Genomic DNA, 59851 nt, shown 5'->3' with positions numbered 1-59851 from the left:
TTAATTAGTATTTTTAAGTTAATTTGGTGTTTTATAATTAATTAGGATTTTAGTTTTAATTGTTGAAAAGAAAAAGGAAAAGAAAATTGAAAAGGAAAAGAGAATAAGAAGAGGAAAATCTGGTTAGGCTAATTTATACAGGACCAAAACCAAAACTCAGCCAAACCCATTGAGAATAAGAAGAGGAAAATCTGGTTGGGCCAATTTACTAATTGAGAAGCTCCTAATAGTGGTAGGGTAGTATTTGCATTATCAAATTAACTAAAAGCACTAATTGAGTGGACAATCAAGTGGATGATTAAAGAAATAACAGAAAATTTAGGAAGAAGGGGGTTGAAAAAAGAGGAAAAAATAGAGGAGAAGAAAAAAAGAAGGGGGCGGAGAGAGCGGTATACACTCGATATACACTCTGGATACACTGGATATACAGAGGCAGAATTCATTTTGGAGAGAGTAAAAAAGATAGAACCAAATTTTCTGAAATATTGAGAGCGGAAGAACACCAGAGAGAGTTCAAAGCTAGAAAGAGAAAACAAAGAGAGATTTCCGGACTATTTTTCTTCTCCATTTTTACTGGTTTTCTCCGTGTTGCTGGGATTTCTGGATTGAGGTGTTGAAGCTACTGTGTTGGGCTTTCTGCTGCTGTATTTTGTTGTTTGCTATTGCTGATTGCTTACCCCATTTTTCTGTTCTACATACCAGGTACATGTCCTGAAATTCGATGTATGTAAATATCCAGTTGAAAATGAATGAAGTGGAGGCCTATTGTTGATTTACTGCTTTCATTATACTGTAATAACCGTACTGATGGACTGTTAATTATACGTTTGTGCATTTAAACCGTTAAGTGTGTGTTAGATATTTAGAAATACATATGAGTTTAGTTGAGTATTCGTTGTAATAATTCCATGCTGAACTAACAGAATAGTTTCTATTAGTTTAGTTAATTTCCGGTTTTCCTAGATCTGTATAAATGGTATTTTCAAGCTGTGATTAATTAGGCTGTAGACTGTTAAAGTAGTGTGATACTTCTTCTGATCATGAGAGCTTTATATTTAGTAGTGATGATGTGAGTTAATCTATAATTTTGAGTTTGAGTGGTTGTGTGTGGGTTCGAAATCAGAAAGTTAAAAGTAGATATGAGATATGTAATTCGTAAGGTTAATTTAGGCAATCCATTTTCGTCCAGCATCCTTAATTCTCGAGTTTCAATTCTCATATGTGGTCACGTTAGTGTTTAATCAAAGTTCATGAGTCAGCATTTTAATAAAAATGAGTCATAGTAGGGAATTTGAAATTTGAACTAGTATGCACCATGTTTGAAATTGTGATCATAGGCAGTTTACGTGGGTCATGAAATCTGAAATCAGTTGCTTTCCAACTCATGTTTAATGTTGCATTGAATTTATTTTACTGGCTAGTTAATTTTAGTAGTAGATTCTTCAGATTTGTGTTCTTAATTAAATTGAAATTCCATTTAGTGTAAAAGACAGGGCTTAACAGGCTAGTCCCTAAACGTTTGGGCCTCAGGATAATTGATGCACGACCCAGGCTAGTATTGGCCCCTTTCTCATTTAGGCCTGGGCCAAGGTCTGTTTTGACCGATTTTATGGTGTATATCTGGTTTTAAATTCCCTCTGCTGGGCTCACATCAGAGCCCAATGGTCGGATGTTGGTGCAAAAATATTTCTTAGTTTGCATCAGTCCAGTAACAAATTAATTAGGGCATTTCTTTTATTTTAGAGACAAATTAAGTAGAAAACTATAGATTGCTCTAGGTTTGCACTTTAAAATAATAAAACGGGATGAGCCTTGCTAAACAAAACACATAAATTGCGCCCTCGATAATTGTATATATTAAAATACTTAGATTTCGGGACGGGCCGTTTAGCGAATTTCACGGCCTTCCCCAAAATAATAACGCGTTAGTCTCTTTAGGCGCGTATTTTAATAACATTACCTCCCTAAATTCGGGTGCGCATTTATGTGACCCAAATCCAAATCCCAACGATGTTAAAGTATGTCCAAAAACCACGGTTGCATTTATGTGACGTGGTTCAAGACTTGTTTTAATGACGTTGCAATTTTCTTTAAAAATGAATAAAAGCAGTTAAGGTTAAAATTTGCACATAGGTTCATAATTATTAAAATCCGATAATTTAAGCCAAATATAACAGTTGGGCGACCGTGCTAGAACCACGTATCTCGGGAATGCCTAACACCTTCTCCCGGGTTAACAGAATTCTTTACTCAGATTTCTGGTTCGCAGATTGTAATACAGAGTCAATCTTTTCCTCGATTCGGGATTCAACTGGTGACTTGGGACACCATAAATCTCCTAAGTGGCGACTCTAAATCTTTAATAATAAATCCTGTTTCGATTGTCCTTTAATTGAAAAAACTCTCTTATGCCCTTGCGGGTGTAGGTAAAAAGGAGATGTGACAGCTCTGGCGATTCCGCTGGGGAGCAAGAACCCAGAACTTTTGGTTCAGGGTTCAGAATTCGAGCTTATAATAATTGTTATATCTGGCTTTGTTTATTATCTGATTTTATTACATGTTTGGGCCTAATGTGCTAAATGTTGCTTTTACCGCTTTGATATTATCTGAACTGTATATATAAACTGCTACGAAATCCCTCTCTTCTCTCTCTTGAGGAGTGCACGCTGGTCGTGACTTCTTTCTGTTAGTGACCTATTCCAAATAGAATGAGGTTCGGACAAGTTGCAAAATCGGATGATCTTTTGGTTACCGGTACGCAGCCCCCCCTCGGCTCGAGTTGTCCGCTCGGGTAAGCCAGGTCTAGAACAAATAAACCTAGGTAAAAGCAAAATTTCTGTTACATTTTTCTGATGAAAAATAAAATAAAAAAAAGAGAGGGTGAAGTGTGAAGATAAAGCGAGTGAGGCCTAATTATATTTTCTGTTACATTTTGTTAAGAGAAAAAAAAGAGCTTGGAAAATTCAAAAGATTTTTATACTTTTTCATCATTTTTCAAAAATCAAAAATCAAAAAAAGGGAAAAAGAAAAAAAAAGAGTTTACATGTTTCATCATTTTTTTAAAAAAAAAAAGAAAAAGAAAAAAAACATATTTTCTCTAAATTAGTTATTATTTTTGCTTCTCGCTCGTATCCTATCAACCCGAACTACGCAAACCTTATTCTCGTCTTTCGGGGCGTGATACGTAGGCAACCCACATAGGGTCCAGTATTTCTAGTAAATATTATGTTCTTGGCTTTGCGGGGTCTTAGCCAAATTTTGCACTTCTAGCCACCTTTTGGCCAAATAAGTCATTTTGCAAAAATAGCCTCAATCATGTCTTGCATGTGTCCAGTAGGGAGTGTTATTGTCTCACATAGTGTTGGTTTAAAATTTTCTCATAAAGGTGTGGATTTATTTACCGGAGTTTGAGCATGACAGACACCCCGTGACCATCCAGTTAGGATCGCTCAATCAGGAGTTGCTTAAGGAGATTTGTTTTATTTTTATGTTTTGAGTCCGTTCTTCATTTTATGTCGTCTTTTACTTTCTAGTTTTGTACAGTAATGTCAAGTCTTTTGTTATTGTATTTGCTTCTTTATATTTGAAAAAATGTGTTGTAACTCAAAAATCCAAAAAAAGAGATATTGCATTTTATATTTCCGTTATAAGTTTTCTTTAGATTACTAATTCTAGAAATGAAAAAAAAAAGAAAAATTTCTGAGGTTGTTTTTCCTTAGGTAATAAATATCTAGGACTTAAAATGAATTGTTTTTATATTTCCTTTAAGTATAGTAGGATCAAAATTCATAAAAAGAAGAGAATTTTCTTTTAGTATTTCTTTAAAAGCTTTATTTAAGGTGTTAATTCAAAATCCAAAAAGATTTTCTTTTGAGAAGTTTCTTTGGGAAATTAGTGAAAAATGAAAAAAAATTCTTTTCATTAGAACTTTAGGATATTGTACATAGATGTTGCCCTTACCCAAACTCCGGACACAATGCCAGATGATCCTCCATACTCTCCAGATCTACCCGCTTATCACAACTTTCCCAACCACCCTAGTAGCTCTATCACTCGTCCTCCAACTATCATTTCCCAAAAGTGCCCTCCTGTCATATCCACTATTCCCAAAAATGAATATCCACTCAAAGCTCATGACCAAAACTACCCCGTAGAGGTTGCCTACAAGGTTCCTGACTCATACAAGAAGAGCCCTCGGGATAAGCTTCATGTTGAAAATGAAAGGTTCACAGGAAGAGAAGGGAAAGAAGGGATACCCAGGAGGCTGAAAGACATTGAAAAATCCTTGAAGAACAAAAAAGGAAGGGAAGACCAGGGTAGCATGGCTTACAAAGAACTGTCTGTGTCCCCTGACGACGCCTGCCCGCGGGGTTCAAAGTGCCAAAATTTAACTTGTATGATGGGTGTTGAGATCCGGTAGCCCTCCTGAGGGTCTATTGCAGTGAAATGAGAAGCGTTGGAGAGAAAGATGTCCTGTTGAGGGCATATTTCAGTAAGAGCCTAACTAGGGCAGCTTTGGACTGGCATATTCGTCAAGATATTGGTAAGTGGCCTATATTGGGAGACATGGCTCAAGATTTTGTTCGATACTTTCAGTACAGATCAGGCGTTACCCCAGACCACTCCTCCCTATCTAGAATGGAAAAGAAGCTGGAGGAAAGCTTTAGAGAGTTTGGGCTCATATGGATGGAACAGGCTTCTCGAGTCAATACCCCGATTGGTGAAGAAGAAATGGTTGAGCTTTTCCTACGAGCCCAAGGGCCCACCTACTTCAGTCATTTGATCCCAGCCTTGGGAAAACCTTTCAAAGATGTGTTAACAATGGGGGAGCTAGTAGAAGAGGAATCAAGTCAGGCAAAATCATGAGTTGTTCGAAAGATATTCAGAACATCCCAGTAAGCTTGGGTGGAAGAAAGAGAAACAGAAAAGATGATCCGATGGGCTTTCCCGATCAACACTTCCAGCCTCGACATCATCCCCGTGGATATCCTGATGCACCTGGTGATCCTCCCCAATGCCACTTCTCTCCACGGAACTCCCAAAATCGTACATCACTCTCTCAGTACCCAGCTGCACAAAATGCCCATCCACCCCCCCGAGCCTATCAAAAACCCCCTGGATCAGGTTTCCGGCCCAATCAAGCATTTAAGAATGAGAGATTGCTGAAAAAAGAAAAGGCTTTCACCCCATTGGGAGTGTCATACGCCAGTTTATTCCAAAAGTTGAAGCAATTGGACATGTTGAAGCCGATCTAGATAAAAATGCCAAACCCTCTTCCAAAGAAGTTTGATTTTTCTCAAAGGTGCGCATATTGCTCAGATGCCCCGGGGCATGACATAGAGAAGTGTTGGAATTTGAAGAAAGCAATTCAGAAGCTTATTGATGCAGGCGACATTGTTGTGCAAAATCCAGATGCAGCAGACACTAGCCAAAGTCCATCGCCTATGCATAATGAGACGCATATGATGGGTATGATTTATTTTGAAAAGGAATATGAGAATTCTTCTGAGAACCTCGGAGGTCCACATGCTACAAAGCTTTCAGCGCTATTAGAGGTTGATCCTAAGAAAGAGAAGGCAAAGGGAACCCAAAAGAAATTTGCTAAGAACAATGTGATGAAGACTTGTGAAGGTCCTAGTATTGTTGATGCATAAGTCAGTGGCTAAAATGTTGAGTTTGGTGATTGGAAAGACACTCTTTTCTTGGTTAGCCAGGAAGGAGTTTGGTGATTTATTTTGTTGTCATTTCTGTTGTCTGAATTATTCCAAGGGTTGTAATCCGGATATGGTCTTGTGACTCAAACCCTTCTATCCTTTTATTTTTGCTTGGTTTGTTTAGTCGTAGTAACTCCTTTAGTGCTGTCTAGGTTGTTCCAGGTTTGTAACCCCAGTTTAGTGCTTGTTTTGTTGTTCAAAAGCCTTCACCATCTATCTAATGCAAGTTTCCGTTTTCTGTTATTTATGGTCATTTTATTTAGTTCTCTTTTCTTTTTATAGTTCTTTCCCTGTTGACTCTAGTGACATGACATGCATGCGTAATTCTCAGCCTGGCCTTAAAAACAAAAAGAGGAGTCAGTTTAGTCATGAAGCAATGAAACAATTTTATAGATGATAGGGACACTTGAGGGAAATAAGTAAAGGCATTTTGAGATCATTTCAAGCCCGAATTGTGTGAAACTGGGGCAGATAGAACATAGAGAAACCCTATTGAAATGCATCCTACCGCATCAGGTTGAAGCCAACGACAAGTTTACCCCAAATTGACAGGGGTCGTTCATGGTAATGAGAGTGAGGGTGTTGTCCAATTGTGCTTTGTAGTTAACAGATGTAGAAAGCGAATTCATGGATATGGGTATCAAGTCTGGTACAATCAAAAGATGATACAAATGTTTTCCTTGGTTTGTTTAATTGTGTAGTTTACACTTGACATGTTTTGGAGATTGGAATGATGAAGGCATTTTGTTCTGCTATCTAAACACTTTATCCTTCGTTACCCCTTTGAGCCTTATTTATTTTCTTTCATACCCCTCTTTCGAAATCAGTAGCAAAGATCAGAAACGCAAGCATGAAAGATACGTGAAGGAAAAAGAGAAAAGATAAAGAATGAAAAAAAAAGAAAAAGAAGAAGAAAAGGAAAAAAAAGAAGAAAAAGAAAAAAGAAAAAAAAAACAATAAAACAACAAAAAGAGAAAAGGAAGAAAGAAAAGAAAAGAAGAGGAAGAGGAAGAAAAAGAAAAGAAAAATCACAACAACAAAGTAATTTCTATGTCATGAACTACGTTCGACCTGATTCCTTTTAAGGATACGTAGGCAGCCTCACGGTTCGATCCCATCAAAATAAAAATCCAAAAATCCCCAAACAAAGAAACTGGGGCAGAAGTTGTGTTTGCTGTAAGAAATCTGATTCCAAAAGTTGTAATTTTAAACTCATGTCGAACTGTTTTGAGCCTTTGATACCCTTTCTTTCTAACCCCATCCAAAATCCCACATTACAGTCCAAATAAAGACCTTCCGATCAGTCTTCGAGAGATGCCAAATCGAGCAAATAGAGGTGATTCATATCAGGGTAACACTCTGGTCCAAGCAGGAAAAGTAATGAAAATGAGAGAGTCTTATCGGTGAAAACCCTCACAGGCACCGTAAGGCTATGAGAGTTGAGAGAAATAAAAATGAGAGAGTCTTATTGGTGAAAACCTTCACGGGCACCTTCAGGCGACGAAAGTTGATAGAAAGTATCAAATGAGAGAGGCTTGATGGTGAAAACCCTTTGGGCACTACAAGCGAATAAGGATTGTAAATCAGATTAGCTTAGAGGGTACAACAATAGTTGAACATCAGACTTGCTTGACAGAATAGGCCACAGGTGCATGCCATGGTCGTTAGAGTTGGTATCCAATCTGATAGGTTTCTCATTTGTAGTTTTCTTGTTAGGAATCATCTCTTTCCCTTGTCCTTTACTCTGTTTCTTTTGTCATGTTTACTTCCTTTTTCTGAGTCTGTTTGGTCCAAACAAGTGAGAAATGACTTCAAAATTTGCCACCAGCTTTCCAAGTGCACAAAATGAGATCTGGCTAGCACATCAAAGCATCATAAGTCAGTAAAAAACAACAAGCGCACTGAACTAGTAACAATCAACTTGCTTTGGGATCCTTGTGAAATACAAAGCTTTGGTACATATCAATCCCTGGACAATGCAACAAATGGAGGGTGTTAGGTGAACAAATCAAAGGTATCTTCTGTGGTAAGATTCACAAAAGTGGTTAACTAGTGGCAAGCGAGGTCTTCCAAGCAGAAATCAAAGTTACCATGGCAAGCGAGAGAGTAGTAGACCTCAAGGCCAGGGCCAGTGGTTTAAGTCAAGGAAGAACAACATACACACTGAGTTGGTAACAATCAACATGCGTTGGGATCCATGTGAAATACAAGGGACAAAAAGGTGGTAAACCAGTGACAAACAAGATCTTCCACGCAGAAATCAAAGCTATCATGGCAAGTGATGGAGCAATAGACCTCAAGACCAAGGCTAGTGATTTATATCAGGAAAGAACAACGTGCGCATTGAAGTTGGTAATAATCAATATACCATGGGGATCATGTGAAACAGAAAGGTTTGGTAGATGTCGGTTCATGAGCAATGCAATAGATAGAAGGTATTGGGTCTGAATGGATCAGAGGTATTTTCTGTGATAAGGGTGACAGAGAAAGTGGTTAGTCAATAAACAGGCAAGGTCTTTCAAGTTGAAACCAAAGTTATCATAGGAAGTGAAGGAGCAATCGCCCTCAAAGTCAAGGCCACAAACCAACCACCATATTTATAAACTCACACGTTTTCTTTGTTTGAAACAGGGACGAAAATTGTGTCCAAATCAAAGCTTGGAAGTTTGAATTTTTTTTCAAGTGTCATGCCCAAATTTTGTCAGCACAAAGGCGGTTGGAGAAGGGGAAAGGAAAATTTGTTCGATCTGTAGGAACCCTCAATGAGGAAAAACATGGTTCAGAGACAAGGAATTTTGTCCGTTCTGCAGAGATCCTCCAGAAAGAAAGCATGGCTCAGGTAAGTTCATTCTCGGCTCTTTAGGACCCTCCTGGTTAATGGGATTTAGTTTTAAGTGTTTAGGACCCTCCTGAAAAATGGGACTTAGTTTAAAATTCAAAATAATCATAAGTAGTAAGATATAGCATAAATGTACTACAAAAGAATATAAGTTGGTTTCAAAATTTTCATTCTGGAGATAGAATTCAGTTAGGAGTTGTCAGGACCCTCCTGAAAAATGGGACCTAGTTTAAAATTTAAAACAGTCATGAGTATTAAAATCTAGCATAAATGTACCCCAAGGAATATAAGATGATTTTAAAGTTTGCATGTGAGAGATAGGATTCAATTAGGAGTTTTCAGGACTCTACTGAATAATGGACCTAGCTTTAAGATTGATGTTAGATAACAAGATGTAGCAGAAGTAATACCTTTAGAAGATATAATTTAGATAAAAAAATTATCGTTTAATTAAGAGTTGTCAGGACCCTCCTGAATAATGGGACCTAGTTTTAATATTGACATTAGATAACGAGATTTAGCGTAAGTTCTATTATAGGGTAATATAATTCAGCCGTAAAGAAATGTCACTCTTAGGAGAAAACTTGACTTTTGATTTTCAGGACCCTCCTGGATAAAGGGGAATAGTTTAACACCCTCTTAGATAACAAGATTTAGCAGAAGTCATACCTTTAAAACATATAGCTTAGATTTAAAACTGTCGTTTTGTTAAGAGTTACCAGGACCCCCCTGGATAATAGGATCTAGCTTTCAAATTCTTAGAATATTTGGTAACATTATTCCGTTTAACACTCACAGATTTGCCCAACTACCAAACTGGGTAGAAATTTTCTTCGTTTTGTCTATTTTTGTTGATATAATGTACCCACTTGGAGAACATGGAAAAGCAATTCAAGTTCAGCAATCAGACGCCCACCTTGAGAGCAAGGGAATACAATTCAAGTTTCAGCAATCAGGCGCCCACCTGGAGAGCAAGGGAATACAATTCAAGTTTCAGCAATCAGGCGCCCACCTGGAGAGAAAGGGAGTACAATTCAAGTTTTAGCTTTCAAGTTCTTATTGATATTTGGTAACATGATTCAGTTTACATTCACATATGTGCCCATCTACCAGACTAGGGCAGAAAGTTTTCTTTGTTTTTGTCTATTTTGTTGAAATTATGTGCCCACCTGGAGAGCAAGGGAATACATTCAAGTTCAGTAGTCAGGAGCCCACCTGGAGAGTAAGGGAATACATTCAAATTCAGTAATCAGGCGCCCACCCGGAGAGCAAGGGAATACAATTCAAGTTCATGCAATCAGGCGCCCACCTGGAGAGCAAGGGAATACAATTCAAGTTCCTAGAGAACAAGGGAGTACAATTTACGTTTTAGCTTTCAAACTCTTTGTTTTGTCTATGTTGAAGTCAGGAGCCCGCCTGGAGAGCAAAGAATACATTTCAAGTTGAAGTCAGGAGCCGGCCTGGAGAACAAGGGAATACAATTCAAATTTCAAGTAGTCAGGAGCTCGCCTGGAGAACGAAGGGAAGAAGCAATTCAAATTTCAAATAATCAGGAGCCCGCCTGGAAAAGAAGGGAAAGCATTTCAAAGAATACCATTCAAGTCAGCCACAAAGGAACTTATGAGGAAGATACAAGTCAACGAGGCAACGTCAGTCACAAGATCAAGTTTGGAAATAAATCTTTGTAAAGTATAGATTATAGCTTAGTCTAGCTTCTTCATTTTTGTCATGGTGCAATAAGGAGGTCAGTAGGCAGTATCAGCAATAGCAACAGCAGTAACAGTAAAACCACAACTTCATGGTAGTCCCAGCTACCGAAACTTCCCGAACTACATTGACCTGATTCCTCTATAGCCAAGGATATGTATGAAGCCTTTGAAGCAGAGTTTCGGTCAAATCTTTCAAAAAATGCTTCCCACGGAGTGTTCAAACAGGCAAAAATCGCTCGTGTCCGCTCACTTTATCTTTGCACGAAAACTCTTCGTGTTTCCGAACAAAGAGGGGCAGCTGTGAGTACGTGATTTTTGCCTCACACAAATTACTCCAAAAGAATTCCCAAAATTAGGTCTTTTCTTTAATTATTTGTTATTTTTAGGAATTATTGCGTGATTTTTCTGATTGTTTGCATATATTTATGGGCATGTTTAATTTTATTAATGCATTAAAAAGACAAAAAATATAGCATTGTCATTTAAGATTTGATATTATATTTTTTGGAATTAATTAATAATTAAGTGTTTTACAAAAATGAAAATTCAAAAAAATAATAATAACATATTTTTGTAATTTTAGTCAAATTGTGTGATTTTCTTTTAATTTGGCATTTAATTATTTGTGATAATTATTAGTTAGAATTAATTAGTATTTTTAAGTGAATTCGGTGTTTTATAATTAATTAGGATTTTAGTTTTAATTGTTGAAAAGAAAAAGGAAAAGAAAATTGAAAAGGAAAAGAGAATAAGAAGAGGAAAATCTGGTTGGGCCAATTTAGCCAGGTCGAAAACCAAAACTCAGCCAAACCCATTGAGAATAAGAAGAGAAAAATCTGGTTGGGCCAATTTACTAATTGAGAAGCTCCTAATAGTGGTAGGGTAGTATTTGCATTATCAAATTAACTAAAAGCACTAATTGAGTGGACAATTAAGTGGATGATTAAAGAAATATAAAGTTGAATTGGTAGTGGAAAATGCACTAATTGAATTCCCATTTAAATAGAGAGGAGAAGAAAAAGAAGGGGGCGGAGAGAGCAGTATACACTCAATATACACTCTGGATACACTGGATATACAGGGGCAGAATTCATTTTGGAGAGAGTAAAAAAGATAGAACCAAATTTTCTGAAATATTGAGAGCGGAAGAACACCAGAGAGAGTTCAAAGCTAGAAAGAGAAAACAAAGAGAGATTTCCGGACTATTTTTCTTCTCCATTTTTACTGGTTTTCTCCGTGTTGCTGGGATTTCTGGATTGAGGTGTTGAAGCTACTGTGTTGGGCTTTCTGCTGCTGTATTTTGCTGTTTGTTGTTGCTGATTGCTTACCCCATTTTTCTGTTCTACATACCAGGTACATGTCCTGAAACTCGATGTATGTAAATATCCAGTTGAAAATGAATGAAGTGGAGGCCTATTATTGATTTACTGCTTTCATTATATTGTAATAACCGTACTGATGGACTATTAATTATAAGTTTGTGCATTTGAACCGTTAAGTGTGTGTTAGATATTTAGAAATGCATATGAGTTTAGGTGAGTATTCGTTGTAATAATTCCATGCTGGACTAACAGAATAGTTTCTATTAGTTTAGTTAATTTCCGGTTTTCCTAGATCTGTATAAATGGTATTTTCAAGCTGTGATTAATTAGGCTGTAGACTGTTAAAGTAGTGTGATACTTCTTCTGATCATGGGAGCTTTATATTTAGTAGTGATGATGTGAGTTAATCTATAATTTTGAGTTTGAGTGGTTGTGTGTGGGTTCGAAATCAGAAAGTTAAAAGTAGATATGAGATATGTAATTCGTAAGGTTAATTTAGGCAATCAATTTTCGTCCAGCATCCTTAATTCTCGAGTTTCAATTCTCATATGTGGTCACGTTAGTGTTTAATCAAAGTTCATGAGTCAGCATTTTAATAAAAATGAGTCATAGTAGGGAATTTGAAATTTGAACTAGTATGCACCATGTTTGAAATTGTGATCATAGGCAGTTTACGTGGGTCATGAAATCTGAAATCAGTTGCTTTCCAACTCATGTTTAATGTTGCATTGAATTTATTTTACTGGCTAGTTAATTTTAGTAGTAGATTCATCAGATTTGTGTTCTTAATTAAATTGAAATTCCATTTAGTGTAAAAGACAGGGCTTAACAGGCTAGTCCCTAAACGTTTGGGCCTCAGGATAATTGATGCACGACCATGCCAGTTTTGGGCCCTTTCTCATTTAGGCCTGGGCCAAGGTCTGTTTTGGCCGATTTTATGGTGTATATCTGGTTTTAAATTCCCTCTGTTGGGCTCACATCGGAGCCTAATGGTCGGATGTTGGTGCAAAAATATTACTTAGTTTGCATCAGTCCAGTAACAAATTAATTAGGCCATTTCTTTTATTTTAGAGACAAATTAAGTAGAAAACTATAGATTGCTCTAGGTTTGCACTTTAAAATAATAAAACGGGACGAGCCTCGCTAAACAAAACACATAAATTGCGGGGCCCTCGAAAATTGTATATATTAAAATACTTAGATTTCGGGACGGGTCGTTTAGCGAATTTCACGGCCTTCCCCAAAATAATAACGCGTTAGTCTCTTTAGGTGCGTATTTTAATAACATTACCTCCCTAAACTCGGGTACGCATTTATATGACCCAAATCTTAATCCCAACGATGTTAAAGTATGTCCAAAAACCACGGTTGCATTTATGTGACGTGGTTCAAGACTTGTTTTAATGATGTTACAATTTTCTTTAAAAATGAATAAAAGCAGTTAAGGTTAGAATTTTCACATAGGTTCATAATTGTTAAAATCAGATAATTTAAGCCAAATATAACAGTTGAGCGACCGTGCTAGAACCACAGAACTCGGGAATGCCTAACACCTTCTCCCGGGTTAACAGAATTCCTTACTCAGATTTCTGGTTCGCGGACTGTAATACAGAGTCAATCTTTTCCTCGATTCGGGATTCAACCGGTGACTTGGGACACCATAAATCTCCCAAGTGGCGACTCTAAATCTTTAATAATAAATCCCGTTTCGATTGTCCTTTAATTGGAAAAACTCCCTTATGCCCTTGCGGGTGTAGGTAAAAAGGAGGTGTGACAGCTCTGGCGACTCTGCTGGGGACCGAACCCAGAATACAGGAGTCCGTGTACCACCGTTAAACCTTGGGGAAGTGGCAAATGTGGAACCTATTGATGTTAGTTTGCACATTGCTTTGAATGCAGATCTAGGCGCGAATCCCAAAGGAAATATACATGAAAGCTCGATCTGGTGTCCAAGGAACACAAGGAATGAGAGATGGGAGAGTCAACCTCCAAGTGATATTCGAGATGCTGCAAGCTCAGTAAATCGCCATCGCTCAACTTCAGAGTCAGAATAAAACTCCAAATACAGTCGAACTAGAAAATACTCAGCGTACTGAACCAGTATTAGAAAAGCCCGAAGAGGATCGAGTCCGAAGAAAAGAAAATTGAAGACAATGATAAAAAGATGGAGACCTATAACTCCCGTGTAGACTAGATACCAGGGGCACCTCCAGTTTTGAAAGGTTTAGACGCTAAAAAATTCATACAAAAACCATTCCCTCAGAGTGCGGCTCCATGCCCATTCCCAAAAAATTTTGCATGCCCGATATACCCAAGTATAATGGACAACCGACCCTAACGAGCATATTACAACATACACATGCGGGATCAAAGGGAATGATTTGAATGACGATGAGATCGAATCGATCTTATTGAAAAAGTGTGGAGAAATGCTGTCGAAAGGCGCTATGATTTGGTACCACAACTTAGCCCCTAACTTTTTTGATTCGTTCGCTATGTTAGTAGATGCCTTTATGAAAGCACACGCCGGGGCCATAAAGGTGGCCATGAAAAAATCGAATGTCTTCAAGATAAAAAAGAGGAACGACGAGATGTTGGGGGAATTCGTATCTAGGTTCGAAATGGAGCGAATGGAGTTACCACCGGTCTCAGATGACTTGGCAATACAGACTTTCATGGAGGGTTTCAATGAAAAGAGCTCGATTGCATCTCGACAGTTAAAGCAGAACTAGATCAAATATCCAACTGTAACATGGTCGAATGTGCACAATCGTTGCCAGTCAAAAATCAGGGTCGAGGACGACCAGTTGGGAGCCCCCTCGGGTTCAGTTCATCCTAACAAATTCTTAGCCAAGCCCCTGAGGGAACAGATCGGGAATCAAAAGTCAACAAAGAATGGTATCAGCCATGTGCCGATCGAAGGAACATCAACCCAAGCCGTAACACTCCTCGGAGCGCTCGGAGAAACGATCGAGGTTAAAGTTCTCGGGGACTCATGAGTAAGAGCGGGTTCGATAAACATATCGACCCCGCAGAGGCTCCCTGATTATCAAAGTACAACTTCAACATAGATGTGTTGGGGATTGTCTCAGCTATTGGGAAAGTCAAAGATACCAAGTGGCCTAGGCCTATATAGACCGATCCTTCTCAAAGAAACCCGAACTTGATGTGTAAGTATCATGGAACACATGGTCATCGAACAGAAGATTGCAGACAACTAAAGGAAGAAGTGGCTCATTTATTCAACGAGGGCCACCTTCGAGAATTCCTAAGTGATCGGGCTAAGAATCACTTCAGGGAGAGAGATGCAAGGAAAATTAACAAGAAAAACCACAACATGTAATCCACATGATCATTGGCGGCATCGATGTCCCTCAACGACTTGTGTTCAAGCGCACCAAAGTATCAATCACCAGAGAAATATGGACTCAGAGTTATGTGCCCGAGGTCGTCTTATCATTCTATGACAAAGAAGCAGAAGGCATATCTCAGCCTCATAATGACGCCCTGGTAATCTCTATCCTTTTGAATAAAATTCAAGTTAAACGTGTTTTAGTGGATCTAGGTAGCTCAGCAAACATAATCAGAGCAAGGATCGTGGAACAACTCGGCCTACAAGATCAGATTCTACCTGCATCCCGGTCCAGAATGGCTTCAACATGGCAAGAGAAACAACAAAAGGAGAAATTATCTTGCCAGTAAACATAGCCGGTACCATACAAGATACGAAGTTCCATGTCATCAAAGGTGACATGAGGTATAACGCACTCCTCAGGAGACCGTGGATACACAACATGAGGGCAGTGCCTTCAACTCTTCACCAGATGATAAAATTTCCAACAGAGGAAGGGGTGAAAAGGAGAGCAACATACTGCAAAAGAAATGTTTGTGATCGAGGAAGTGGTGCCGATACCAAATCCCTTGACCTCAGATAAATTGAGCACTAAAGGAAAGCAAGCGGCTAAATAGCAATCACAGCACCCAGCCTCGATGGAGCCGGAACAACAGGTAACCGAAGACGAAGAAGAGGACTTCCTTACTCCTCGAACCTTCGTCGTTCCCGAAGAGTCCGATGCAACCAAGTCAACCGTCGAGGAACTGGAGCAGGTCATACTTATCGAATATATGCCCAAGAAAAAGGTATACCTGGGAACGGGATTGACCCCCGAGCTTAGGAACAAACTCATTCAATTTCTTATTGATAATATGAATTGCTTTGCCTGGCCCCATTTAGATATGACAGGGATTTCACCGGAAATCACCATGCTTCGGCTGAGCACCGATCCCAGGTTCAAACCGGTGAAGCAAAAAAGGAGGCCTCAGTCTGAGGTAAAAAAATGCCTTCATAAAAGACGAGGTAACCAAACTTCTTAAAATAAGATCCATTCGGGAGGTAAAGTACCCCGAGTGGTTAGCCAACGTAGTTGTAGTCCCTAAAAAGGGAAACAAGCTTAGAATGTGTGTAGATTATAAGGACTTGAATAAAGCATGTCCGAAAGATTCTTTACCATTGCCAAACATCGATCGAATGATCGATTCCACGGCTGACCACGAGACCCTAACTTTTCTCGATGCCTACTCCGGGTACAATCAGATTCAGATAAACCCGAAGGAGTAAGAAAAGACTTCATTTATTACTAAGTTTGGAACTTATTGTTACAACGTAATGCCCTTCGGGCTAAAGATACAAATGCCTAGTTAACAAAATGTTCGAAGAACAAATAGGCAAAACAATGGAAGTTTATATTGATGATATGTTGGTTCAGTACCTGCGCGCAGAGGACCATTTAGTTCATTTGCAGGAAACATTCAAAATTTTGAGGCAATAAAACATGAAGCTTAACTTAGAGAAATGTACCTTCAAAGTTGGCTCGGGTAAGTTCCTCGGCTTCATGGTGTCAAATCCGGGTATCAAAATAAACCTCGATAAGATCAAGGTTATCAAGGATATCACGATTGTGGATAGTGTGAAGGTCGTGCAAAGGCTAACAAGGTGAATAACTGCCTTGGGTCGATTCATTTCGAGGTCACGGATCAGAGTCACTGGTTCTTTTCCTTGCTAAAAAATAAAAAAAGGATTTCGCATGGACCCCGAAATGTCATCAAGCCTTAGAAGAATTAAAGTGATATCTGTCAAGCCCGCCTTTGCTTTACACCCCGAAGGTAGATAAAAAACATTACTTATATTTGTAAGTGTCCGAGATAGCGATAAGTAGGGTACTAGTTCGAGAAGAGAAAGGTATGCTATTTCCTGTTTATTACATAAGTCGAACTCTAGGAGATGCTGAAACTAGGTACTCTCACTTAGAAAAATTAGCACTTGCATTGATAAGCGCATCTCAAAAGTTAAAACCATATTTTCAATGTCATCCTATATGCGTATTAACCACCTACCCTCTTCAAAATGTTTTGCAAAGCGCGAGCTATCGGGCTGATTGGCCAAATGGCCGTCGAACTTAGCGGGTACGATATCGAATATGAACCTCGAACGACCATCAAGTCTCAAATCCTAGCTGACTTCATGGCCAATTTTACGCCGACCCTCGTACCCAAAGTGGAGAAAGAACTCCTGCTAAACTCGGGTACAACATCAGGGGTATGGACCTTTTTCACGGACGGTGCCTCGAATGTGAAGGGGTTGGGGCTCGGCATTGTCTTGAAGCCACCTACGGGTGATACCATTAGGCAATCTATCAAAACTCCAAGATTAACTAACAATGAGGCCGAGTATGAGGCCATGATTTCATGTCTCAAGCTAGCTAAAAGCTTGGGAGTAGAAGTAATCGAAGCCAAGTACGATTCCCTATTGGTGGTGAACCAAGTAAACAAAAGTTTCGATGTTCGAGAGGATAGAATGCAATGGTACATGGATAAGCTGCAGGTAACTTTGCACCGTTTCAAGGAGTGGACTCTAGATCATGTGACTCGGGAGCAAAATAGCGAGGCCGATGCACTTACTAATCTGGGATCCTAGGTCGAAGAAGATGACATCGTCCCAGGGACTGTCATCCAATTGTCGAGGTCTATGGTTGAAGAGGGTTATACCGAGATAAATTCAACGAGTTTAATGTGGGACTGGAGAAATAAGTATGTCGACTATATGAAGAATGGAAAGCTCCCATCGGACCACAAAGAATTGAGGGCCCTACCAGCCAAGGCTGCTAGGTTTGCATTGGATGAAGATGGAACATTGTATAGGAGAACGTTCGATGAGCCATTGGCGGTATGTTTGGGGCTAGGGGACATCGATTATGTCCTTCGAGAAATCCACGAAGGCACTTGTGGGAATCACTCTGGCGCCGAGTCTTTGGTTCGCAAAGTTATCAGAGCAGGTTACTACTAGGATACCATGGAAAAAGATACTAAGGAATTTGTGAGAAAATGTGATAAGTGTCAATGATTCGCACTGATAATCAATCAGCTTGGAAAACAACTCCATTCGGTCCTATCCTCATGGCCTTTCATAAAATGGGGAATGGATATAGTCGGCCCTATACCAACGGCCCCAGGTAAAGCTAAATTTATTCTGTTTATGACTGACTATTTTTCTAAGTGGGTGGAAGCACAGGCCTTCGAGAAGGTCAGAGATAAATAAGTCATTGACTTCATTTGGGACCACATCATATGCCGATTTGGGATACCTGTCGAGATTGTATGTGACAATGGAAAATAATTCATCGGTAGCAAGGTAACGGAGTTCCTCGAGGCACACAAAGTAAAGAGGATTTTATCGACACCGTACCATCCAATTGGAAATGGACAGGCCAAGTGAACAAATAAAACTATCATTCAAAACTTGAAGAAAAGATTGGACGATGCGAAAGGGAAATGGAGAGAAGTTTTACCCGAGGTCCTTTGGGTGTATCAGACGACATCAAAGTCTAGCACAGGGACCACCCCATTTTCTCTAGTATATGGCTCTGAGGCCCTCATCCCTGTTGAGGTTGGAGAACCCAGCGCCAGGTTTTGACATGCATCGGAGGAGTCAAATCATGAGGCCATGAATGCTATCCTCGAGTTATTAGATGAAAATAGAGAAGCAACACTTGTTTGGATGGCCGCGCAGAAGCAAAGGATCGAAAGATACTACAATAGAAGGACCAACCTTCGACACTTTGGAATCGGGGACTTAATTCTACGAAAGATCACCCTCAATACTCGAGACCCCAATGAAGGGAAACTAGGCCCGAATTGGGAAGGACCGTATCGAGTCCTCGGAATTGTCGGTAAAGGATTTTACAAACTTAGCACAATAGGAGGTGAACAACTGCCAAACAATTGGAACATATCATTACTCAAACGATACTACTGCTAAGGTATGACTTTATACTTTTTGTCCATTTGAGTTTAAAACTAACTTATTACAGATTTTCGATTGAAGCTATTGATGGCACGCGATCTCGAAGACACACTTTTTACACGAAGGCCTTATGCTTTAAAGCATGCGTTGCACTCTTTTTCCCTTAGATCGGATTTTGTCCCAAATGGATTTTACCGGCAAAGTTTTTTACGAGGCAACAATTATGTGCAACCTAAGGAGAACTCAATAGTATCCAAGGCTTCTTTTCAATCAACCTCGAATATTGGGGGGCATTACCCTCGGAGATTATATTTTCAAGGAAAATACTTCACACCTAAGAGGGCCTCGATAGGAAAACCTTGTAATGGGCCAAACGGTCAGATGAACCGTGTTCATATAGAATAGTCGAGCCCCGACGACAAAACATGTATGCATGTATCAATTATTTGAAGAAGCATTCTGGTTATTTCAAAAACACTTTATGTCTCAAAGAAGTTTACTAGTATACGAACTCAACATTTACAATCCTACGGGAAGCGACTCAAGAGCCAAAACACAAATACACCCCGAAATACTCAACATGTATGCATGTATCAATTATTTGAAGAAGCTCTCTGGTAATTTCAAAATCACTGTGTCTCAAATAAGTTTACTAGTATACGAACTCTACATTTACAATCCTACGGGAATCGACTCAAGAGCCAAAACACAAATACACCCCGAAATACTCGGGGACTGTCATCGACAGTCAGCACATCCGAAGTCATCGCAAACTCGAAATCATAAGACCTCAAAGAGGCACCCCCTAGAAACAAAGGCCAAGGCTAAGGCCAATATACTCGGGGACTAACTTTTCGGACAAGTTTGAAAGGTTATTGAGAAACAAGTCCAAGTGACATACCCGAAGGCTACAGCCATATTAAAGACTACGGTCATATAAAAAGGCTACGACCAAAATAATGTGGCTCGGAGACATCCGACTTCCGCTATAAATTAAAGGCCTTCAAACTTTGAAAACCCGATTAAATCAGGCTACCCTCGGTAAAAGCAAAATATAAAGGGCTTCAATAAATTCAGCCCTCGAAAAATCTAAGGGCTTCGATAAATTCAGCCCTCGAATAATCCAAAGGCTTCGATAACATCAGCCTTCGGAAAAACCTCAAATGGTATTCGATGATGCTTACACAAACAAATTACTAATAAGGTTCCGGTACGTCGAACCTTCGAAAAACCCAAACGGGTAGAAAAAACACATGCTAAGGCATACAAATTTTTTTTACTAAGCCTTTTAGCCGGAAAGAGGGAAAAAGTATAGCCACATTAAAGGCCGAATCGTCCCAACTTAAAGAGCCTAAGGGCCGTTATATAAGAGCCTAAAGGCCAACTTAAAAGAGCTTAATGGCCAAAATATATAGAGTTTGAGACCTTGCTCTCACTCAACTAGGACTCAAGAGTCCAATTATTCCAAGCTCATATCGAACTGATTTAAGCTTAGATCGAGGATTAACAAAACCTTAAGGGGTATTATATTGATCAATAAAAATCTAAGGGCTTATTATGTTCTGAGTACGAATAAATACTCGGATTGAGTGTTTGAATTATCGAAATTTTTCGCAAATGAAAACAAAATAAAATTCAACACAAGTTGAGGATAGAGCGAAAAGATACCTTATATTCATGAGGGGTGTTTTACAAAACATATTTACAACGCTCACAAGAGGCCCTTGCACAGAAAGGAAAAAGAGAACCTAACCTATTTTCGAGGTCATATCCCCGGGAGCACCATCCTCAGTAACTGCACCTTCGGTAGCTCTATCTTCGGGAGCCTCCTCTCCCTCGGGAACATCTTCTTCACCTTCCCCTTCCCCATAGACACTCGCCACATCCTCATCATTGGAAGAGAAAAGAAACCTGGCATCGGTTTCCCGCGCCTTTGCCTCGGCTATCTCCTCGGCAAGGTCGAACCCTCGGGCATGGATTTCTTCGAGAATCTCCCTCCGGGCCTGGCACTTGGCCAAATCATTGGTCCATTATTCCCAGTCGGAGGCCTCCCTCAACTCAACTTGAATGGCCACAGAGTCCCTTAAGTATATGACAATGGATTTATCAGTCGCAGCCTTCGTCTTCTCAGCTTCAGCCTTAGCTTGAATAGCTTCGGCCCGGGCTCTAGCAAGTTCTGCCCCTAACTCCTCAATTTTCTTGGCCTAGGCCAGACCCTTCGCTTTAATACCTCAGAGTTGAGTTTCATCTGAGGACAGTTGGGCTGTAACAACTTCCTTATCGGCAACGAGTTGATCCCTGCTATCCTTCCATCGATGACAATCAACTTTAACTTGATCAACCTCGCCTCGGAGCTGCCCAATCATCTCTAACTTTTGCTGCAGCTCGAAGTGTTAGACTCCGAAGTAGGGACAAGAAGGCCATACTCTGTTAAAATCATAGTTACCTGCTCATCTAGCTTGGACTCATTTTCCGAGCTTTGGCCAATTCAGTCGGGAGGTCCTTAAGCTCATCTTCCTTTTGGTTATAGAGGAGCCTCATGGCCTTTTCTTCGCCCGAAACTTTCCTAAGCTCAGCCTCACATTGGCTCAGCTCAGCTCTAAGCTTAACTATGGCCTATACATGAAATGAAGATTTATCAGTTAAAGGAAAAAGGAGGAAAGGGAAAAATTACAATAATGGAAGTTAGTATTTACCCGAGAGAGGAGATGTTGAGCCTCTTCGAAAATGGTGGATGCGTCATTGAGGTCAGTAGTATCTTCGACCCCAGCGAAGCAACTCTGAAAGGGATCTTCTTCGAGGACCTTGCTCGGATCGGGCATACGCAGAGCGTTAGCTTCTTCGATTGGCTCCTTGGAATAAGTTGGCAAAGAAAGGGAGTGACCTGTTGTCATGGCCCTGTGCTCTTCACTTGGGGCATTCTCATTGGCTTCGGGGGTCTCCGCATTTTCCCCCTCCGCTATATTTCTTGAAGGCAGAGGAACGATCTCAACCTCCGGGGACAAGTGGGCCTTGCCCGCATCTTTCTTTGGGGTTCCCTCACCACAGGATGAGGTCTCTAGTTCGGAGGGCTTGGCGGCCTCGATTGGTTTCCTGGTTCGAGGCACCAATGCCGACTCTTCACCATCATTTTCTTCGTCATCCGGGAAATCGTGGGCCGAATCTACGCCTGCTTGAGCAAATCTCTTCCGCATCCTTCGAGCAGGGGTTTTCTTGTCTTGAGGGTCTTCAGGCTTCGAAACCCTGTTTCTTTTGTTGTCCTTCTCATACTTCGGTATTGAAGACTTGGTCCCTTCCCCGGGCGGGGCTGGCCTTATTTTGGAGACATCTCCAACGCTTGCACAAGTAAATATGAATAAGTTGACGCCACCAATGAATGGAAAATATCTAAAAACTGAGAAGAAAATTTACCATGATGTTTGGCCTCCCATTTGTCCCTCGATAAATCACGCCATTTGTGCTCATCATACGAGGAGGTCACGGCCAACTTTCGGACCCAGTCCTTGAGATTGGGGATAGCAAGAGGTGTCCAAGCAACAACTGCAGAAAAGATAAAAGTATTATTATGGGATGTGAAAGTTGAATATATATAGATATTGGGAAGAAGGACTCCGCTTACGATTATAATTCCATTTCTCCGGGAACGACATTTTGTCCCGGGGAATGACATCCGAAGTCCTTACTCTGACGAACCGGCTCATCCAGCTTCGATCCCTGGCTTCGTCGCTGCTAACAAAGAAGGTTTTCTTCGTGCGATGTTGCTATTTGACAAGCCCTCGAAACAGCTGGGGTCGGTACAATCGAATCAGGTGATTGAGAGTGAATTCCAAGCCCCTGCCTTTTCGGAAAAGTAGCGCATCATGATCACGATGTGCAAAAAGAGGGGTGAATCTGGCCGAGGGTGATTTCGTATGTTTTGCAGAAGTCGATCACCATAGGATCAAGGGGACCCAGTGTGAAGGGGTAAGTGTAAACACTTAAAAACCCCTCCACGTGGGTAGTAATGCTTTCCTCGGGGCTCGGGATCTGAACCACGACCTCATCTCCCCAGCCACAGTCCTTCTTCATATCCTTAAGGTGCTTCCCCGATATCAAACTAAGATATCGAGATGCATGCTCGCATCAGCCTGGGACGTCGGGGGGATTTTCAATACTAAAGTCCTTCTTAATCACATAAGGGTCGAGGATGATTTCCTCAAGAGTTGGCAGCGCCACCGGTTTGTCCGGCCGGGAGGTATAAGAAGACGACGCTTTTTCTTTTTGGGGACCGTTTTGGAAGTTTTAGCCATGATTTTAAGCTAAAGAATACAAGTAGTATCAGAATGTGGTATTTTTTACAAGAACTTGGCGTTTTCCGGCGCTTAAAGAGGCGGTGGATAAAGGTGATTAGAGAAAGAGATGAAGAAGGGAAAGATGTAAGAAAGAGTAAAATTCTTTACTTAAAGGAATAGCCTCATATTTATAGAAGGGCAACGACGGTTCAGTGGCGCTAGTGCCGACCAATACTGGTGTGCATTCAATGTTTTGGGGAAGTGGACCAACGGGACATTTCAGTCACTTCGAACGCCTGCATCACGGAAATGACGTCATCACCAAAGACATCGGGAAAACGAGGATCAAATCGTTTCTTATCATCTTACTCTAAGAAATGCGGGGACTATCTGTGTACGGTCAAAATCGTATGCCTCCGATTTATAGGCTCGAGGGTCCGTCCTAGGTCGAGTTCGAGATCGGCTGGCCAGACTTGAGCTCGAAGATAGAGTGCGATGCCCGGAGACAGGAGTGCGAGGAATACAGGGCCAAGTGTGCTCGACCTCGAGATAGTACCATTATGAATTTGTACCAGAACGAGCTAGATTCCTGCCACATCCCCAAAGTTATGGTGCAAATCCCGGAATAGAATTGTACGATTCCGTACTAGGCGGTTAGACAACTGTACCAAGAATATTTCTTACTGTAAATAGAAATATACCTTATTTGGGGGTTCCCCTATTATATAAAGGTCACCCCAATCATTTGTAAGATCATCTGATCATTTGAGAAAAGAATATACTCTCTACCTTTTCGTGTACTATTCATCAGCATTGTCCTTTAGCTCTATTGTTCTTACTTTACTTTTATTACTTAATTGTTCTTATAATCCTAAGTCTACCTCAAAGTCACTGGTGCTGAGTAACATTTGTTTGGTTTACTTGTCTCTTTCATTTCTACTTCATACTTCTTGATAGGGGTGTACAAAGGAAACCTACAAACCGCACCAACCCGATAATCCGAGTAAAACCGGAAAAAAAATCCGACTGTGGTTTGGTTTGATTTAGTTTGGTGTTAGAAAAAAAAACCTGACCATAATTGGTTTGGTTTGGTTTTAACTAAAGAAAGTCAAACCGAAACCAAACCAACCCGATATTACATATATAGAAATTTTAGATATATTTAATATATAAATATACTTATTGTGATATAATTTATAAATGTTTCTTAAAAAATTTCATAATTTTATCTTTTAAGGTATTATTTTAAGGTTGTACTTAGAACTTTTGAATGTTCCAATAAATTTTATAGCCATTACCATGAATAAATTAAATAACGCTAACAAAAGCCCAAACCAAAATCAAATCAATAGTAATGCTAACGAAAGACATTCAATTTAATACTATGAATGAGAATGTATTGAATATCTATTTTTTGTTTTGCAATAATTTAGATAAAAATGCATAACCTATTTTTATTTTTCTTTAGCGTTTAGTCATGTAATTAATACTCCCTTATTAGTCTACTTATTTTAGTATGACTTAATACTTTTAGATTATTTTTATTTTTATTATGGCTTTTTATTTAGCAATATTTATAATACGTAATTTTATTATCTTTATTGTTGAATATTTTAGGATAATGTCATGACACATCTCATATTTTGTATTATTTTCTTGGAAAATACTTTATATAGTTGTATCTTACTAGGATTAAAGAAATATTTTGAGCACAATTTATACGTTTTGTTCTACGAAGTTTTTATCGAAAAAACCCTGAAAATCCGAGAAAAACCGAGAGCGAAAAACCCAAGTTTTATTGGTTTGGTTTGGTCTTTAGATTTAATAACCCGGCACAATTGGTTTGGTTTGGTAATTATAAAACCCGAACCAACCCGACCTATGTACACCCCTACTTCTTGATTATTAATTGGTATTGAACTAAATCACATATCTTTAAAATCAAATTTAATTATTACTCGTATTTCAAGGTAAACAATAAGATCAATCAAAAATTTATAAATAAAATATTTTCCTTCATAATAAAATGACAAACTGTGAGCAAATGATCAGTTTCCATTTGAGAACAACCTCAAATTTATTTTCATGACAAAGAAAATAACTCGGTCTTTTTTTGCCTTAAATTAAACAAATACTAATTAACGTAATATTACAGCAAGAAGTATAGCTTAAGCCTTAACGAAAAAAATATTCAAGGTGGATAATTGGTTGAATGAGAAACTGATGCATCTTCATTTTCCGGCGACATTTCCTCACACGGTAATCCTAATCCCTTTTATTTGAACGAAACTACTCCCTCCAGTCCACTTTAATCAATTTTTTTAGTTGTTTTCACAAATATTAAGAAATTCATCTTTTAATATTAAATAATAATAAAATTAACTATATTAACCTTAATTTGTTAATTGAAAAATATAACAACTACTCCTAGTTTTTTTTTACTCAAAGGGCAACTTTGAAAAAAAAAATTAACCCTTTCTTGATACTTGAAAAAATTAAATATCGTGGACTGCAAGAACAATACCGAAAAATCATTTAAAGTGGATCGAAGAAAGTACCATTTAATATAAAGTCATTTTGACATGATCTAGGTACTCACATATTATATTCTCAACAATCATATTTTTTCACGAAATATTATCAAAAGCTCTATGCTGACTCAAAGGCATAAACAAATAATATTTGGAAATTATTTCAATCTGGCGTCCATCATATATTCGTGCACTGTAAATCTCACCTAGATGGCGATACACCGGCGTACTTGATGGGAAATATTTGGACTACTACTCCTATTGGACTTGGCAGTACAATTGAGATGTAAATGCTTCATACACAGCAATAAAATCATAGACAATAGAAAAATGGTAAAGAGCAATACAAGTACGAACAACATAATTTGGCCATGAAGAGCAAAACTATGATTTCCAGAAAATAGCAGCCTATCATCCTTCCCTGAAAATCCATCTGGAGCTATGGATAGTGATTCTTGAGAGAAGGACATTTCAGCTTCAGCACTTCTATTCAAATACGTAACTATTTATTTATAAATCAGCTCCAGCAAGTATTTATTCGGCTAATATGAACGGGCTAGCTCAATAATTATGATGAAATTTTTTTGGTGTACCAATTTTTTCTTGGTAGTCGTTAGAGATAAAACAAGAGAAAAATGTAAGTGGAGTTTTAGAGATGGTGAGGTTATAATACTAGTTTCTTGGCTTGTCATGCAATGAGATGAGTTATCTTGAATTGTCCATTTTCTTGGGAAAACGACTCATCTGATTTTGACACAACTTGGGATTCTTTTTCAGAGAATATAATAAAATAAAAGAGAAATTGTGTGAAAGCCGTTTCATTAATTAAAATTTAGGAAAAGGACTAAAAGGAGGTCAATATCACCATAGAATTGGGCCATGATGAGGTACGTCAAAGCAATAAGATTTATACAGCTATATACGGTACTAAGGTATCAGACAAATGCGGGAAGTGATGGAATATCAATTATCAAATCTGACAAGCTTGAATGTCGAAAAAGAGAATAATAGCCTGTTTCGCGAAGTTTCCAAAAATATTTTTTTTTCTTCTCAAACGTGCTTTTTTTCTTTCTAAAATTAAAATGTTTGGCCAATCTTTTGAAAGGAAAAAAAAGTGTTTTTTGAGGAGAAGCAGAGAAAAGTAGCTTCTCTCCAAAAACACTTTTTTTAAAAACACTTTTGAGAAAAATATACTTAGAAACAGTTTTTTAAAGCTTGGCCAAACAGTAATTGTTGCTCAAAAGTGCTTTTTAAATTAATTAGCCAATAACAAATTGCTTCTCACCAAAAGCACTTTTATACTTCTCAAAATAAGCTGATTTTTGCAGTTTGGCCAAAGGGACTGTCAAAGTGGAAACTAATGTGTATAGAAGCTTCAAATGGCTTGTAATTTTTTTTTGTATAAATGGTAGTACAATTAAATTTCTCTATAATAATTTCGTTTGTTTCGAATTTTTTTGACTGCTACAGTGAAGTATGATTATATAAAATATATATGTTAACATAACTTGAAAAATTAGTTCCAAAGAAAACAAGATTGTCGTAGTAAAGTATTGTTATAGAGGATGACTATTATAAAGAGATTTAATTGTATGTAAAAATATCGACCTCATTATAAATCTGTATAAAACATAGAAGAAAATAATCCTACGAAAATCTCATATATTTTCCTTTTATTGATAAAAAAGTTATGTTATTCTTTAGTGATCTTCTATGTAAATGGTCATATAACTAAAGTATCATTTGTAGTGAACCATAAAACAAATTCGTCCCCGATACTATATCTGAGTTAATAAGATACAATATCATTTTTTCTTGCTACAATTATAGACACAGGATGTTAACCTCTATATAAATATTAACTTGGAGTTTTGGACTAATTCTTCAGGATTTTTACACGAATAGCCGGTCAGATTTATTTTTTATTATTTTAGCCGATATACATAGATCATGTATTGATTATATACAATTATACATATATTATACATGAATTACATATATTTTATATATCGACCATCTATTTTTAGTTTAAGCGGTCAAGTGTTTTTCTTTTTTGCATCTATACCCTATTTTGGGGTCACAATTGAACCTATACCGACTTTGTAAAAAGTTTGCAAGCCTACCCACTTTACGATCAACTTCAGATTTATTGGGTCTGAAGTTAAAAAAAAATAGTCTGAAGTGCAACCAATTGTTTCATGCACTTAAGGCCAATAAGACTGAAGTGAAAAATTGCATTTCAGATGCACTTAAGGCCAAAAGGTCTGAAGTGCAACAAACATTTTCCTACACTTAAGGCCAATAAGTCTGAAGTGAAAAATTGCACTTCAGATGCACTTAAGGCCAAATAGGTCTGAAGTGCAACCAATTGTTTCATGCACTTAAGGCCAATAAGACTGAAGTGAAAAATTGCATTTGCAACAAACGATTTCCTACACTTAAGGCCAATAAGTCTGAAGTGAAAAATTGCACTTCAGATGCACTTAAGTCCAATTAGGTCTGAATTGCAACCAATGGTTTCATGCACTTAAGGCCAATAAGTTTGAAGTGAAAAATTACACTTCGGATGCACTTAAGGGCAAAATGTTTGAAGTGCAACAAAGTTTTCCTACGCTTAAGGCCAATAAGTCTGAAATAAAAATTCACACTTTAGATGCACTTAAGGCTAAAAGGTCTGAAGTACAACCAATATTTTCATGCACTTAATGCCAGGTAAGCCTGAAGTACAAATTGTTCAGAAACAGAATTTTGTTCTACGGATTTTAACAATCCAATATACTATTTAATACCTACATCTACTCCAAATAAGCTCAAATTTGAAACATAACCTCCAAATATCATCAAGAACAAACCTCATTCACCAATTTGTCAAAATAACAATAAATTTAGCGACCCATTTTGCAATTAAGAAAAAGAAAAAGAACAAACCCTAAGCAATAGTAAAAAAATAAAATGTCACAATAGCTCACCACTATAAAATATCATAAACTATCTTAAAATATTTTCACAAATACCATATAAAATCACTCTTACATGAAGGAGAAGAAGAAGAAGAAGAAGAAGAAGGAGAAGGAGAAAAAGAAGAAGAAGGAGAAGGAGAACGAGAACGAGAAGGAGAAGAAGGTCTAAACTCGTTTAAATAGTGGGTACAAGTTAAAAAAAGAGAAGATCTCACTTTATACCCATTAATCCTAAATTATTTACCCTTTAATGCCCAGGAAGAAGAAGAAGAAGAAGAAGAAGAAGAAGAAGAAGAAGAAGGAGAAGGAGAAGGAGAAGGAGAAGGAGAAGGAGAAGGAGAAGGAGAAGGTCTAAACTCGTTTAAATAGTGGGTACAAGTTAAAAAAAGAAAATATCACTTTATACCCATTAATCCTAAACTATTTACCCTTTAATGCCCAGACCCAAAATATTTACTACTCCTACCCATGAGGCCCACACTATTTACCTGGTTTTTTCCTAAAACATATTATTCATTGACCTAGATATTTGAACCTCCTCCTTTCTTTGCCAAATTGAGCAAGTGAATTTGTATGAACGATGAGGACGGATGTTCGTTTCTGTTCAGAATATCTTAAAGAAGTTATCAACATATTGAAGTCTATTTCCAAGTATATTCCAATTTAGATTGCTTGATTGTTAGCTGCTTATCCTTAGAGTTTAGATTTCATTTTTCTATTCTTAGAGTTTAGTACTTTTGGTGAAACTTGACTGCATTATCAAAATTCCCTTAGGAATTTGATCATCCATTCAGCTGTGAAATCCTTTCCCCCACTCATCTTTTTCTTTATCACTTTCTTGTTTTTTCCCCTTCTTTTTTTTTATTATTAAGTTTGTCCTTTTGTGTTTGATGAGTGCTAAAAATCGTAGTATGGAGCTTATATCCTTAAATTTATTTTTGTTCTTTTATGCTAAGAAAGTTATACAAATTACAATTATTGTTTATTACCTTAACCATATTCAAAGTGGGTGTTATTAAATATTGCTTATAGTACATTCTGGAAGTTTATACTGAAATTTGATAGTAGTTGGAGCTGATTTGAGGTGATTGAGATCGAAATTTTCAGTTGAAAATCGAAGAAGAACACAACTACAGTATACCGCTACGGTATACAATATGCTGTATAAGTATATAGCTATACTGCAACATTATACTATTATATTTTACAATATACTGCAACGGTATGTTGTAAAAATCGAAGAAGAATATATTTACCTAACAGTATACAGCAACAATATACAATATACTATAGGAGTATATAGTTATACTGCAATAGTATACTATTATAGTATATAATATATTATTATAGTATACTGTAATAATATGCAATATACTGTAACAATATGTTGTAATAGTATACTTATTACACGTAAATTCACTTGTCTTTTTCTTTTTAATTTGCTTTAAGCTTTTACCCAGCGTGAGGGGCAAATTGAAAATGCAAAAAAATAATAATATTATAGTATGATATATAATCTAACGATATACTCTTACAATTAGATTCTTTTAGAATTTTTTGAAATTTTTATTGGCAACTGATATTATTTCAGTTTAATAATTGAATTAATTTTTTTTTAACTCTTTACGTACAATTGTATACCCTATTGGTATAGCTATATACTATATTGGTATCATATGTTAGTTAATATTTTTTGGTTGTATTAACTACATTTAATTGGTACACAATTTAATTTTTCTTTAGTAATAATAAAAAAAAGAATAATAAAAAATAGTGAAAACAGTAAATGAAATTACATTATGAAGAGAAAAAGAATATAAAAAAAAAGAAGTTAAATGAAATTAGAAAAGGAAAAAATAAAATAAGAAGAAAATGAGAAAAAAGAAAAGGAGAAAAGAAAAAAAAAGAAAAAAGAAAAGAAAAGAAGCATAGAAATAAAAAAGAATTGGAGAATAAAGAAAAAATTTCCCACAAAACCTACTATGGGTAGGAAATGTAATTAGTTTATGGGTAGAAAAATAAATAGGTAGACAAGGGTAAATAATTTTGTTTTTGTGGGTAACTTAAATAGAGGTGACCAAATAGGGTGTCCGTACAATTTTGGAAAACTACCAATTATGTCTATTTATAAGTAGCTCATTACAAAAATTGGCCAATTCATAAAATATTACTAATATTAGCCAACTATTATCAATATTATCCAATTTGTTATTTGTAGCCAAAAACTGTCAAAATTTTTGCTTTCTTTGAGTGAGTGTTATTAGAATAGATTGGGTACATCATAAGGAGCTTGAATCCTAATTTTGAGATGATTTGGTGGAGTTTTGAAGTGGTTTGAATTGAAAATTCGAAGTAGAAGATGGACATGAAAAAATATATGTAACACACTGTGTATCATATATATATATATATATATATATATATATATATCAAATGTGTATCACATGTATATTCATGTATACATGTGTGTAAGATACATGCGATACATGTTTAATACTTGTGTCGCAGAAGAATTTTTGGAACTTGATTTTAACTACGAATTTTGATGTCAAATCAATCCAATCTTTCTCAAGTTTTGTATATTGACTCATCTGTACGTGTTCAATGAATTTTAACTATAACATTAAAAACGATCTTTTTTCGCTTAGATTTTTGGAATCTTGTTTTTGTGTGTGATGTCTGTGTGTGTGCGCGCGCACACACACGAAAATATATAAATACACATTGTATTTCATTACCTTATTTGTTATCTCGATCAAACATGAACTTTTCTTTCCGTCTTGCATCTAATGTTGCTAGTCACACTTAAAATATAGAAGAAGATCTTTTCGTGTGATTCTTGGAGAGAAAAAGCCTTATTTATTTGGGTTTTTAATTTTTATATGTGTTTAACTAGTTTTGATAAGTTTATGATTAATAGCTAGAGGTTGTAAGTTGGAACTTATTTGGGATATTTATGTAAGATTTCCTACAATTTTTACGGTCAGGTGGGCAGCTATTTTGGTTAATTCTTCTAATTCTAATGGGCTGCTTCACTGGGTACTTCAGCTGTGGGCCCAATATAACTCCAACTATTTCCCCACATCATATGGGCTGACCACTTTTCTTTGTAGGAATTTTTACCTCCTATAGCAAATGTTAACACCTTATTTATTTTAAATAAATACCATTTAAAAAAATTATATTCTATAGATACCTTTAAGGTTTATAGAAAATATTTAATTTTGGTTACCTCCTAGCTCTAAGCCACTAAATACGCTAATCAGTTACACTATTTTTTCTCTCTCTCTACTTTGATACATCCCATTCTCTCCCCATCCCATTAAAATTTCCGATCTCCTTCTCCTTCCACCGATTTTCTTTGTATCCCTTTCCACTTTCCCCTCCCTTTACACCAACGTGATGATCCTTCCGCCGCCGTTTTTGGTTGTTTTTTCGATCGCTGAAAAACCTCTTTAAAACCCTCTTTAAAGGATACTGCTTCGTCCGGGTTGATGCTTTTACAACGCTCCTTCCCATTGAAGAAATCTTGAAGTAATTACTGAACTTTGGGAATCCTAGTTGATCCACCAACGAGAACCACATCATCAACACTGCTCTTATCCATCTTGGCATCCCTCAAACATTTCTCCACTGGCTCCATACACTTCCTGAACAAATCCATGTTCAGCTCCTCAAATCTCGCTCTAGTAATAGTCGAGTAAAAATCAATACCTTCATACAAAGAATCAATCTCAATTGTGGTCTGTGCAGTCGATGACAGAGTCCTCTTCACCCTCTCACAAGCAGTCTTTAACCTCCTCAATGATCCTTCCGCCGCCTTTTTTTAATTGTAATTCAATGTATCTCGATGTATTCCATGTATTTTATTGTATTCTCTGTCTTTTTTTCCATTGAATTTCAATGTATCCCGTTGTATTCTATGTATTTCATCGTATTCACTGTCTCTCTATATGCCATGAATGTATTCATAAGTTTTTTTTAATTAGTATAATTTATGTATTAAGATGTATTATATAATTTCTCTGAAGATTGCTATGTTTTTGGGGTATTTTTTTGTTGAGAATCTTTTTTATAACTGAAAATACAAATTTTTTGTGTTATAATTGAGTTTGTTGAGTTATATTAGGAGTCTATTATGTTAATTGATTCACTTTCCCTTTTAAAAACAGTGTAATCCCCTATTTCACGCCGTGAATACAGTCGAATACAATAATCTGTCCAGCTGTAATCCCATGTTTCACTCCATGAATACAGTCGAATACACTCGAATACAACAACTGATTAGCTGGACTTCCCTGATTCACGCCTATTTTTGCTACTGTATTCATGAATACAATAGCTTAAACACATCAAATACATTTTATAACCACATAAAAAGTATCTATAATCCGCAGTATAGCAAATGATATCTATAGACGGCTAATTACTACTAAAAGATAGTGCTTTATGAAAATTTCTCTTCTTTGTACTATCCGGACCGGAGTTCGAAAATTCTATAATCAACCAATCAAATAACACCACCAAAAAATCCATCAACACGATAAACACAAACTATTCACAAATGAATCTTGTTTTGCGGTTTAAGTATATGTGTTAAATGTTTTTTTTTCTTTTGTAGTGATTTTAGGCCTTTTTAGGATCCTAACAATTTGTTTACGGTTTTAGATTATCAATAAAGGTTGTTCTAGGGTTTTAGGCTCATATTACAATTTGTTTTGAGTGTTATTAGCTTTTCAGTTCACGTCGAAAATTCAGCAAAATATTATGTACGGAGATCATTCCAATAATTTTATTAACAACCAATCAAACCATACGTACCACCAAAACATACAGCACCTCGAATCACAAACCATTCAATGATCATCTAACTCCAATCAAACCATTCAATAATCAATATTTGTCGTTTTGATTATTCAATAATTACCAACACCTAGAAGAGAAGAAGAGAAGAACAGCTACTTTTAGGTGTTTTGTTTAGTCTTATATTTGTGAAAATGAGTCGAGCACAATTATATACATGTCGTGCTTAGATACGCCTCTTATCTGATTATGTCGGCTCAAAATTTATAATTTACACTTAGATATAAAATAAAAGAGGACTAGGTACCTAATTCGGAGAAAATTAAATGCATATAGAAAGCAAAGTAAAACTGCAGAAGAAAACTTTTCAAACATATTGAGTACTATATATTCCACCAAAGTCACATACCACTTTTATTTTTCTTACGATAATAACTTTTTCTCTTTTCTATTATCTCGAAATAAAATATAATCGTATGACCTCATATTTTCCTTATCTCATGCTCTATTTTAATGATTATGTAATTAGAAAACAAGAGTTATAATATTTCAAAATGAGAAAAGTCTACGCAAGTCAGTATCAATTACTCAATTGTTGGCACAGGATAACTAGTTGGAATGTTCCCTATAAGACTAGTCAAAGCTATGTACAAAATTTGACTTCTCAAATTGAAGCTTCCTCATCACTTTCATTCACATTTTGCTTTCATTAAGTAGTCCAACTCCACACCTGTCTGCGTGGCAGTGAGGGTCCACGACTACTTCATCACTCTTTCTCACCAATTTCTAAACTTATTCTAGTTACTTATCTACCAATTTCCTCTATATATAATTTTACATACACTATTTATATTTGCAACCTAACTTGCTAAAACAAGTTGTTATTTTGTTGCAAGTTACCATATTGTATTGATGTGAAAAGGTATATGATGTCATAGGTTAACTTAATGAAAACAACAACAACAGATTCATTATAATCACACAAGTGAGATCTGAAAAAGGTAGTGTATATATAGATAGTGGTGTACGCAGACTTTTTTATAAGCGGTGTCACAATTTGAAGAAATGAACAAATAAATAACTTTTTGCAGTTGTAAGCGGTGTCATTTTCTATATTTATTCCTAATATTTTTATTTTTCTTATACATAACTAATAAAAATTTTCGACGAAGCGGTATTTCATGATACCGCATAATATAAGGTGTATGCGCCTCTGTATGCAGATATTACCTTTACCTTGTAAAAATAGACATGATGCTTACAAATACACTCAAGGAAAATGAAAAGGTTAACTTAATCTGATGACAATATAAAAAATTTAAACACTAATTGATCCCAGCAATACAAAGTTTGTTTTGGCTTGCTATATGCATACTTACTTGGAATGGAAAAATTAAATAGGTAGTAAAATTATATACATTAACAAGGTGCCCTAAGATATACATATTTCTTTATTATTATTATTATTATTATTATTATTATTATTATTTATTATTATTATTATTATTATTATTATTATTATTATTATTATTATTATTATTATTATTATGCTATAAAAAAAGAATTTTGTTTAACTAATTACCTTATTGTAAAATAATTTGATTAACCTAATGATATAAAAAAACTTATGAACAACAAGTGTAAACTTGGTCAACTCTAGTTTCTCCACCTAACAACACGTTGAATACCATACTATATAAAACAGAAGAAAAGACATAAACAGCATCAATTTCATCAAGAATTATTTAGGCCTCTCTGAAACTAAAGCCATGTCCATACCAGGAGCTTATCAAACAGATTTACCTGCAGTACCTCCATGGCTAAACAAAGGCGACAACGCGTGGCAAATGACCGCCGCGACCCTCGTCGGCCTTCAAAGTATGCCCGGACTCGTCATCCTTTACGCTAGCATAGTCAAGAAAAAATGGGCAGTTAACTCAGCTTTCATGGCTCTTTACGCATTTGCAGCAGTTCTCATCTGTTGGGTTTTAGTTGGCTATCGTATCGCTTTTGGCGATAAGCTTTTACCCTTCTGGGCAAAAGGCGCTCCTGCTTTAGGCCAAAAGTACTTAATCGGACGTGCAAGAGTACCTGAGACAACACACTATTATAGCAATGGGAATATTGAATCTCCTATGCTTGAACCTTTTTATCCTATGGCTGCACATGTTTATTTTCATTTCACTTTTGCTGCAATTACCATGATTTTATTAGCTGGTTCTGTTCTTGGTCGTATGAATATTAAAGCTTGGATGGCTTTTGTTCCTCTTTGGCTTATTTTTTGTTATACGGTTGGAGCTTTTAGCCTTTGGGGTGGTGGTTTTCTTTATCATTGGGGCGTTATTGATTATTCTGGTGGCTATGTTATTCATCTCTCTGCTGGAATTTCTGGATTCACTGCTGCTTATTGGGTATTTTTCTGTCTTTTCTTTCCTTGATTCCTTCTATAAAACTCTGTTTTACCATGTTATTACACTTTCTTGAGAGAAACAGATCCAAAAGTTAAAGTCAATGTCGGAGTGATCGGTTTATTAGGAGCGGGAATGAATTTGAGGCGGCTTCAGAATTTAAATTTGATGAGTTTAACTTTAGTTCTACGACTAAACATATTACATTTTGATAATAATATGTTCAATTTTTCTTTTTTTGAAATTTTAGTGACTTTTTACATATATATCTCCGAAAATGCTTCAGATCAGCCTGTTGATCTCATGCTCCATCACCACTGGCATGATCTCTTATATGAGTACGCTTTTAAAAAAAATCGTATGTAAGTATACATGGTTCGAACTAAAAGTAATTGATTCTGTTCATCTCGAAATTGACTCCTCCCAGACCCCACAGTATGAGATAACACTGGATATGTTGTTGTCGAAATTGACTCCTCATCTTAATCTTGTTTCCCATATATGTTCCTCCAACAATTATATATGTGAAAGAATAGAGTCATACACTTTTGAAGTTCCAAAATTTACCAATTAGTGTTATTGCTCTTTCTTGCCATTACTCTTTTTCATCCTTTTTCCAACCGAGGGTCTGTCGGAAATATCATCTCTGCTCTTTTAAGGTAAATGTAAGATTGCGTATATCTTATCCTTTCAAGACTCCACTTGTGAGAAATCACTGGATTTGTTGTTGTTGTTGTTTGTTTGTTATTGTTCTTTCTTAATCTTGTTTTAGTTATCTTACTCAAACGGTTGGATATATTGATCTCAGGTTGGGCCAAGATTGAAGAGTGATAGGGAAAGGTTTCCACCAAACAATGTGTTGCTTATGCTTGCAGGAGCAGGGCTACTTTGGATGGGTTGGTCAGGTTTCAATGGAGGAGCACCTAATGCTGCAAATGTAGCTGCTCCTTTGGCTGTGTTAAACACAAATATTTCAGCAGCTACTAGTCTTCTTGTTTGGACAACCCTTGATGTGTTTTACTTTGGCAAGCCATCAGTTATTGGAGCTGTTCAGGGAATGATGACCGGCCTCGCCTGTGTAACTCCTGGAGCAGGTAATTTCAATTCTTTATGATGCTAAAAAAAAAAAGACGAGTTCAAGTTCTATATACTAACCGGAGTATTTAGCTCGTAAATACTAGTTAGGATACCCACGGACTTCTCCTTAAGCGGATCGTCTGTAGCAACCACGACATTAATTACTGGTCGATGGGAATCCTCAAAACGGATGAAATCCCTTGTTTCCAAAACCTAAAAATCTCTTCGATGAATGCAGAAAGTATCTAACCCTAGCCATCTCTAGTCTAGTGAAATGCGTCCCTTTCAACACCCTTAGTAGTGCTTATATAGGTTTTAGGAGGAGAACTAGCTAATGGGTTAACAAGCTAATTAGCACCCCTTATGGATGGACCAGACCTAATAGCAATTTTCCAACACTAACAATATAAATGATATTTACACGCGATAAGATTAGGTAATTAAAGCTATATCTCTATGATTAGATTAATTGATATCATGATAAAAACGATAACTAAGCTATTATAATATGTTCTTATTATTGCTTGTTGATGTAGGAGTGGTGCAAGCTTGGGCAGCCATAGTAATGGGAATACTTTCAGGTAGCATTCCATGGTTTTCCATGATGATCCTCCACAAAAAGTCCACTTTTCTACAGAAGGTACTATATATTGTGCTTTAATATTCCATTCTAAAGACTTATCCTAGAAAAAAATAAATTAAAGACTTTAATATTCCATTCTAAAGACTTGTCCTTGAAAAAAATAAAATAAAGACTTGTCTTAGAGTTGGTAGTTGTATTCATATATGGTTGTTGAAATTGAAAAGTCTTTATGTCAAATTAAGTTGCTATCTAACCTTCCTCTGTTCCTACGACTCTTAACAAGTCATACTCGAATGAAGGAGAAAAGTAGGTCAGCACTAATTAAGTACTTCACGTGTGAACAGGGCGGAGCCAACCTTATAGCTACGAGTTCGACAAAATCTAATAACTTTTGCTTAAATTTTGTATTTGTGTTAAAAAAACTCATTGAATATGTATAAACACACTTTAGAACATAGTACGTAGAAAGGATTATGGTAAAAAAATACATAAAATAAATATCTTATCATATTTCCAATCAAATATGATAAGATGAAGAAAATCTGCGTGTAGGTTCATCAAGTGGTCGTGCCGGAGTGGTTATCGGGCATGACTAGAAATCATGTGGGCTCTGCCCGCGCAGGTTCGAATCCTGCCGACCACGTTAATTATATTTTGTATCAGAAAAAAAGGGCGTGACTCTCAATTAGAGTTTCTGCTATATATTAGTCGATCCTATATAGATTAACCTTTTTACAGGTGTCATTTTTTACTTAAGGTGTGAACTGCTTAATGTCTAATTGCTCATAACCTTGTAGTCTTTCGGCGTGCAGACAAGAATCGGACCTTTTATCTGCAAATTGGTGGGAATCTGTCAAAGTAAATTTGCCTTTGTTAAAGGATACCATAATGTTGCAATTTTAATGTCTAGTTTCCGGATTAAAAAAAAGCATGATCACTCATATTAGCATTAGTTTCCTCCTTTTCGGCTGTGATCGTGTTAGATTTCATAGACATCAAATGTTGTATAACTAAGCGAGCATAGCTGACACCAAATCGTACAATTTCCAATTAATTAATGTCGCAAATATTTGATTGGAAATATGATAAACTCAATGTTGATAACTTTGTTGTTGTATAATAACAGGTGGATGATACATTGGCTGTGTTTCACACACACGCTGTAGCAGGACTTTTAGGCGGTTTATTAACTGGTCTTCTAGCAGAACCAAGTCTTTGTAGTATTATTCTTCCAGTAAGTAACACAAGGGGTGCATTTTATGGTGGAAGTGGTGGAATGCTTTTCCTTAAGCAAATAGTTGCAGCTCTCTTTATCATTGGTTGGAACATAGTTGCAACGACAATAATACTACTCGCGATAAGGTTGTTTATCCCGTTAAGAATGTCAGATGAGCAGCTAATGATTGGGGATGACGCGGTACATGGAGAAGAAGCCTATGCTCTTTGGGGCGATGGCGAGAAATATGATCCCACAAGACATGGTTGGCATGGCTCAGATACTCCACAAGAAACAATACCAACTGGTTTTGTCAATGGAGCGCGAGGAGTAACAATTAATTTATAACATGTTACATCAATTCTCAAACCACTCTTCCCAAAACTGACCATAGTCGTTAAGTTCATAGATTTCCGCATTGGCATTTCATTTGGCGACCCGAGACACATATATCTATTGGTTTACACATTACAGGATTAGATTTGTACATTTTATAAGGTGCGTGTGGAAATTAGTGGAATTTTAGAGAAGGCGTCTGGTTGTGACTTGTGAGTGAAAAGTGAGTGCAAGATATCCTGTAAATATCCTTGAAATCCCTCAGTGTGTACACTTCCTTTTTATAGGATATTTCATGATTTGTTCTGTAAATTTTTTGTCTTAGGGTGTGCTTGGTACGAAGAAAAATATTTTCCAGAAAATGTTTTCCAACTTTCCCATGTTTGGTTGGCTTAATTATTTTGGAAAACATTTTCCTCATGAGTTCATTTTCCAATTTTGGAAAGCAGCTAGCCAGCAAAATCAAAATAAAGTAAAAGAGCTAGTTTGTTTTTAATCCTGCCACTCTTTTTTGTGCTGACCAAAAATTCTGAAAATAAGTCTATCAATGAATTCATTATATCTTCGGCTATGCAAAAGAAGCCAGATTATGATGCTAAAACTCACAGAAGATCCCAAGGCAAAACTTATAATATACTTCCCATCAATTTCATGTTCAGAATGGTTGTTAGGTTGTAACAATCCATTAACGTTGGTATCACCACTGCATGTTTTCTTTAAAGGAAAATCGCACAACCCCGTGTTCCCATCAAAGGAATCTACCGAGAACATATGAAATTGATTGCCTCTTGGAATCCTACCAGAAAGTTGATTAAAAGATATGTTCAAGAATGAAAGGAATGTGAGACCTACAAGCTCGTCCGAAATCTTCCCACTTAACTGGTTGACTGAAAGATCTAAGGATTCAAGCTGATTCAACTTTCCCAGGGCCTTTGGTATTCTTCCTGTCAATGCATTATGTGATAAATTAAGAAGATATAACAATTTGAGATCGCCCACTACTTCAGGTATCTCCCCTTGAAAGTTGTTGCAAGAGAAATCAATCGATGTAAAAGCTTCAAGAATATTCACAATCTCCATTTCCCGACCTTTGAGAACTACAACCATTCTAGCTTGATAATATATGTTTAAATCTTCAACATTCAAGTACTGGTGCTTGGGCTTTGGATTGCTACTCTACATCATGCCTTCCCAGTTTGAGAAGTATTGTGGTATCAGAGCTCCTTTGAAATTATTGAAAGAAATATCTACAATTTGAAGTCTTGGCCACGTTTGATTAGCTATTGGAAACTGGAGATTCCCATGGAACTTATTCGACCTTAAACCTAAGACATGCAAACTAGGTAATTTTGCCAACATGTATGGGAGTGTATCTCGAATCTTGTTCTTTCCAACGTCCAAAACCTTTAAAAATGTACATCTTTCCAAGGATGTCAGAACTTTTCTTTCTAAAATATTGCTGCTGAAGTCTAAAACTTGTAAACTGCAACTCAGCGGAAATGTATCAGGAATACTTCCACTTAGATTGTTTTTACCTAGATTTAGTACTTTGAAAGAATCAACTTTTGGAATCGACATGGAGGTATTTTGTTGTTTAAGGAGTTGTTTGACATATCGAGGAGTAAAAGCTGATTCTCGACTGTACACCTTGGTATTTCCCTTGAATGTTGTTGACTGTCTAATTCTGACATCCTCGATTGGTTTTTAAGATCAGGAAACTTCGCAACTTGCATGAGCCCAATCTAAGTAGACAAATGTTTTTAAGGAGGGAAGATTGTAACACTCCTCAAATTTATAAAAGTTTCAAGATACGCTAATTATAGAACTAAATTATTATTATTACTATTATTTTTATCTTGCCTATAGTGAAATATATATATATATATATATATATATATATATATATATATATATATATATATATATATATATATACACTTAAATAATTAGATATACAATTAGGAAAATATTAATAATTTTAATTATTAAAAGTGAATATCATTAATTACTAGTTTAAAAAAGAAGAAGGGAAAAAGGGCCTAAAGCCCATGTTGGGAAACAAAAGGCTTAAAGCCTTAAGCAAAACAGAACTTGGTTCTGTTTAGTCACGTAGAGGCAAAAAGGCTTAAAACCTTTGGAAAAGAACGAGAGGTCTAGGAGCAAGAACAAAGCAACGTATCAGTCATTGAGAGCTATTCCGCATGACCTTCTTTAGGCAACGACTGAGGTAATTCTTTTTACGGAATTGTAAGCTATAACATCATTATATACTAGAATCTAACACCCTAATAAGGTAAATTCATAGGTAAGTTTTACAAAACCTCAAGAACACCCATCAAATACGAGTTAAGTTTTTGGTGTTAATAGATAAATTCTTCATTTTTATTGAATTGCTATGATGGGTTAAGGTTGTTAGAGGCAATAAAGGATTGTTAGAACAAGACCTCACCCCAAAACATAGAAATTTAGAAGTTGAACCTAAAGTTCTTAGAGTTGACAAAAGATTAATGCTTTTGGGAAGTTGGATACTTATTGTGACTTATCATTGTAGTATTTGATCATTGAGTTGATTACAAGAATCAGAACTTACATTGTTGCTTGAAAGGAGAAATTGAGGGGAACTGATACAACCCTTTACTAAAGTGGTTTAACTCACAAAAGCACGCACACAAGGTGTTTGATGAATTGCATAAAAGAGTTAATATATATTTAATTAGAGTAGTAAGTACCTATTAGCTTAGAATTATTTTCTAGTTAAAGTTTAGATGATTATATGGATATATGTGCATAAATTCCAGATTTTTGTGTTATTCTTATATGCCATTTTCATGTTGAAAATTCATGAAGGATCAAGAACCTTTATAAATAATTTGAATGTTTATTTCATTCTTATGTCATGCCTTATATTTAAGGATACCGGTATGCGTATGTATAAAAGATTTAGACTTGCATAATCACAAGAAGAAGTTTTAGAAATAAAAGATTTTTGGGAGTATCCTTTATTCTGAGAAGGGGTCATCGTCCAGACCTAGGGTCCTGACCAAGGCGTTGACTTCCTGAAACTACTTGTGCCAAAGTTGGGAGCACACGAGCCGAGGGTATCGTTGCTGAGAATTTACTTAGCCATGCTAAGGTATGAGACATGAGTGTTGAGAACCATGAAGTGAGTGGCACCTCGTGGATTGGGCCTATTCGATCAGATTGGGATCGAACCCATGCAGATCACATGGTGACTGAGACAGAATTAAGTCAAGATAGTTGGAATTCCCAAAGTATAAAGTGAAGTATTTTTTTTTATAAGAAAGAAAAAGAAAAAATTTCTTTTAGAATATTCATAAACTACTATTATGCAATTATTTAGAATTATTCTTATAAACTTTATGTTTTACATGCATTTAGAACCTTTGCTCATAATGTATATGTTATTAAAGTTCCGCCCCCTGTTGTTGAGACTCACTGAGTATAATGGATGATACTGACGTTCTCTTTTGAGAACCTACGTTGGTCTGTGGTACAACGTAGGAACCGGATTTGCAGGCGAGCAAACTATGAGTTAGGACTTCCTTCTCTTCCAGTGCTATTGGTAAGCTCCGCTTTTGTTCGTGGAGTATTCCTTAGACTCATCTTTATTTAGTTATTTCTTTGTTACTTAGAGAACTAGCCAGAAAATCTCATGTCCTGAGCAGTGCGTCAGTTTATCAGTAGAGGCTTCATGGACATAGTCGTTGGGTTAAGATTCAAATATTTTTGAAAATAACTTAGCAGTATTTCATTGGTTATTATGAATAAAGTTTTGGAGTTGATTTATTTAAATGTTTAAATTAATCAAAAGTATTTGATTAGAGTATTGCCTTGTTGCATATAAAGTTTGGAGTTATAATAGATTTGATAAGCAGAGATGGTTCGCTCGGTCATGTTTAATGATCGAGTGCCGGTCCCGACTTGTTCAGGAAATGGGTCGTGACAAACTTGGTATCAGAGCCTCAAGTTTATAGAGTCCTAGGGGTTTATGAAGCCGTGTTAGTAGAGTCTTGTTTATGTGTATGAAGCGCGCCATACTTATAAATAGGAGGCTACAAGCATTTAGGAAAAGTTTTTTTTTTTTTGATACTTTAGATAGTGCAGTAGAGTCTACCTCTAAGAAATTATCTAATTTATTCATTTCTCCAAAACTCGCAGAAATGACTCGTACTCGCAACTCTGACACCGACACTCAGGATGTTGCTCAAGAAACTATCGCTACTATTGTGGCTCAAGATAGAACTAAGAAGGCTTCGACTCAGAAAAGGAGGGAAAAATCCACAAAGGGAGTCCAAGTACCCCAGGTTGAACAAGAAAAAGGGGTGGAGCATGATGATCCAGTACCTCAGGATCCAGTACCGCCCCCAACAACAGCTCCAGCTCTGGCAACTATATTTCCCGAGGTGGGTCAGATGTTTAATGCTGTCAATAGTGATATGGAGATGTTTAAAGCCATTATGGCCAACCAGAACGAGAGAACAGATGAGATTCCACCTCAATCAAATAGACAGAACAATTCTGAGTCCTCAAGAGTGAATGAATTTTTGAAGTTGAGTCCTCCAGTGTTCCATGGTTCTATAGTTGATGAAGATCCGATGTTGTGGCTAGAGGGTGTCAAGAAAGCCCTCTGAATGATGAAAGCATTTGATGATGAAGCTGTGGAGCTAGATGCTTACCAGCTTAGAGATGTGGTCGGCGCTTGGTTTGAGATGTAGGAAAAGGAAAGAGATGAAGATGATGGTCCGCCTACTTGGGAAGAATTTGAAGAGGCATTCATGCTAACTTTATCCCAGAAGAGGATAGGGAAGTTAAGGCTACAGAGTTCGAACATCTCAAGCAAGGGAATAAAAGTGTGCAAGAGTACTACATGGAATTCATAAGGTTAGCTAAGCATGCTCCTCACATGGTTAAGACTGAAAAAGCAAAGATTCGCAGGTTTGTTGGCGGTTTAGCTTACCACATTAAGGATACGACATCAGCTGTAGCAGTAGGGATGAAAGCCTTCTCCTCTATTGTGGGATTTGCCAAGCACTTAGAAAAAGACAAAAAACTAAGGAGAGAAGAAAAAGAGCATAACAAGAAAGCCCAGACAACGGGCAGGTTTAATGGTACATCCAGCAGAGGTGGAAGGGATTCCTCTAATAAGGAGTCATTAGCACCAGCTCAGTCCAGTCATCAGTCAGGTGGTGGGTCTTCTTTCAGACGTACTCAGAGTTATGGAAATCAGTCTCGCCAGAATCAGAATTTTAGGACATCATCCTCATATAGCCAGAGTCATGCTGAGCAACATTCACACCAGCAAGGTCTTTGTGGAACATGTAAGCAGCAACATTCAGGTTAGTGTAAGTTCGGGTTTCATGGTTGCTACCATTGTGGAGACATTGGTCATATAAAGGCCAACTGCCCAAAGTTGCGACGTAATTTCAGTGGTGGATTAACTCGTCCTTCTAGTTCCTCAGCTACTGCAGTTGTACCACCTCAGGCTCGTGGTTCTCATAATCAGACTGGGCATGGAGCAGGCAGAGGTGCAGACCGAGTTACTCAGGGAGAGGGACAACCCCATTTGTTTGCTACACTTGATCGTCAGAGTGCAGAGGCATCTGCAGAAGTTATTACAGGTATACTTTTAGTCTGCTCATATAATGTTTATGCCATAATGGATCCAGGTTCAACGTTTTCATATGTGACTCCATACTTTGCAATTAACCTCGGACTAGAACTTGAACAACTTAGTGAGCCATTCCTAGTATCTACTCCTGTTGGCGAGTCAGTGAAAGTCACCAGAGTCTATAGAGGTTGTATAGTTTCAATCCAAGGTCGCAACGCCAAAGCCGATCTCATAGAATTAGAAATGGTGGATTTGATATGATCATGGGTATGGATTGTTTGTCTTCCTGCTATGCCATGTTAGATTGTCATGCCATGATAGTCAGGTTCCAATTTCCAAATGAAGAAGTCTTAGAGTGGAAGGGTAGTTCCGCATCGCTTGTAGGTAAGTTTATTTCTTACCTTAAGGCATAACGAATAATCGGTAAGGGGTATCTCGCCTATTTGGCTCACATTATTAATCCAGAATCAGAACCACCAGCTCTTTAGTCAGTGCCAGTTGTTAGAGAATTTCCAGAAGTTTTCCCATATGACCTTCCCGGACTTCCTCCCGAAAGAATCATAGACTTTGGGCATTGATCTTATGCCAGACACTCAGCCTATATCTATACCTCCTTATAGGATGGCTCCAGTAGAACTTAATGAGTTGAGAGAACAATTAAAAGACCTTCTTGACAAGGGCTTCATCAGACCGAGTGTTTTACTATGGGGTGCCCCAGTCCTTTTTGTCAAGAAGAAATATGGGCCTCTCAGAATGTGCATCGACTATCCGCAGTTAAATAAAGTTACCATTAAGAACAAGTACCCACTGCCAAGAATTGATGATTTATTTGATCAACTTCAGGGTGCAAAGTACTTTTCAAAAATAGACTTGAGATCGGGGTACCATTAGTTGAGAATCAGAAAAGAGGATATATCTAAAACAGCCTTTAGAACTCGCTACGGGCACTATGAATTTCTAGTGATGTCCTTCGGGTTGACAAATGCTCCAGCTGCATTCATGGACCTCATAAACGGAGTTTTCAAGCCATTCCTAGATACCTTTATTATTGTGTTTATAGATGATATTTTGGTGTACTCTAAGAGCAAGGAAGATCATGCAAAACACCTCAGAATAGCCTTGCAGGCCTTGAAGGAGAATGAGCTTTATGCCAAGTTTTCAAAATGTGAGTTCTGGTTGCAGTCAGTGGCATTCTTAGGCCACGTGGTATCTAGTGAAGGAATAATAGTAGACCCTCAAAAGATAGAAGCAGTCAAGAACTGGCCTAGGCCGACAACGCCAACCGAAATCAGGAGTTTCTTGGGGTTAGCTGGCTACTATAGAAGGTTTGTGGAGGGGTTTCCTCATTTGCAGCTCCATTAACTAAGTTGACTTAGAAAGCAGTTAAGTTTTAATGGTCAAACGTTGTGAGTAGAGTTTTCAAGAGTTAAAGAAGAGGTTGACCACTGCACCTGTGTTAACCTTGCCGACAGGTTTGGGTGGGTTCACAGTGTATTGTGATGCCTCCAGAGTGGGCCTTGGTTGTGTTCTTATGCAAACTGGAAAAGTTATTGCTTATGCTTCCAGGCAGTTAAAGAATCATGAAAAGAACTACCCCACACACGACTTGGTGCTTGCAGCAGTGGTGTTTGCATTAAAAATATGGCGACACTACCTTTATGGCGAGCATTCTGAAGTGTTTACAGATCACAAAAGCCTCCAGTACATTTTCAAGCAAAAAGAACTAAATTTGAGACAGAAAATGTGGCTCGAGCTATTGAAAGATTATGACATCAATATCCTTTATCACCCGGGCAAAGCTAATGTGGTAGCAGATGCACTTAGTAGGAAGTCAATGGGTGTCTTGGCCCATCTTGCAGTACAAAGGCGATCTTTGGGTCGAGAAATTCAAAAACTAGCAAATGATGGAATTAGTTTGGATATGACCGAAGAAGGAGATATAACTGCTTATGCCTTATCACAATCCTCCCTTGTTGCACATGTTAAGGCTAAGCAAGACGAAGATACATACTTAGTGAAATTAAAAGAAGGAGTCAGAAGCAAAGAAATCACTGCTTTCACTCTAGGAAGTGATGGAGTTTTGAAGTTGAATGATCGGTTATGTGTGCCTGATGTAGATGGTCTTAGGAAGGCCATAATGAAGGAAGCTCACAGTTTGAGGTAATCTATCCACCCAGGTGCTACCAAAATGTATCTAGATTTGAAAGAGTTGTATTGGTAGATAAGAAACAAGTAGTAGATCATGTGGCTAAATGTTTAAATTGCCAGCAAGTCAAAGCCGAGCATTAGCGGACATAGAGATACCACAGTGGAAGTGGGAGATGATTAATATGGATTTCGTAGTAGGTCTACCTCGCACATACCGTAAACATGATTCAATTTGGGTTATTGTAGACCGACTGACAAAGTCCGCACATTTCCTACCAGTAAGGACGACAGATTCCGCAGAGAAGTATGCACAGTTGTACATCAAAGAAATAGTCCGATTGCATGGTACTCCAGTTTCAATCATATCTGACAGAGGCCTTCAGTTCACGGCGCATTTTTGGCAGGCATTTCAGAAAAGATTAGGTACCAAGGTCAATTTAAGCACCGCTTTTCATCCACAGACCGATGTCCAGGCAGAAAGGACCATTCAGACTCTCGAAGATATGCTGCGTGCGTGTGTTATAGATTTTGGAGGTAATTGGGATGTCACTTGCCACTTATATAATTTGCTTACAATAACAACTATCAGGCCAACATTAGTATGGCTCCTCATGAAGCGTTGTATGAGAGGAGATGTAGGTCTCCAGTAGATTGGTTTGAACCAGCAGAGGTGCCGTTGATTGGTCTGGAGTTTGTTTGTGAGGCCTTGGAGAAAGTTCAGCTAATTAGAGAAAGACTTAAAGCGGCTCAGAGACGTCAAAAGTCTTATTCTGACAAGATGCATCGTGAGTTAGAGTTCATGGTTGGTGATAAGGTGTTTTTGAAAGTTTCACCAATGAAAGGAGTTATGAGGTTTGGTAAGAAAGGGAAACTTAGCCCCAGATTTGTCGAACCTTATGAAATTCTAGAAAAGAAAGGAAACGTGGCTTACAAGCTAGCGCTACCCGCTAAGTTGTCCTCTATTCATCCTGTTTTTCATGTGTCAATGCTTAGAAAGTACATTCATGATGAGTCGCATATAATACCTGCCGATACCATAGAAATTAAAAGGTTTGACTTATGAAGAGGTACCTATAAAAAATCTCGATAGACAAGTAAGAAAGTTGAGAACAAAAGATATAGCATCAGTAAAAGTTTTGTGGAGTAATCATGATTCAAAAGAAGCTACGTGGGAGGTCGAGGAAGATGTGAGGAAGAAGTATCCTTATTTATTTGAGTAACAAGGTATGTGAACCTAGGTTTGGCTTGACATTTATATTTCATTTATTAAATACAAGTTAGCAAGTATTTATGTCCTTCCTAGATTATATTTAGTTGTTGTAGTGATTTAGTTTATGCTAGAGTATATTTAATTCATTAAAGTGATTTACTTTTGCTAAAGTGTTGTGCTTTAGATTCTTGTTAGTTATTATGGTACCTCCTTGTCGGAATGTGAGTAATTAATTTATGAGCTATGTATGGTGCCTATGAATGACCTGTTATGGTATATTTGGTTGTTGTTGTGTGAGCATATGATTTTTGCTCTCACGACAATTACTCCAAAAGAAATTGAAAAATAAAACAAATTTTCTTGGTAAGTAATTTTTCGGTGTGGCATTTCAGATAGTTATTTGTAGTTTTGTCTGTGATTGTTTAAACACAAAAATAATATGTTGCATGAATTTAGGATTTTATTCTGCTATTAGGAATTAATTAAATCATATTTGGAATGAAAATCACAAAAAATATTATTTTTTGGTAATTTTGTCATTTTTATCGTTTAATGGCTGGTTTTGTTTAATTAATATATGATATTGTGTGTTAATTATTGCTAAAAATCAATTAATGTCTGTGTGATATAGTTTTAATTTTATAATTTATTTTTAGGATTTTTTGTAAATTCGGAATTTAAACTAGGAAAAAGGAAAAGAACAAAAAATAGAAAAGGAATTTGAACTGGGCCATTCCCTTTTGGGCCAAAATAAGGTCCAAACGAGACCTATACCCGGTCCAAACCATCAGCTCTCAAAGACGCCTCAGACGATGTCGTTTCGAGACCGGCGAATCTCGACCGTTCATCCATCCTCATCCAACGGTCCACGATCTCACCCCATAACTCGACCTGCTTACCCGGGTCGACCTAGCCCCTCATTAAAACCAAACGACCCTGTTTCTACACCAAACGACCCCGTCTCGTCCTTCACCAATTAATCCGATCCGTTGAGATCATTTGATCCGACGTCTCAAATTAATTGTCGCATTTAATATACCCAAAAATCCCCAAACCCCTTTTACCCGTTTCATTCCCAAACACCACCCCCCCTTCGTCTCTGAAAGAGGCGAACCAAACAGCCTCGGAACCCTAGCGTCGCCTTTCCACCCCCTCACCCTAGACCCGTCGGCAACAATGCCGGTGACCACCAAAATAACACCCCTGAGCCATCTCCCCGTCCACAACACGAATCCATGACCCTTGTACCTCGAATCATTCCCCACCGTCTCGAATCTTCGTTTAAAGATTCGATCAGAACCCTGAAACCACCCCAATCCGCCCCTAATTAACACCACACCACCACTAGGTTTCCCTCATCCCTAAACCATCAATTGATTCCCTCGGATCGCATTGGAGAATCTTCGATCAAAATCTCCCATCCAAGCCCTAGCTGTCCCCTTAACCCCAGACTAACACCCAATAATACCTTTACTTCCTCGTCCTTAATCCCTAACCAGATCGGCTCGAACATGAGCAAAACCCGCCGAATGATGGATCTAGGGTTTCAACGTTTCAAGGCACGTCAAAGCTTTAAGGTCGATTGGTTTCTATTCAGTATTGTAGGCCTATTTCTCATGAAATAGACGTATAATACTGACTAGGACTCAAGTTTGAAAGAACATACTGTTAAAATCCGAGGAAAGAACGGTAAGTTTCTCCTTAATTTCCTTTGTTTCCTTCTTAGTTTTTGTTTGGTCTGTTTTGAATTGTATCTTTGTTTTGATTTATTTCTTATCATGTGTTTAGTACTTCTCTTTTTCTCATCAGACTATTGTTGGGTCCAAGTTCTATAACTGTTGGTTATATACTGTAAACTGTTTGGTCAATTTATTAATTTAGTTCGTTGTGTGTAAGTTAGCTTAACCTGATAGTAGTTTTAATCCTGGCTTTTATTTTCATAGTCCATTTCAGTAGTTTTCTTTTGTTGCTTTGTTCAAATAATGTATGTTAGAATGTATGACATTGGTTCATATTTGTCTTCTATATTATGGTTTCTTTGTTCTTTGATATTCATCAATCCTTGTTAAGTTCAGTATATCGCAGAATTTCCTTCATTCTATTTAGCTTAATTTGGAATTATGAATTAATCATTCCCATAATGTGCCACTGTTGATTTGAAGTTTGACCTGGATAGTTCAACAGGTGTGTGTTCTGATTAGTGGTAATGCTGTTATTGGGTTTTTCTGTTTGAGCATTGATGAATTTTGTTTTCAGTTTTTAGCTTCAACTTCAATGTTTCTGCTAAGCTTTTTGTTTGTTAATGTTGATTTTGTTTTGAAGTTTCAATCCAGAATTTAGTTGTTTGAATTGGTTATAGCTGTAGTTTTAATATAGATTTCAGAGTTCAATTTGAATTGATATAGAATTGCTGGCCCTGTTTATTCATTTTTAGATTTTGGACAACATGTGCATTGTAGTTCTTTAATGAATTAAAGTTAACTTGACAGCATGTGTTGTCAGGACATATTCATGCTGCCCATACTTGTTTAGTTTAATAAAAGGAAAAACCATTTAATTAGTGAAAAGAGGGATGTCAGGGGAATCTCATGGGGAATACTTTTCTTTTGAGTTTTGAGTGGAAAAACAGCAGGGATCACAGGGGAGGAAATCAGCTTTCTAATGGACTAAGTGCTCTAAGAGTTGGAAAGGGAGGCCTTGGGTGATATATAAAAAAAGGGAGTTCTGGAGAACAGAAAAAGGGTGAGGAAAGAAAAAAAAAAGGCAGAAAGAAAACCCCTTGGAAAAACTCTAAAATTCCAGAAAAGGCACTGTTCCATTGTTTAAATTCACATTCAGTTTGAGATTTAGGCCCAACCAAAGCTATTCTAGGTTTGTTTGTTTGAGCTGTTTGTTGTCAGATTTGTCCCAGTTGATTTCAAGTTGGTGTTTGATCTATTTCCAATTGATTTTGAGACAATCTGTTTAGCTCTTTGGGATTTTCTTTTCTAAAACGTTTCTGGATCTCTGAGTTTCACTGGGCTGTTTCTTATTTGTCCCATACTGCTGATTTTGGTGCCACTACTGTTATTTGTTATCTGCTGCTGCTGATTCATCTCTCCTTCTTCTCACTTTCCAATTCAGGTATACATTCGAATTAAGCTTTGAGTTGAAAGATTGAAAAATGGAAATATTCATGCTTTGGCCTCCACATCTGTGCTTATGTAGTTTATCCCGCATCTGTGTTTCAAAAAAATAGATATTAGTTGATGTGTAATTAATTTAAGTTTATTTTTGTTCGATACCGTTTGGGAAGGTAAACTGTATAATTTGATTTGGTTTTGGTTTGTTAATGAACTATCTAGTTTGCTAAATTTTGTTTAGTAATTAACTTTAATAACGTCATTAGTTTAACTGAAAGCTTTAACAACAGAATTAACTGGTTCTAGATCCGTATTTTACAATTAATCGTTAAACAGTCGAGTAGTGGACTAATTTCGATTCATCTGTATTTAGTTTTGGATTGTCTTGGGCTGGCGTAATTGGGAATTGGTATTAATACAGTTGTTTTAGTATAGTTTAGTACGATTCAAGTTCATCCAGCATTAGATACCTTATTCATAGACAGTGAGTCATAATTCAATTCGTGCTTAAGGGAATCCATTAATAACTCACGTAGTTTAGTTTAATAGCATGAAGTTGAGTTTTAATTGCCGGGTTTATACAACTATATACGTTTTTTATTCCAAAGCACTAGATACATCTCCTATCTGAAAGAATACACGCTGCATTTGCATGTTGAAAGGCCATCTCGTCCCCACCTCTTATAGATGAAATTAATGCTCATATTCACCATATATTTGCACCGTTAAATGAACGGCTTGAGTGTCCATTGATTGAGGACTAGCGCGCAATTTGAATCAAAAGGTTTATTTGGGCGTAAAACACTGGCAGGCCTTGAAATTGAAACTGTTGTCATGTTTCTGAGCTCACTATGGGTTCAGATCGTCCAGCCTCCCCCCCTTTACGAACACAATATGGGCTGTCTTGGACGAGTTACTAAAGGACATTTTTTATTTATTTAGTTATTGGGCCTGGCTGATCTGAAACGGATTTATAAGGATTTGTTTCTTTTGAATAGGCTAAATAATTAAGGCTTCTTCTTTTATTGTTAGAGATAAAAAAAATAGAAAATTGTATTCCGCTTTTAGTTTGGCTTTCAAATAAAAAATGATAATGAGACGAGCCTCGCCAAATAAAAATGCAAATTGCGGGGCCCTCAATAATTGGTCATAATAAAACACTTAGAATTTGGGATGGGCCGTTTAGCGAATTTCACGGCCTTTCCCCAAAGATAATAACGCGTTAGACGCGATTTTAATTAAATTACATGCTTAAATTCGGGTGCGCATTTATGTGATCCAAATCCAAATCTCAACGGAGTCGGAATGTATTAACAACCACGGGCGCATTGATTGTGACGTGGTTCGAAATGCATTTTTACGACGTTGCAATTCTATAAAAAATAAATAATAATAAAGCGGTTTTAAACTTAATAAAAGCACACAGGTTATAACATGTATTAAAATCAGATATTTAGCCATTATAACAATTTAAGCGACCGTGCTAGAACCACGGGATCCGCGGGTGCCTAACACCTTCCCTCGGGTCAACAGAATTCCTTACTTAGAATTTCTGGTTCGCAAACTTCATTTGAAAAGTCGAATATTTTCCTCGAATTGGGATTCAAGATAAACCGGTGACTTGGGACACCAAAAGCCAAACCTTTCCCAAGTGGCGACTCTGAATTAAATAAATAATCCCATTTTCGAATAATGTCACTTAAAATAGAAAAACTCCCCTCACGCATTTATCCTTCGGGGTAGGCGCACAAAAAGGAGGTGTGACAGCTCTGGCGACTCCGCTGGGGAACGAACCCAGAATCTCTGGTTCAGGGTTCAAGAATTCGAGCTTAAAATAATTGTTATATTTGGCTTTATTATTTGATCTTTATTACATGTTTGGGCATAACGTGCTAGATGTTGCTTTTTACCGCTTTGATATTATCTGAATTTATATAAACTGTTCCGAAACCCTCCTCTTCTCATCTTCGGGGATGTGCTTGCTGGTCGAGACTCCCTATTCTGTTAGTATCATACCCTGAAATAAGAAAGGGGCCAGACAAGTTACAAAGTCGGACGATCTCACGGGTCCCCAGTACGTAGCCCCCTCCTCGACTCGAGTCGTCCGCTCGGGTACACAGTCTAGAACAAATACTCAGGTTACGAACCTAGAATAACTCAGCTTCATGCCGGATCCCTAGTAGAAACGTTTGTTTGCATCATGTGCATTTGACTTTGAAGGCTCAACACAGGGGTTGAGTCTGTCTAGGATAGATGTACCAAAATGAAAAAGACCATCCTGATGCATCCTACTTGTTTTCCGTGCATTTATTTGTTTCGGACTTACATGCTGACCGACTTTGGAGTATTTGGAAAATAAAAAGGGGAGAGAAATAGAGTACGGAGAGTTGATTATCTGTTTTAGAAAAATAACCAATGTCGAATAGTGTTGAAACTCCGCCGAATTTTTAGAAAAAATGAAAAAAGAAGAATTTGTTAAAAAAAATAAAAAATAAAATGGTTGTTTATTGATCAAGAAAATGAAGAAGATAAATAAAAAAATAGAGAGAAAAGTTTAATTTTAAATAGTTTGTTGAAAAAGAAAATACACAAAGAGTTTTTTTTTTTAAAAAAAATGGTTTTGCTTGCCAATGAAAAAAGAGTCTTGTTTTTCAAGAAAAGTTTGTTTTATTTGCCTGAACTACGCCGGTTTGATTCTCACAGGGTGTGAGATACGTAGACAACCCTCATCGGGTCCAACCTCCCCTTTTTTTCCAGAAATAGCCAAAATGTCAGAATTTTAATTTCATCATAAATGAGGCGGGTGATGCCACTTTTGTCAAATGTAGCCGAATGTTCCCGAAAGGGATGCGCCGGAAGACTGACTTCGTATAAACAGCCGTTTTTGGTCATTTTTTTTAATTTTGTCCAATTTGCCCAACAGCCTTAGAATCCTCGCCCCCGAGGCTCAGTGAGGCCGTGTTCCCAATGGCGGGCCACTACTTTGAAAAAAAAAGAGTCATAAATAAATCAAGTGATGCTGTTTTTGTCAGAAACAAGCCAAATGTTCCCGAAAGGGACGGCGAGAGGCTGACTTTGCGTAAACGGCCACTTTCGATCGTCCTTTAGAGTTTGGATCGGTTGACCCTCACAGCCTTAAAATCTTCATCCCCGAAGTGCTGAAAGATCGTGTTCGAAAAATCGGATCTTTCTTTCTAAAATATAGTCAAATCATTTTTCAGTCAAATAATTTTTGCTTAAATCACCTTAATAAATGTGCAGGATGAGCACAATGCAAAATGAACACTTTTCGATAATGACTAAAGTCCCTGTCAAGTTGCGGCTATGGTGGGATGATCTAGGTGTTGAAGGGCAAGATGAGGTCAAGAAATATCTGAAAAGTCTCACGGTTTTGTTGGAAATCCAGCCTCGGGGAGATATCATAAGAGCTTTGGTCACCTACTGGGACCCGACACACAATGTCTCCCACTTCTCCGATTTTGAACTCACCCCGACGCTGGAAGAAATAGCCGGGTACATCGGAAATGCTGAAGTTCCATTAAGGCAAAAATACCTGGTTGCCCTAAGAGCTGTCACTGTGCATCGGTTGCTAGATTCATTAAAGATACCCAGGACGGTCCATAACCCAGATTTGGCCGCAGGTTTCTGTAGTCCGCGCTTCATATACGACAGATATGGTCATGTAGGAGGATTCAACAATCCGGTTAACAAGCTATGCAACAAAGGTAACTGTCAGAAGTGGGTTGAGCATAGACTAGTGGCTTTCATGATAACATTTTTGGGCCTTTTGGTGTTTCCAAGGAAAGACGTAAACATTGATCTGAAAATATCCGGGGTCGTCAGTACTTTGCTCACTCAAAATGAAAGCACTCTCGCGCCTATGGTAGTATTTGATATCTTTTGAGCTCTCACAGCCTGCAAAGCCATAGGGAATTTTTTCGAGGGGTGTAATTTGCTGCTACAAATATGGATGACTGAACATCTCTACCACCGTTCCGAGCTTTTGAGTTATGGTTCCTCGAAGAAGACTTGCATAGAAGAGTTTTACACGAGAATCAAGGAGGCCAGTCTACCCGAGGGAGTTACGGCATGGACGTCATTCTTTCGAACCCTCACCGCCAGCCAAATACAATGGACATTGGGATGGTTGCCTGTTGATGAGGTCATATATATGCCAGCAGCTAGGACCCACTTTCTATTGATGGGACTTAAGAGCATTCAGCCTTACACGCCCTATCGAGTTTTGAGACAACTTGGGAGATGCCAGATAGTGCCACACGAGGAAGATCTTAGTGCTGAAGCAATTGAGATTAGCCCTGACGGACAATTTCATGAAGCAAAAGTCCGCCAGATCTAGAATGAATGCCAATGTTTAAAAGCAGATACTTGCGTGCAGGATCGGGCCAAAGGTGAAGTAGCACCAGGGTACCTTGTGTGGTACAGAAGGGAACTTGAGCACAAAAGACCGGCTAAAAGGCCCCATATCCTGAATTTTGCCGAGTCATTACAAGAGCAATGAGATTGGTTAGCAAAAGAAAAAGGCTATCGGGTTGAAATCAGCAAGTTGAAACAACAAATTGAAGGTCTAAAATTTGAGAACAACGTGCAAGTTGCTACTGATCTGGGAGAAAAGAACAGGTTGGCCCAGAAAAACGTGACGCTTAGGGCCCAAATCCAGCAAATAAGGATAGCTGCCGATAACCAACAAAGGAGCCGGTCGGATGAGCGACTAATAAAAGGTTTAAAATGGAAATTAGTGAGTGCTGGAGTGAGTCGGAGAATTTTGAGAATACCATAGCAGGACTCGAGGCACACTGGGCAAAAAGAACTGAGAAGCGCAACCGGTACCTACAACGGTTGAAAAGGGATCACGAGCAAACCATTACCAATTTGAAGATAAAGGTGGCTACTCTTGAGGACAGAGCGGTTGAGCAAGCCTGAACCTTTGAAGCTGAAAATAGACATTGTTATGATTTACTTACCCAGATGGAAGTAGAAATTCAGCAGTGGCAGAATCAACATCTCCAGGATTCTCGGTTTTTGAAGGCCCGTAATGATCAAATAGAGCGCCTACTCATAGAAAAGGGGCAAACCAGGGATAAGATTAAAACCATTGCCCATGCCATCATTAGGAGGTGTCTACGGTGCGAAGATATGACCCGCACTACTTTCTTCTCGGCTGTGATGATTTATGTCAAGCAAACCATGTATGAGCTGGAACAACTTGAAAGGGACCTCACACCTAAGCCTGCGGCGAGGCCGAACGATGCCCCCCGGGCGCTAATTTTTAAGGCTTTAATTTATTTATAGGTCGAGTCTGTATTTTCCGTCTTGGCGTCTTTTGTTTGTCTTTTCGCATCAGGGTGTATCAGTAGTTGTTGAGTTTGTATTTATTTCAAGTATGTTATTCTCCCTTTTTCAAAAATGTTAGTTTGTAATAGAACGTTTTAGTAATAAAAAAAATGTTTCTTTATTTTTACACTTGTTCGTCTTGAACTACGTAATGATCTGATTCACGCGGCATCGTTATACGTAGGCAATCCTCATCGGATCCGGTCACGTTTTTAACTTCAATATATATATATATATATATATATATATATATATATATATATATATATATATATATATATATATATATATATATATATATATATATATATATATATATATATATATATATATATATATATATATATATATATATATATATATATATATATATATATATATATATATATATATATATATATATATATATAAAGGGGAGCATAAAGAGAAGCCGGAATGACGCATGCCATCGATGCAAACATGTAGAAATTCACTTAACTGTATAGGTGCATCACACCCCAACGTGAGATTACCTGTCTGTTATTTGTTTCAAACTAACCGTTTGCTTGATGCTAAGTCCAGGTTTTTAGAAAGGTGGTTTGGTTTTGTGGAGGTCTGGCCTCACATTCATACTTTACGAGGTCGAAAGGAAGTGTTCAGCTGCCCGTCACTAAGTCAAGAGGAAGTATTCACACCTACTTCACAAGATTAAAGGGAAGTGTAGAGATGTCTTCAGAAATTCCTTTGCCAACGATTCCTATTTCCGAAGAGAGTTCAATCTCGGCCATCCCAACTTCCGAATCAGCAACTGCTGAAGAAAACAGAGTCTTGCGGCTTCGCATGTTGGAAATGTTGGATGAATGGAACAATGGAAAAGAGTCGCCGAGTGTAATCCCTGGATTCCCCGAGCTATTCTCTAGGACAAGTGGGACTTCCAACGTCCCCATAAGTTATCCAACTACCCCATTCGGGTATCCTACCATTTCAGCCCACTCCGCTGGATCACCCTCTGATTCTTATCCCCGGATGTCAACGACAGATGTGGCTACAAACATATTCACTGCACCGCCCTGTCCAATTGCTGCACAACCCGCTATACACAGGCCTAATTTTGACTCTTCCTCATTCACATTTCAAGCACCATCCTTCTCGCCGGAACCAACTCGGTTTACCACCAGCGCTCACCCTCAGCAGCGTCAATGCGAGTTTACGCCTGGGCAAGACCGAAATCCCAAAGCTCCTGAACAAGATGAAATGACGAGAAGAATGAGGAGCCTCGAGAATAGTTTAAAAAATATGCAAGGTTTAAGCAGGCAGAAGAGTGTCTCCTATACTGATCTGTGCATGTTCCCTCACGTGCACCTGCCCGTAGGGTTCAAAACACCGAAGTTTGAGAAATATGATGGGCATGGCGATCCCATTGCTCACCTCAAAAAGTATTGCAACCAATTGCGTGGGGCTGGCGGCAAAGAAGAATTGTTGATGGCATACTTCGGAGAAAGCTTGGTGGGCATAGCCTCAGAATGGTATATGGATCAGGACATATCTCGATGGCACATTTGGGACGATATTGCCAGAGATTTTGTAAGGCAGTTTTAGTATAATATTGACATCGCGCCAGACAGGAATTCTTTGTCAAACTTGAAGAAGAAACCATCAGAAAGCTTCAGAAAATACACTATTAAATGGCGCGAGCAAGAATCAAGAGTAAAACCTCCCATGGATGAAATAGAAATGGTCACTACTTTCCTCCAAGCTCAAGAATCAGATTACTTCCAAAACATGATGTCGGCCATGGGGAAACCTTTCGTAGAAGCAATTAAGATTGGAGAAATGGTAGAAAATGGGCTAAAAATGAGTCGAATTCTAAGCCAATCTGCTATCGGAGCTACCTCCCAAGCCATTCAGGGTGGGTTTGGAGGAATAGCAAAGGGAAAGAAAAGGGAAGAAACGTTCATGGCAGTGTCGGGTACAAGGAGAAACTATACTCCCGGACCCCTTTTTTCAGAGAGGACCCCGTAGCACTATTACCCCCACCAAGATTTGGCCTATACTCCTCAGCCATACTCGGTCATGAATACTCAGCCTTATGTCCGGCCACCGCAACAAGCCAATCGGAGCGAAGCTCCACCTCCCAGAAATCAGCCTCCTTACCGAAACCACTATAATCCACAACTACCCCAAAATAACTTCCGTCCTTAAGAACCACCCAGAAGACAAACTTTCACACCCATTGGTGAACCGTATTCTACCCTATTCCCAAAACTAGTCCAGATGGGTTTCCTGCAACCAGTCACTCAGACAAGGCACAATCCAGCATCACCTGCTTACAAAGCCGGTGTCAGGTGTGCTTATCATTCGGGAGCAGAAGGGCATGGTACTAATGATTGTTGGACTTTAAGAAGGGCGGTAAAGAACTTAATAGAACAAGGAAAGATAGTATTAAGGGATGAGGAGGTCCCAAATGTGACCAACAATCCGTTGCCCGCTCACAATAATGGGCCGTTGATTGGGATGATCTGTGAGGACAAGGAGTTTGATCCTGCCCTGAAAGCTATAATCGCCATTGTTGATGCAGAGAGAAAGCCTAAAGCAGCCCCGAAGTAAGAGAAAGGGGAAAAGAAAGGATGAGCTCGAAAAGAAGGCTGAGACAAATACAGAAAAGATGGTGCCTTCGAAGAATGAGGTTCTCTTTATTCCACGAGGTCGATCAGAGAAGCCACAAAGATTCAAAATAAAAAGGGCAATACCGATGTACGTGTCGAAAAGGGCCTATGTGGTCCGGGGGACGATTAAACCGCATCGGCTGAATGAACCAGTGGTTATCTGACGCGTACCACAGAATCCAATGACAGACCCGTCTACGGTACCATGGAATTATCAACAAACATTGGTTACATACAAAGGCAAAGAAATCACGGGGGAACTTCCAGAAAATACTTCTGTTGGAAAATATTCAGACATTCAAGAAGTGAACAATGCCACACGGAAGTGCTTCCCACCCAAGAAGCCTGTAAGCGCGGAAGAGGCAGAGGCTTTCTTCCAAAAGATGAATATGCTTGACTATGAAGTGGTGGATCAGTTGTGCAAATACCCTGAACGAGTGTCTATGCTATCTTTGCTAATGAAGTCCGCCGAACATCAGAAGATCCTGCTCAAAACCTTGAATGAAGCGTATGTGCCGGCTGAGACTTCAGTTGAACAACTTGAAAGAATGACGGAAAGGTTCTTTGCGGTTAATCAAGTTTCTTTTAGCAAGAACGATTTGCCTCCGGAGGGAGCAGCTCACAACAAGTCTTTACATCTGACAGTCAAGTGTGAAGACTACTACGTCAAGCGAGT

General features: G+C 37.8%; 2 protein-coding genes and 1 non-coding gene across 3 annotated transcripts; 2 read left to right on the top strand and 1 right to left on the bottom strand.

Moving 5' to 3' along the window:
- Positions 1-35143: 35143 nt before the first annotated feature.
- On the top strand, positions 35144-39381 carry LOC107805306 (ammonium transporter 2). The gene is made up of 4 exons (XM_016629315.2): positions 35144-35860; positions 36666-36951; positions 37471-37574; positions 38644-39381. The coding sequence occupies exons 1-4, from the start codon at positions 35219-35221 to the stop codon at positions 39079-39081; spliced, it is 1470 nt and encodes a 489-aa protein (XP_016484801.1). The 5' UTR covers positions 35144-35218; the 3' UTR covers positions 39082-39381.
- On the top strand, positions 38079-38160 carry TRNAS-AGA (transfer RNA serine (anticodon AGA)). The gene has a single exon. It is a non-coding gene; the product is annotated as a tRNA-Ser (tRNA).
- Positions 39382-39561: 180 nt separating the features above from the next.
- LOC142181029 (uncharacterized) lies at positions 39562-40176 on the bottom strand. The gene has a single exon (XM_075253139.1). It carries the CDS (start codon positions 40174-40176, stop codon positions 39562-39564), a length of 615 nt encoding a protein of 204 aa, XP_075109240.1.
- Positions 40177-59851: the final 19675 nt, after the last annotated feature.

This window comes from Nicotiana tabacum, chromosome 5 (genome assembly GCF_000715075.1).
Source record: "Nicotiana tabacum cultivar K326 chromosome 5, ASM71507v2, whole genome shotgun sequence".
Classification (NCBI taxonomy): domain Eukaryota; kingdom Viridiplantae; phylum Streptophyta; class Magnoliopsida; order Solanales; family Solanaceae; genus Nicotiana; species Nicotiana tabacum.
Note: the sequence above shows the minus strand (reverse complement) of the source record. Positions and strands in the feature narration are given on the sequence as shown.

Coding starts and splice junctions, on each gene's coding strand:
- LOC107805306 (XM_016629315.2), top strand. CDS start 35,219: ATGTCCATACCAGGAGCTTATCAAACAGATTTACCTGCAGTACCTCCA. Junction 35,861..36,665: donor GATTCACTGCTGCTTATTGG/GTATTTTTCTGT, acceptor TATTGATCTCAG/GTTGGGCCAAGATTGAAGAG. Junction 37,575..38,643: donor AGTCCACTTTTCTACAGAAG/GTACTATATATT, acceptor GTATAATAACAG/GTGGATGATACATTGGCTGT.
- LOC142181029 (XM_075253139.1), bottom strand. CDS start 40,176: ATGGTTGTAGTTCTCAAAGGTCGGGAAATGGAGATTGTGAATATTCTT.